Source organism: Corapipo altera, unplaced genomic scaffold (genome assembly GCF_003945725.1).
Source record: "Corapipo altera isolate COAL_440 unplaced genomic scaffold, ASM394572v1 201, whole genome shotgun sequence".
NCBI classification, from domain to species: Eukaryota; Metazoa; Chordata; class Aves; order Passeriformes; family Pipridae; genus Corapipo; species Corapipo altera.
In genome coordinates, this window is record NW_020884940.1 from 1,922,094 (window position 1) to 1,991,237 (window position 69,144).

The 69,144-nt window shown below is 49.1% G+C and overlaps 3 protein-coding genes across 3 annotated transcripts; all 3 read left to right on the forward strand.

The window, feature by feature from the left end:
* Window positions 1-10,696: 10,696 nt before the first annotated feature.
* On the forward strand, window positions 10,697-26,360 carry GRHL3 (grainyhead like transcription factor 3). Its single transcript, XM_027661242.1, has 15 exons — window positions 10,697-10,886; window positions 11,551-11,612; window positions 13,172-13,517; window positions 13,767-13,846; window positions 15,444-15,597; window positions 16,103-16,214; window positions 16,366-16,460; window positions 18,033-18,191; window positions 18,751-18,829; window positions 19,216-19,349; window positions 19,988-20,022; window positions 20,703-20,791; window positions 20,918-21,003; window positions 21,821-21,885; window positions 25,548-26,360. Exons 1-15 carry the CDS (start codon window positions 10,719-10,721, stop codon window positions 25,660-25,662), a joined length of 1,779 nt encoding a protein of 592 aa, XP_027517043.1. The 5' UTR covers window positions 10,697-10,718; the 3' UTR covers window positions 25,663-26,360.
* Window positions 26,361-41,324: 14,964 nt separating this feature from the next.
* Window positions 41,325-55,697, forward strand: NIPAL3 (NIPA like domain containing 3). Its single transcript, XM_027661195.1, has 12 exons — window positions 41,325-41,694; window positions 42,715-43,099; window positions 44,673-44,741; window positions 44,830-45,001; window positions 45,098-45,157; window positions 45,758-45,903; window positions 46,560-46,656; window positions 47,781-47,916; window positions 48,484-48,572; window positions 49,760-49,823; window positions 50,785-50,879; window positions 51,552-55,697. Exons 2-12 carry the CDS (start codon window positions 43,001-43,003, stop codon window positions 51,749-51,751), a joined length of 1,227 nt encoding a protein of 408 aa, XP_027516996.1. The 5' UTR covers window positions 41,325-41,694; window positions 42,715-43,000; the 3' UTR covers window positions 51,752-55,697.
* A 2,938-nt stretch (window positions 55,698-58,635) lies between these two features.
* Window positions 58,636-65,286, forward strand: RCAN3 (RCAN family member 3). Its single transcript, XM_027661318.1, is given in 5 exon segments — window positions 58,636-62,857; window positions 63,401-63,574; window positions 64,019-64,190; window positions 64,954-65,087; window positions 65,089-65,286. Coding segments are annotated over 5 exon segments (750 nt in total). The 5' UTR covers window positions 58,636-62,662; the 3' UTR covers window positions 65,164-65,286.
* The last annotated feature ends 3,858 nt before the right edge of the window (window positions 65,287-69,144 follow it).

Sequence of the window (69,144 nt, forward strand, 5' to 3'; positions counted from 1 at the left end):
CGCGGGCCGGCAGGCAGAGGGTTACGCTGCACCTGTCTGGGTGTACCTGTCCCAGGGCACCTGTCCCGGCAGCCAATCCCGGCTCCGACCCACCTGTCAGCCAAATACCTGCACGGGAAACCTCCGCATAAATCAAACACTTCGCAGGCAATGTCTGTCTTCAGCAGGAACTAGAAGAGAGCGGTCACCGGGATTAGCTGTCTGCGAGGATTTGGGAGACCCAGGGGAAATATGTCCAATGAACTTGAGTAAGTGGAGTTGGTTTTTTTTTTTCTCTCTCTCTCTCTCCTCTCCTGCCGGGGCTGCTCCGGCGCTGGAGGAGACTCCTGAGTTCTCTGCCTGCCCAGCTCTTGGCAAGTGCAGCTTAAACGTTTTCCACACTTTCTGTCCCTCGGTGACCTGTTGCTGCTCTGAGGAGGAATCATTTCGTAGTGGTTTTATTTAGGAGTTGTTTAAAGTCCTGGTTCCTTTTCATCCCCAGCCTAAAACTTGACACATGGGGTTTCTGTCTAGAGGCAAGTCTGCTCTGCCTCTATCCAACAAAACCTGACAGGAGCTACAGCATTTTATTTTATTTTATTAATTTTAGAAAATGCCTTCCACAGTATTTACCAGTTTCTAGTTTTTGGGGGGGGGGGGTGTTTTGTTTTTTTTTTTTTTTTTTTTTTTTTGGTCATGGTTGGAGGAATTTCTATTGGGGTTTGTTTGCTTGTTTGGGAGGATCTGTGTTTTGCTTTCGGTTGTTTTGTTTGTTTGTTGTTTTGGTTTTTTTTTTAAGTAAATGGATTCCCACTGTGACCCTACCAAAAAACTTTTTTTGAATTTTTATTTTTTTCCTTTTTTTCTTTTTATTTTTTTTTTTTTTTTTTTTTTTTTTTTTTTAACAAGAAAAAGCATTGCAACATATTGATCCTGCATAATTCTCCCTTCTAATTTTGGCAGTTCCAAAACATTTTGGACTTTGGAGGCTGATGGTATCAGCACAGCATGTTATGCCTCACACCTCTGAAATAAAAAGCAAACAAATGTCACATTGGTATGACAGGGTGTAGGAAAGGCTGAAGGAATACTGAATAATGCTGGGTAATGCTGCTGTCAGTCCAGTGGTATAGAGCTGTCTGGGTGTAGAACCTTGTGTGAAATACTTGTGAAATAATTTAGCAAGAAATCTATGTCCATATATATATATATATATACACACACAGGTATGATTACAGATATGGTGCTTTGGAAGGTGTTTTTTTGGATGAAAACCACATGCCTCTGTGTGTGTGTGTTTACAAGCCTGGCAGAGCTGCTGTGTCAGCTAATCCCTTCCTAATTAAGAACCCTGAAAAGGCGCAGCAGTAATTATTATTTTATGTAAATGCTGGGATCAATCTGCTTGGATTGATTAAGAGCCAGTGACTTCAAGTTTTCCCTTTCTGAAGTTTCTGGGTAACTGACAGGTGATGCTTTATAGATTCAGGAGTCGCGTTTCTCTCTCAGAGTGCCCGGAGTGTGTGCGAAGGGCTGCGGAGGGACATTGATGTATTTATCACTAATTAGGGCCCGGGCCATTACGTTGCCTGCTGAATTACACGGTTGTTTGAGTCCTGCACTGCTAACGGGCCGTTAACCCCGCGCCTTTGGCAGGAGAAGGGGGAGCCGAGGGAGCAGCACCGCCTTTGTCATTCGGATCTCGGCTCCAAAGGCCGATCTTTAGGACAGACCCCCGGGATGGGGCTGTGTCTGGTCACCCCTGAAGGTAAAGGGCCCTGTGCAAGGTTTTTCCATAAATTGATCCCGCCTGCAGATCTCCGTGAAAATTCCGCTTTAGTTCACTGGGAGGGGGAAAATACCCTCGGGAGGTGGGTGCAGCAACCCCATCCCGCTGGTGCCTGGGCAGGGGGGCAGGATTTCCCCGGGGGGACCTTTTGGGATCACAATGGGCCTGGAGCACCTCATGGAAAACTCCCCGGGGGCTGACGGGGAGCACTGATAGGAGATAAGAGAGCTGGGACCAAAGGAATGGCTGAAACCTTCAGCTTTGGGTTTATTGTGGGGGGGGAAAAGGTGTCAGGGGGAGGAGGAACCTTAAGAAGAAGCTGCTAAAGCCCCTCATCTGAGCAATGGGGCTCTGAAGGAGCTGTGAACTCCTGGGTGTAGCTTTCCAGACACCAGGAGCAGCGTTTGGAGGATCTGGAGTGGTTCTTTATCCACTCCCTACCTCGGAGGATGGATCTGAGCCCTGAACATGTGCCCAGATGTGGCTGATGTTAAGGGAGCTGTGATATCCCCATGGACTGGTCCTGTCACCCAAAATGACAGGGGGAATAATCTCATCTCTCCCTCTGGGACTTTAATTTCACAGGAAGGACTGGGGAGAGACTGGTGTGCCATGGGAGAATGGGATGTTTTGCCTATTGTAAAATATTCTAACTGATAATTTCCATAGTCTTCTAAGCTGAACTTCTGTCTAACTCTGGCAGTGTGTGGGCTTGAAAGAGTTAACCAGGAGTTACTCCCAGTTGTGGTTTTGTGGTCGAAACCATGATCGCCAGAAGCAAATTTTTGTCATGCATAAGGTGTGTTATTAAAACTTGAGTTATGCTCCTGGTGAATGAAAAGTTAAAGCCCTTTTATAAAATCCTGGCAGCAAAGCACACAAGGGATAACCAAGCTGGAGCAAGTGAGCTTTCAAGGGAGGCTGAGTTGGAGTTGGTTTTTTTTTTTCAAGTTATGTAAAGAGAAGGAGAGATTTGTAAATTAAAGAAGCAACAATCAAATAACTGCTATGCAATTCCCAACAAAGAAGTAAAAGCCCTCTGAATAAACTCCAGACTCAAAGCAGGGGTAAATCAACATTTACATAGTATCTCTGCTTTGATGCTCTGGGTCACATTTTCAACTGATTGGTACATAGGAATGATTCCAGGGAAATCTGTGGAATAGAGACAGTCACACTGATGAGGATCTTCTCCTGCTTTGTTCTGGCTGGTGTTTCAATTGTTGATCATTGTCAAGTATTCATCCAGAAATGCACTTGGATTGCACCTGTGAGCACTTTGGTTCAGCTGACTGGCAGGGAGAGGGATCCTGGAGTAGTGTGTGCTCAGGGATGAAAAACACATTAATCACTGGAACTGATTATTTAACATATGGTTATATTCCATCTGAGGCTCCATTGCTAACAGCCAAGTCTGAAAGATGAGAAATGTGAAAGACAGTACTGGAAAAGGATGGATATAGATTGGATATTGAGAAGGAATTCTTCCCTGTGAGGGTGGGGAGGCCCTGGCACAGGTTGCCCAGAGCAGCTGCGGCTGCCCCATCCCTGGAAGTGTCCAAATCCAGGTTGGAGCAACCTGGGCTAGTGGAAGGTGTCCCTGCCCATGGCAGGGGGTGCAACTGGATGATCCTTAAGGTCTCTTTCAACCCAAACCATTCCATGGTTCTGTCGTGATTTGTTTCTTGTTGTTCTTTAGGTGTTGATGTTGTTCTGGCTGGTAGCTGGTTATGGGGGGGGGTGAGGGGTAGCTCTGATCCAGAAATAGTCCTTATCCCCAGCATGTTCCTAACCACGAGTGTTCAGAGGACAAGAGCAGCTGTCATTTACCCAGCTTCCAGCCTCCTGCTCTGTCAACTTTTTGCTTCTTTTCATCCTCCTGCTTTTTGCAGTCCAAGTGGTGATGCTTACACTTGCTCTCCAGAAATGCCCTGTTTTATAGGGTTATACCTGCAATGGGATGAATCACTTTTGTTTGGCAAAAACACTGTTTGAAGCACATTATGCTGGTTTGTTGTTTTGTTGGGTTTTTTTCTATTAACCAGCAAAGCAAAAGCCTTGTTGACCTTGGGGTGTGTGTTCACAGGACACTCTGAATCACAACAGCTTAGAGGGTATGTGCAGAGTGCATCAGCCAGGCACGTTCCCCGGAATGAAAAATCCCTCCAGGATGGGAAGACAGAGATAAAAACCAAAGGGCAGAGCCCACCCTGGCTGTGTCCCAGCTCTGCAGACAGTCCATGGTGCAGCTGAGGGAGGAGCAAGGATGGAACAGGACAGGGCAGGGGAGCAGCTGCTCCGTGTGGAGTGTCCTGCCCTGACACGGCTTCCTGGAGCCTCTTGGGCAACAGGGCTCACCTTCAGCCAGCCCAAAATCCAGGTGCCAAGTTTGATCCCTGACTGAACTTGCAGGCAGTAGGGAGAGGTCAGCACATCCCAGCCTAAAACAGGAGGACCAACTGTCCTGTTGGCTCTTGGGGCACGTTGGGAGCCCGAGGCTCAAACCAGGGTTCTGGAGTTAAAACCTCCCGGGGGGTCAATGTCCATCTCTGCTCTCACTGATTCCTTAATTCTTAATTCCTTAATTCTTCTTTTTCACACAGAAACATCATTTAGTGTGTCACTGCAGGATCCTCTGATAGGTTGTGATGAGGGAAACATGGAAACTTGGGTAAAACTGGGCTCTGTTCTCAGTACTGGATTAAAACCAGATTACCTGAAGAACAGCAAAAAAGAAACAAATTTTCTTACAGAAGATTTCACGTCCCTTTATTGCTGCCATTTTTGTTTTGTTTTCTTTTTAATCCAAGTCATGTAAAACTGATTTTTTTTTTATTTTATTTTATTTAAAAGCCAAAGCTCGTGGAGTTAGGGACTAACAAAAATGAAAAAATAAAATGGCAAGTAGGAGGTAGGATTTTGCATGTGAAAGCCAGGAGAGAAATTCATAGGCACTGAAAACAAACAAAAAAAACCTGAAAGCACCTAAACTCTTGGAGTTATGAAACTCTTCTCATTGTGTATATTCTTCTTTATGTTGTGTGAAGGACTGGAGCTTCAATGCAGAGTGTGTTGTGTGTTGGTGAGATGAAGGTTTGTGTCCATGAATACATGTATATAAGGCATCTTAACTGTCCATAATGAAAATAAGAAAGAGGGTGAAGTTTACACTGATATTCCCCAAGTGCCAGGTGGCAGCAGATGCTCAGGGCCTGTTTTTGTGCCCTCCCTTTGGAGGCAGATGGTCCTGAAACTCAGGGCACCCCAGAAAGGAACCGTCTGACATCACAAACTGCTTCTGGGGGAAAAAAAAAAAATCAGCCGTAATTCCTGAACTGCAAACTAATTCTGTGCTGTAATTTGTTTTGTTAGGCAGGGGAGGCACTAAAGCAGGAATCATTTGTGAAATGGGATTGTGTGGGTGGATCCCTCAAGGGTGATGTTATCAGGTAAAACACAAAACCAGCTGGTGTCCCCCAAACATCACTCAGCAGTGGATTGTCTCCCGGAGCCCTGCAGGCTGAGGAGGCAGGAACCAGTGCAATGGGAAGGTTTATAGCAGAGGTTCAGGGCTGGTTCTGTTCTCTCATCTTGGCTGGGCAGCCTGGGATAAGGCATTTTAAACATCCCTGTGCCTCGGGTTCTCCTCCTGGGAGAGTGGAGAGCTACAAAAGCAGGGAGTTAGGCTACTGTGGAAAAAAGGAAGAATATTGAGTTTAAGGGTTTTAAGGGTCCTAAAGAGCTTTAAGTAACCTAAAAAGGCCAGGAGACAGCTGAGTTCCTTGGATATTCCCCAGGTAGCCCCTGGATGGTTTGTCTGGTTCCACCACAGATTCAACCCTGCAAACTGTTCCAGCTGGTTCCAGCTCCACAGAGAGCTGGAGTTGGGGGATTCAGTCCAAGAGCTTGGCAGGGCTCTGGCTCCAGCACAGCACATCCCCAGTCCCCCCCTGCTCCATCCCATCACATCCCATGGAGGACAAACCACACCCTCCCCATGGCATGGCCAGAACCAACCCACCTTCCTGGGGTGCTGAGCTCCACTGGCCACCCACTGAGCCCTTTTGGGAACCAGGAGCCACTTCCCAAAGATGCTCATGATGGCCCCTTCTCTTCCCATCCCATCCATGGCACTTTCCTGCTCTGCTCTCCCTGCAGCCCCTGCCCTGTGCTGTGCCCCTGTGCCAGGCCCAGGCTGGCTGGGATGGGTTTCCTGGCTCGTGCCTGTGCCACACGGGGCTTCCAGGGAAAAGAGAAGCTCCTGCTCTGTCTGGGGGTGAGCCTTTGCTGAGGGATGGCTGGGAGCACCAGGCTGTGCTGAGTTAACAACCCGCACTGCCCCAGGGGCACAACCTGAAATGCCCCTGCAGAACCAGTGACAGAGCCCACATTGTTTCCAGCTGCCAGAGAAAATATTCCAATCCCTTCAGCAGAGCAGGTCAGGGGCTGTGAGATTATGGTATCCTGGGCCTTTGCCTATGGATTGACACTCTGTTGTACTTGGCATGTAGGCAGAGCTCTGTGTCATTAGTCTGTGTTTGTTGTGTTTCTTTCTCTGTTTTTTTTTCCTGGTTCTGTCTCCGTTTGAATTTTTGCCCGACTGGGAATGGGCCTGTGACAACACACTCACTGCTGGCTGTGCTGTCACATTGTCTCCAGGTGTGCTTGTTTATTGAACTTGGGCAGAAAGGGTAAAATCAGAATTTAGCTGAGAAGTTTGGCTTTGGTGACGAGGCCACTTTGTGGGATGCTCTTCTTCCTTGGCAAGGGTTTACAGGCTAAAATCTCCTCCAGAAAGCATTTCACTGGCCTTGCTCTCTCCAGTGCAGTGTTGACCCTCCCTGTATTTCTGATAAGAGGCTGTTGGGGAACCATCAGGGTTATTCAAGAGGGAGGTGAGTGCAGTGCACAAATCCAGAGCTAAAGAAAGACCCCTCCTGAGCTGCCTGGGGTACCCCTAAAGTCCTCCAGGCCAGGGTCTCTATTCTGTGGCTTTGAATTCCTGCTGCTGGTTGCCATGGATTCCCTGCTCCACTTACAGTGTGGTGTTGCTCTGTAGCCATCAGCATCTGGCACGGTTGATATTTAGGTTGGAGGCTTAATCAGTTGTAGGGGAGAGAACAAAGACAAGCAACACAAAGCTTAAAGGCCGGCAAAACCTCCCACAGAAACCCAACAAAAGGCAAAAGGAATACAAGGGTTTCTTTCCTGCTTGGCTGATCTCCCCACCGAGACCCTTTGGGCACATTCTCCTGTTTCAGCATAGCCCTGAGTGTTTATTCATCACCAGGAGGCCACTGTTATGGCAGATAAACAGTGGAAACAGAGATGGGGTGGGATGGAGCGGGAAAGGGGGCCGGGATCACCTTGTGTCAAACTCAGAACTGTTTGGAAACAAACAGGCTGCTCCCTTCCCAAAACCCTGCTCTGCTTTGCACATGACCCCGAGGCTCCAGCAGGCAGGGAGGGAGGGAGGGAGGGAGGGAGGGAAGGAGGCTGCAGGTCCCACGTGTTTGTGTTTCCCTGGGTTTGAGCCACAGCACCGGGAAAGGAGCCTTTGCTTTGCCAAACACAGCAGGGAGTTTGCAATGGGCAAACACAGCCCAGCCACAGGGAAGGGGCACCTCAGGGAGCGAGGAAAGTAAAGTTCAGGTGTGTTTGGATCTGGATTTGGGTGCCTCTTTCCTGCATCTGCCCTGCACAGAAGGTTCCTGATGCGATCTGTGCAATCTCAGGTGCTGTGGGAGCAAACTGACAGGACGGGATCCTGTCATGTCATGGACTGAAATGCATCTGGTGTCAAAAAGGTGCCTTAAACACATCACCACATCTGCTTATCTCCTCACATCACCCTCTCTTCTCAGGTACTGGTTAGCCCTGTTGACCTTCTGGAGCAGGGTCAGAGCAGAGCTGGAAAAGTAAATGGGGTGGGGTCTGCCCTGCACCTCATCTGCAGAGTGTGCTGAGGTGATTTCCGTGGCTCCAATCACGTAGTTCAGTGACTTCAGGGATCATACGGATTCTGGAACAGAAACAAGGTGGAATAAATGTGCAGTCCCCGTCATTCCACCTCTGTCCAAGTCCTCAGTGGGTTCTAAGCACCACAGGGTGCCTGAAGCTCCCAGTGGTCCTACTGGAGTATCCTAAAATGCTGCTGTCCTAATCCTCCCATCCCTGGAGTTTCTGCTTTGTGACAGAAGTGCCACGAGGCAAAGTGTGCCCACATTTCAGCTCTCTCAAGTTCACTTTAGGACAGTGCCTTTGCTGTGTGCCAGGCTGAGGGTGAGGCAGGTTTCCCACTCTGCTCCAAGGATGGTTTGTCCCAGCAGAGTTGTGGGGCAGGCAGGGATGAGGGGGAGATGTCTGTGAGCTGCCCCATGAAGCCACATCTGAAAATGAGATGCTGGGTCCAAGGGCACTTTTCAGACTTGTGTTCTTCATTAACTGAGACCTCAAGCTATCCCCCCCAAACTTCCTCTGCCCCCAGAGTGCAGAGCAGGTGAGAAATGCTGACAAGGTGACAAGGCAGAGAGGCAGGAGGGAGTCACACAAGGAATGCTTCGGGTGAGGGAGAGTAAAGCTCCAAAGCATTTTTTTTCCCCTTGTCATATCTTTGCTTTTTCAAGCTCCTGAATGCTCTGTTGCTACATCTGGCCCCGGTGTGTTTATCTGTGTTGATTACAAGTGATAGGAGCCGAGTCTCACCCTGAGCAAGCCCTGGTGCTGCCTGTTCTTCCTTGAGAAGATGGGATTGAGAGCGGGTGAGGATTCCTGTCCAGGCAGGACCCAACAGCCCATCGCCGAGTCGGCAGCAGCGAAACCTGAGTCACGGCGACTGCTCTGCTCGGAGACAGCGGCGGCACTGGAGGGGAGGAGGGAGAGAAGGAGGGAGGGAGGGAAGGAGGGAGGGAGGGCTGCGTGAGAAACGCTAAAGACAACGAAACTCCCCAACCACCCGCTGAGGTTTCATGGTGCTGGTGCATCACCCCGGCGTGAGGGAGAGGAGGAGCAAACTCAGCATCCCCGTTATCCTGCTGGGCGAGGGGAGCAGGTGGAAGAGCTGCTCCCTGGACCAGCCTGAGCTCAACCACGTGAGCACAGAAACCAGCGGGATTTGGGTGCCTCGGGCCACCAGCAGAGCTGTTTCCAGCTTCTCTCCCGTGCAGCTCAGGTGTGGAGGGAAGAGCAACTTATTCCTTAATACAAGGTGACAAGGAGAGCAGGGACAGCCCTTGATGGCCCCATCCCTGCTGCTCAGCCAAGGAGAGCTCAGCAGCATCACCAAAGCTATCCCTGTGTGGTTTATAAGTGTGTTCCCTGCTGGAGACGTGGCAGTGGGAGAGACTGGGGGGTGTGCAGGAGTGAAGCCAGGCTGCCAGGGAGGATGGACCAGCATCCTTCACCCCATCCAAGGTCCACCTCCATGCCTTTCTAAGGTTCCACCCCAGGAGCATCTCCTGAGCCCTCAGCTTTGCCCCTGCCAGCGTGGGCAGCTCCCACAATGCAGGCTGGCAGTACCTCTCAGGGTTTCCAGTCATGGAGAGTTTCAGAGATGCCAGGTTCCTTTCAAGAGGAATTATTGTTCTCCCAATGATTCACTTAAAAGTCTAGACCAGGACTTATTATAAACACAAGGAGAGTAGCTTAATGAAAACAACATATTCCTTATAAAAATGCCATTAAAATGCAGCATTCACTGCCTTAACTCCTGTAGATTTTCTTCACCTTCCCATAAAATACATCAGCAACTCATGTCATGATTTAACCCCAGCTGGCTCTTGGCGACTTTGGAGATTTAAAGAAATCTTCTTATGATTCTTTTTAAACCTATTCTGCTAAAAAACCCCTGTCTGACCCTCCTCTGCATTTCCACTTGGAGTAAGAAGTAATTTTTGTCCATGGACTTGTTATTTTATGCTGAATAGTGTGAGCTGTGGTGGTGACACCGTGTACACGTGGCTGAAGGGTGTGACAGGAGCACAGCCACTGGCTCATCCTCTGTGGTTTGGTGGATATTCAGTCAAAGGTTGGACTCCATGATCTTGGAGGTCTTTTCAAACCTTAATGATCCTGTGATTCCATGATTCTGCCCTCTGAGCAGGGGGAACCTCCAGCACGGAGCACCCAGGGAATGCACGGAGGTACTTCTGTGCTGGCTGCTGGTAGGATTTGCTGGAGGAAAAGGAAAGATGACCAATGTTTGGGTAATTAAGTGTCTGACAGTTTATTAACATAAGATGGAGAGGCCTGGAGAAAGTGCCAGAAGAGAGGACAGGCAGGGCATTATTTTGGTGTGTTGCTTCCCGGCTCACGTAGTCCCATGAGCCTCACCTCTGCCAGGAATTTTTTAGTGGAAGGGAGGGGGTTGTGATCTGCCTGTCTGCTTCCCTCAGAGAAAAATCACACACAAATGATGGAAAAAAAACCCTAATTTAGATTAGGACTAAATTTAAAACCCGTGAACTTCAGCAAAGAAAGTGGATAAGGTTTGGTTTCGTCTGGGCAGGGCAGGTTCTCTGAACACGGAGTGACAGTGCCTAATTGTGGGTTGCACTGGCCTGTAGCTCCAAATTCAAGGAAAAATTGTGAGTTTCCTGATCCCTTTTTACTGACCAACATCCCCCTGTGATGTGTGTGATGTGAGTGGCTGGTGGTGAGGAAGGAGCAGGTGCAGATGATGCCGTGGTTTTGCATCCGCAGGGCAGGAGGAGGGAGCAGAGGCACAGCTGCCCCTGCATGGCCTGATTTTGGACAGAGTTACAGGCAGGAGAGTTGGTATTCCCAAAGACTCTGGGAGTTAAGGACAAGGAAATCATCCCTCCTCCATTCCAGAGTGCCTTTGGGAAGCCCTTTGTGTGCCCAGTTGGGTGACACGGACATGGCAGTGGAAAATTCTCATCCTTCACTCCCGGTTCCCTCTGTGTGGCTCAGTTTTAGGTCTGTGCGCCTGATGAAGAATGACACCATGAACTTCCAGAAATTCCCCTACACCAATGAAGATGAAGCCTGGAAAACCTACCTGGAGAACCCCTTGACTGCAGCCACCAAGGCCATGATGAGGGTGAACGGGGACGACGACAGCGTGGCCGCCCTGAGCCTCCTCTACGACTACTACATGGTACATCCCCCTGGGAATGGGGCTTGGGGGTCTTTGGTCCCAGAGGAGAAGTGTGAAGGGAAAATATGTGTAAAATATGTGTAAAATGTGTGTAAAATCTGTAGCACCTCAGGAGGGGACCCATCTCCTGAGCTCCTCCTGTTGTTTGTGTAACAAGACCCCCAGTGCCACAATGATCCCCAGGGCACACAGGGGGCAAACTGAGGCACAAACCACCACTTTGAGGGAATCCAGAACATGTTGAAAAACTGAACCCAGGTGCCTTGAGTCTCAAGCTGGTGGGTTTTTCACCCCACAGGTTTTGAGAGACACGGGGCTGGAATAGCAGACCCCAGCAGCTTTATTTTTCCAGTGCTGCTGTAGGATGGAGCTTCAAGAAATGTGGATATGATTTATCCCTAATTGAAACCAATAGGACTGATGTTCCCACTCACTTGGGTGCTTTTGAAGGTCCTTCCCAGAACAAGATGATGTGGCTTGCCTAAGGTTACTTGGGAATCCATGGCAGCAACCCAGCAGGAGAGCCCAGCTCTGCTGTGTTTGTTATTCACACAGTGTTTTATCTCTGAGACTTCACTTGCTCACAGACAAGGCTAATTTTTGCCTCTGTCTTCCATTAATAAAATCTAACAATAAACAAACCCTTTGTTCTGCCTCACTCCAGGTCCCGAAGGAGAAGAGGATTCTTCCAGCTGGAATGATGGGACGCAACGAACTAGGAAAGAGGTTGGCTGCAGTTTGTGCTCTCTGTAGCTGTCTCCCTCTCCTCCAGCTGCTGGCAGGATGGGGCTCTTAGCTTGCATAAAATAGACATCAAAGCACAGTGTTATTACCAACAACAGTGCAGGTTATTAACCCTGAGACATACATTAAAATTCTTTAGGCCAGATCCCAAGCGGGTATAAATGGAGCTACACCCATTTACACACCTGAGGATCTGTCTGGCTGTGCTCAGAGGGGTTGTGCTGATTTGCAGCAGCTGAAGAATTTGTCTTTATTTCCTGCTTTATGACAGCTGGAAAGGGCAAAAGGATTAAGCACTGGCAGCAAGAAGGGGATGGCCAAGTCCTCTCCCATTCCCTGGGCTGAGAAAGGTTTCTGTTTCACTTCCTTACAGTCTCCTGGGGTTCTCTTCCAGTGACTCCATTTGTCCTTTGAGGTTTTCAGATAATTAACTATTAAATTAATGGCTCATTTGCCACTGTGAGTTCAGCTCCCCTGGATGTTGTGTACTTTGGCAACCTTTTCTGGTCGTCAGTTTTTAACTACTTGACAGAATAAGCCTCTCGAGTGATACTTCATTCCTTCTTCATAAGTAAACTGAGTTGAGCTGATTTCTCCTCTCTGAGAGGCCTCTGCATTCTGGGCAGTGCTATGATTTTTATTAAGTGTGGATATTTCAACAAATACCTGAAGGTGAAGCTTGAAGTGGGTGGGAGCTCCTGGCTCACCCTTGGGGTGGCTCCTGCTGCCAAGGGCTTGCTATTGTGGGGGTTGGTGTGTTTTCTGAGCCTGGTAACAGGGGCAGTAAATCCCCTTTTCCCAGCTCAGCCAGAGCTGCAGAGTCAGCAGGTCATGGAGTCACTGCTGCAGGAGGGACCAGTTTGGGATGCTGCACAAAGGGATGGTTTCCCTGTGCAAGGAGGGTGGTTTTGTAGGGTTTTATCACTTGGTAGCTCCTGCACTTTAAGTATTTTCTGCTCTGAAGAGGCCACTTCCAACACTGCAGCCTTGTTAGATTTTCACTCATCTTGTTCTCTGGGAATTTTGCTTCCTAAGCTCCTGGAGTTTGTGAATTTGTACGAGAATTGTTTTTCCTTAAAAAAAAACAAAAAACAACCAAAAACCCAAAAAACCAGAATATATTAAAAAAAATCAACTTTAAGCATCAACGAGCCCTAAAAAGGCTGAGATGCAAAGACCACATAGCCAGTTATCTTTATTACTGTCCCTGCTGCTCTGAGCATTTAATAGCCTAAATAAAGGAATAATGGATGTAGGCCCTGGATGTGCAGCCTCAAACCACATCTAAATCATATTCTCTGATCCCATGTGATCATCCCTTATCTGCTGAGCACCTCTGGCTCTTGCTGATTGCACTGGGAGGTGTGGGTGGAGATCACCCAGGGGCCTGTCAGGTCTCCCATGCCAAGCAGGAGCTGACTCAAGGTCACCTGTGCAGTTTGCTCCCCAGCAGCACATCAAGGCACTTGGTTCCTGCTGTGACAGCTTGCTGGGGTTGTCCACCTCTGGCTCAGATTGAGAAAGGCCCCTTTCTCCACCAGGCACTGCCACGGGATGGACTACGACCCGGAGATCGCCTCCTTCGACGGCTCAGCCCATCTCATGAAGCTCCTGTCTGAGAACGTTTCCATGACCCAGGACTACTGTGAGCCACAGAAGAAGAATGGCTTGAGTCTCGAAGGCGTCCCTCCTCCTCCTCCCCCTCACAAGCCAGCCCTGCTCCCTCCAGGCACCAGCAAGCTGGAGGCCACCCCAGACAACTACCTGGTCCCTGCTGGGGATGTGTACGACAACAGCTCGTTGAACTCCCTCTTCGAGAGCCTCCCCATGGCCCCGGCGCAGCAGCGGTGGCAGCCAGACAGCACCTTCAAAGAGGACCCCCAGGAGGTCAGAGCCCTTTCACTGCAGGAGTTTGGGGGTCTACTTTGGGCTCTGCTCATGCTGGAGTCAGTGGGAGCTTTGCTCTTGCATTAGGATGCTGCTCCCATGGGATCATTGGGTTTGGAAATGGGATAAGGCTTTGAAATGGGGGTCTGTGTTTTATCTGTGGCCTCTCTTGTGGCGTCTGGGAGAAGGTGGATGGAAAAAGCAATGGAAGGTTCTGCTTCTGACTGTTTTGTTTGCACTTGTCTGCAGTCGCTGCTCTTCAGTGACATCCTCAAGCCACAGCCGGAGCCGCCCTGCCCCGAGAGTTACAGCACGGACGGTGTGAAGAGGTAACTGCCAGTCCCTGGGCTTGGGCTTTCCAGTGAACACTGGGCTCTGTGTCCCTTCCCTGGGGAATGACTTCATCCCTTCCCTCTCCCCACTCCAGTCTGGGCAATGACCAGTGCAAATTATAGAGCTCGTGCTTTTCCAGAGACAATTTGTGTCTCCCCGGTGCCTTGGGAGCAAATTGTTGTCCCATGAGCTTTTAGACCCAAAGCAGTTCATGTTCTCTGTACAAACTGGTGTAAATTTGGTCACATCTCATGAGCTCCTTGGCCTGCCCAAGGGGAGCTGTGGCCTTGAGGTCTCCATGTGAGGGTTTTTTGTGTTCCAGCCCCTTCCCAGGGAGCACTACCTGGCTCCTGTGATACAGACAGATCCAGGTGGCTGCACCATCTTCCCACAGGCTACTTGGAATGGGGCAAATGACAGAGAAAACAAGGATTGCAGTTGATGAGGGTGATAATTACCCTCCTCCTAATCTAAGGTTTAGGTTCTCACTTAGCACTGTTAGTCAACCTTGATTTTAGAGGGTGCCAGTGCCTCTCATTCCTAAAACACGAGAGGGATGTCTTCCTCCTTTCCACCCCTCTCTCAGGCAGAGCCTCACTGCTCTAGATACTGCATCAAACCTCCCAGCAGGTAACATTATTTCACCTCCCACTTTTTATTTGCCTCCTGAGTCAGCTGACTGGGTGACTCAGCTGTCAGACGTGGGGATGTTCACACAGACACCAGCTCGTCTCTGTTCCCTGTCTATTTGTGCACTGGAGTTCTCTGGCTCTCCTGGCTCTAGATAAGAGGAGCTGCCAAGCCCATCTTCAGAGGTGGAGCAGGAAAAAGATGGGTTGGTGACTGAACAGGGCGCTTGGAGGGTCTGTGTGAAGGCTCCTGCTCAGATTCCTCACAGCAGAAAGCAGCTTGAGCTGTGGCCTCCTGGTTTGAATGCTCAGAGGTGCTGGTGGATGCCCAAGAGCTTTTGAAAATGAGGATCTTCTCTCAGATTTCCTTGTCCACAGTGACACCTTTGTGTGACACACAAATCTTTTCTAGTTTAAGACTAAAGTTGCTGCCCAGCAGGTTGAGGGTTCCACAAGCTGGGCTTCTTAGTCCAGCTCTACCTGGATAATCAAGCAATGTCCTGCAGGTCCTTCTGCTTTGACAGGACCATCAAGGGACAGTATTCCTGGCTCAGCCATTTATGGGTGTGAATTTGGAGACAGGAATCTGAGTTTTGCACGTTGTAAAAGTCTCATTGTTGGTACCTACTCTCTGTGCTTTGGTTTATGGTGTTGGTTGAGCAATGGTTCTGTTGCCATCCACAGAAAAATACTGCTTACAATCATGTCCAGGATTTTTTAAGCCAAAACCAAAGGGTAGAACGAGCCTCTTGGAGAACTGCTGCTCCCTGGGGTGTTGGGGAGGATCAGAATGTGCTGTGCTGGGAGGTGCTCGGGGCTGTCAGGGTGTGTGAGATGGGGAGCAGAGCAGAAACTCCTGTGTGTGCAGTGTCTGCAGCCTGTAACCTCCACGGCTCTTGTTTTGCTTTTTGGAGTGAAACAGCAGCGTGTGCTTATTCATCATTCTCTCTTTGTTCCGTACAAGTGACTTTGAATACACGCTGGGGTCACCCAAAGCCATTCACATCAAGTCTGGGGACTCTCCCATGGCCTACCTCAACAAAGGACAGTTCTACCCCATCACTCTGCGGACAGCAGGAGACAGCAAATGTTTACACTTGTCCTCAAATAAAGTGAAGGTAAGAGCCAAGCTGACAATTTTGCTGACACGCGGAGTCAGACATGCAGCAATTCCATGGGCCTAGGAACAGAGCTGAGCATGAGTGATGGCTTTGTGGCTCGTGTTGGCTTGAAGGGATGAATGGCATGGATTCACTCAGAGCAAGGGAATCCTCTGATGCACAGGTCGTGTCCCTGGGCAGCTGGAACCTCTCACAGTGAGGCCAGGGGTGCACAAAGGGCTCCCGAGCCCAGGGCTGGCTGGGGACCCTGCTGGGGAGGTCTCTGAGCTGGGGAGAGGTTCCCCATCTTGTTCCTGGGATGTGTGGCCAGGCCTCAGAGCCACCCCTGAGACTCAAATCCCTTCCCTTGCCTGCCTCAGTTTGCCCAGATATAAAACCTCCTGTTTTCTGTGGCACTGTGGCACTGTGACACTTGGCCAGGGCGTGGATGGTAAGGGCAATGCAGGCACCAAGCCCCAGCCTGCTGTGTGTGCTGACCTGGGCTGTCCTGGCTGTGTTACAGAGCGTGGTGATGATTGTTTTTGACAACGAGAAGATCCCCACGGAGCAGCTCAAGTTCTGGAAGCACTGGCACTCCCGCCAGCCCACGGCCAAGCAGAGGGTCATCGACGTGGGTACGAGCTGGGCGGGGCTGGGGACTCCTGGCACCACTTTATTAAATCACAAGGCTTCTTTTGGCCTTGGAGGGGCAGGATTTTGGGGAGCTGGGGAGCCTGGGGGATGTCTTGCAGCCTGAGTATAAACTGCCTCTCCACTGCCTTCCAGCTGACTGCAAGGAGAACTTCAACACGGTGCAGAACATCGAGGAGTTGGCCTACAACGCCCTGTCCTTCGTGTGGAACGTCCACGAGGAGGCAAAGGTACAGACTGTGTGTGGGAGAGGGATGTGGGAAGCCTTGGTCTGCAGCAGCAGCTCCTCCCTGACGGCCCAGATGCTCCCCCCACTCCTCAGCTGAAAGACAGGGAGAGTTCCAAATCCAAACAGTGCCATTCCAGCGGCCCCAGGGAGTGTTTGCCTGCCAGGACAGCGGGGAGGACACGGGGCTTCTCTGTGTGTTTAAGCATTGCCATTAGCTAATAAACACACTGGGTACACCCCAGACAGGCTCAGGGATGTTTTCTTAGTGCTGATGGATAACTCTGAAGAAAAGGTTTTTGCAGAAGCTCAGGGCTCTGCTCACATGTACCTGAAGCCTGTTTAAATAACCCCCAGCTCAGGGAACAAAGACCCTCCTTTCAAGGCAGCAGTTGGATGCAGACACGACTGACCACCCTCCCGTGCCTTGTGTGATGTGGAAAGGAGCCAGGCAGGTCACAAGATCCCTTTTCACCTTAAAATCTCTATAAAGCTTAGAGCAACAACTTTCCAGCTCTGCTGTCTCCTCAGAGCCTCTCATTAGCACTTTGTGTCGAGTGTGGATTGAGAGGAGCATGTAAAAACAGATGAAGGAAAGAAAAAAAGGAAAGCATAAATACCCCATGCCTCTGAAGCTTGGGAAAACTCTGCTTTGGGATCTCAATAAGCCCTTCTTTAGCCCAAAGGCAACGTGGGTCTTTTACAACCTAAGAGGTTAACAAATGTCTTCAAGGCAAAGTTGTCAGAAATGGAAATATGTCAGGTATGTGGCAAGCCCTGGGGGCACCTCAGCAAAACTGGGTTTAACTCTTAGCAGAAACTCTGTCCCTGCACTGGCCTGGGGCAGGTAAAGGTGAGACTTCAGAGAGCTGAGAGGGCTGGGAGTGAGACAGGAGGGGTCAGGAATTTGGGTCGTCTGTGGCACCTGTTACTTCTCTCCTTCCAACTAAACTTCACACCACAGTTGAATGATTTTCTTTCCCATACTCAGGTACTGACTAGAGCTGACATTGGGTTTCAGGGCTGTAATCCTCAGCTGGAGCCTTGCTGAGGGAGCTGTGGGAGCTTCTCCAGCTGCAAATCTGTCCCCAGAGTCCAGAGGAATTTCAAGATCATACCAATGAGTTGGCAATTTGGAGATAAAATGTGGATTTTAGCTGTGCTCAGCTTTTCTTCAAAAGCTTCCACTGGAGCTCACTCCATCCTCCTGATAAAAGAGACCAGTGTGTGATGAATATTCATTTAAGCAGCAGCACTGCTGTGCAATTCCTGAGGCTGCAGTTTATCCCTCCTCCCTTCCTCTGGGGCTCTGCTCTCTGGGGGTCCCTTGTTCAAATGAAAGCTCAGAAATATCAGCAAGGACACCCCCAGGCAGAATTTTGGGAGTGCTGAAGAGCTGGAATAGGTGTGAGGGAACAAGACTGTGCTCAGAGTGGGAAACCAACAGCTCCTGTGCTGGGCTGGCACCGGGAGGGGTGGGAGGAGGCTCAGCAGCTGCTTTGGTCCCATCCTGTCTTCCCTTTCCTTGGGTGAGAACGTTGGTGCTGAAAACATCATCCTCTGTCCCTGCTTGCAGGTGTTTATTGGGGTGAACTGCCTGAGCACAGACTTCTCCTCCCAGAAGGGGGTGAAGGGTGTCCCCCTGAACCTGCAGATCGACACGTACGACTGCGGCGGCGGCGGCAGCCAGCTCGTGCACCGCGCCGTCTGCCAGATCAAGATCTTCTGTGACAAGGTACAGCCCTGCTGCTCCAGCTGCTGCTCCAAGGGGGGTTCAGCCTGGTGGCCAGAGGCTCCAGGAGAAAAGGCAGAAAGGTTGTGAGAGCCCAGAACAGCCCAGAGGTCAGGGCTGAGGACCCCTCACCTGAGCGGGACAGGACAGCGGGGTTGGGTCTGCACTGAGGCCTTTGCAGAACAATCACTGAAGAGTTCTCCCCAAATCAGACCTACCTGGAGTTGTGCCTTGCAATAAACTCTATTTTTCCAAAGTTTTTAAATATCAGAAGTGATGAGAATTTCCTTTGAGGTTCCTCCCCCAACCTCGGATATTTTTTCCCTGTGGAAAAATTTCTCACTGCTATTTTCATCCATATTTTTCATTTTTAAAAGCAAATTCTATTTTTGTGGGTTTTTTTTTTTTCTAATTGGTAAGTTATCAGAGAGTCCTGGCCTGTAGAGCCTCTGAGGTGATAATTTTTGAATAAAGGCTGCCTTTACCTTAGTGTGCTCCCCATCCCAGAGGCAGCCAGTGAACCCTCTCTTGGAATTCCCAATGTCCTGATTTTTGCCCACAGGGAGCAGAGAGGAAAATGCGGGATGATGAAAGGAAACAGTTCAGAAGGAAAGGAAAATGCCTGGACTCCAACAACAATGGTCAGTGCCTGTGTTTGTTACCTGATCCCAAGTGTGTTGAAATCCATGTCCGTTAACTCCCACGGGATCTGGCCCTGGGTATCCCAAGCCTGATGCAATCAGCACCACTCGGAAGCAGCCTGTCAGTCAGGTCCTTGCTGGGCTCCTACCAAGTCTCCCAAAGCTTTTTGTTGACACCAACCAACCCTTCTGAATCCCTTTGGGCTCATGGCAGGACCTTCCCCAGGGCAGCCAGCACTGGGCAGCCCTGGAGACCCGGTTCCACAGAGCCCTGTCTTGATCCCAATATTTCTGTTGGGACACCCTGGGAAGGCACCTTCCCCTCTCTCACAGCTGCCTCTCACGGGGCCATCTGAACTGAGATGAACTGGACTTTCCATCTGTAGGTCTGAAAGGCTGTTTGCTCTCTGGCTTCAGAGGGAACGAGATCACGTTCCTGCGGCCGGAGACCGACCTGGAAACGCAGCCAGTCCTGTTCATCCCCAACGTCCACTTCTCCAGCCTGCAGAGGTGTGGCACGGTGAGTCCCCGCAGAAAACAACCGACCTGTCACCCTCACCTGTCACCCCCATCATTTCCAGGCTGATCAGTCTCCCACACATGACCTGTGTCATGCAAAAATCCCAAACCAAGCCACAGTTCCTTGTGGAAATGTGGTGAACTCGGAGACGCAGCTGTCAGGAGTGGCCCAGTCATGCAGCAGTGATGGGCAAGATAACCTTGCCAGGTTCCTTCCAGCCTGATATTCCTGTGGTTTCCAGGTATCACCTGCAGCTTCCACAGAGGACTGGAGTGGTAGCAAAAATATCAGCAGAAAGGAAACTGTAGAAAAATATGGTTATCAGTCCCTGCATGTGTGGGACATCTCTGCCCCTCTCTACCCTCTTGAGCCAAAGGAAACCTAAACCCAGTATCCTTCAGAGCTCATCAGTATTCCTTGTCTCACAAACACCTGTCTAGTTTGTCAAAAAGAAGGAAGCTGGAGAAGTTTGATCTAAGAAACACAAACAGGTATTTGGGTTTAATTGTGTGGGAAAACTGATGGGCTGGGAGGAGGGAAATCATGTTTAAACTGTGCCCGTGTTGCCCCAGCCCAGCTTGTCTGGCACTCAGTGGTGCTGTGCACACTCACAGATCCACATTCCCTTTCCATTTCAGGGGCTCCCTCCTGCTGCTCCCAACGCTGCAAACAGGTAAGGACTGTGTGCATCTCCCACCCATCAACTGCTCTCTGCCTTTGGGAATGTCCTGGCTGGCTGATATCCATAGGCAGTGTGTCCATGGGTGCAAAATAACATGGCACAGTGTCTCCCTGATGCCCTTGAGAGTCAGAATGTGTTGAACTTGGGCCCAGAATGGACTCAGGGGCTGCAGAAACACAGACCCATTTCTGTCCCTGTCACTGAGCCCCTCCAATGTGAGCTGGTCCCTGACTGTCCTGCTGTTCTCATTGAGACAACCTTAGAAAGGGAAGATAAAAGATCACAACTACCACTGGAGGGTTCAAGCAACCAGAGGCTGTAAAATAACCTGGAAGGAAGTAGAAATCACACTTGTGCTGTGTCTGAAGTGGGGGGAACCAGTATCTCCCCTGTGATCCGTGATATCAATAGAGAGACAATGGCACAAGGGTGCAAAAGACTTTTGTTTTTGGTGTGACACCAAACCCCCTGCAGATCCACCCTGAGCTCTCCTTAGGCAGGAAGTCACAGCTCTGGTGGGCACTTGCTGCTGCAATTACAGATCCATATTTAATTGCTGGTTGGTTGCTGGGGTTATTGGCTGTTCAATCAGAAGTTCAGTTGCTGGAGTTATTTTGCTGGCTGTTGTTGTTCTTTCTGTGCTCCTGAGAGAGTTGTTTCCTTCATCCCAGGCTGCCCCTAAAACGCAGCGGCGCCTCCTTCACGGACGAGTTCGACCCGATTCCTCCGAAGCAAACCAAGGAAGAGGATCCCCAGAGAGGTAATCCCTGGGAGGGGAACTCATTCCATTCAGGCAAACCTTGGGCCTTGAATTCCACGAGGCCACGTGGCTGTGGGACCCTGCTGGGAGGACCCCTGAGTCAGTGCTGCCCTTTCTCTCTTGCAGTCCTGCTGTACGTGCGCAGGGAGTCGGAGGAAGTGTTTGATGCTCTCATGCTGAAGACACCAGATCTCCAGGGCCTCAGGACAGCTGTAAGTGCTCTCAAAACCCCCCTGGGGAATAAGCAAACTGCAGAGAAAAGGGAATGGTGCTGGGGTACAGAGGGGTGGAGGTAAGGCTGCTCCCATCTCCTGTCTGCTCTCCCTTGGGAATGGAAACGGAAAGTGTGAGCAGCAGGTGAGTTCTACCAACAGCTCCTGGCACAGGCTGTGTTGGAACACACCTCGTGGCAAGATGTTCTGCTCAGAGCACAACAGAACCTCCTCCTGTGGCAGCACATTCATATTTTCCACCATAAAACACCTTTTCCATTCTCAAGGCTGGAAATGTGCAAGCCAGAGTCAACTCTGGCCTCCTGCTGGAATTCCCTGGCTGTGTTTGAGGAGCACAGACATATTTCTGTGGCGATTACCAGCAGCATCTCTGATAACCCAGCTCTCTTTGGAGACTGCTGGGAAGGAAGCAAACAATAAACCTCCCAGATTTGGGGTGGCTTTACGGTTGCACTTTAAGCTCTGTTGGTTTCACAAACTTTTAAAAATAGAGAGTTTGAAAAATGTCAGCACAGAGGACCCTTTGCCATCTTGTCCCTCGCCATCCCTCACCACAAAGAGGAAAAAAACTCTATGGAAAATTCTTGGGAAAAAGCTATAAACCTCTTGTCATCCTAAGACCAAAACTGGACTTCCCCAGGAGAAAGTTCAGGTTGTGGCTTTGGCCCCTTTTTTCTTGAGTAAAAGGGAGGGGGATCTTTTGCTGCTGAACACCCCTGGCTTGGTGTTATCTGTGATTTTTATCATGGGAATTTCATTTTACAAGTACAAAGATTTGCCATGTTTTCTCTCACAGATTTCAGAAAAATATGGGCTTCCTGAAGAAAGCATTTATAAAGTCTACAAAAAATGCAAAAGAGGGTAAGCTAATCTCTCATCTGCTCTCATGCCGTGCCTCCAAACCCCCCATCCTCTCTGGGACGCTGCCATAGGCTCCAACAGTATTTTAACAAGATAATAAAAGGCAAAGCCATGTCAGGCTGTGCCATTTGGAGCATATAAAACTCAGATCTCCCTGGGCTTTAAAGATTTTGGATAATGCCTGTTTGTATTATATTTGTTTGGAGGGTGAAGTCTCCCAAGGAAAGGAAGTTGGGTGAAGGAGGAATTATTTGGGTAGTTTAATGGGTGATCCTTTGTGTCTCAGTCTAAAAGCCTGAGGTTATGGAGAACTTATCAAAGAGGGATCAATGTTTGCTTCTCCAAACCAACTCTGAAATGTCCCTGGCTCGGGGGGGGGCTGTGCTGGCTCAGGTGATGCTTTCAGGGGGTGACAGGTGAGGTTTGTGGTAAATGTGAAATGGCTTCTCAAGTTATTCCGACGTGGTGCTTGTTAGGGACAGATCCCCGTGGATCTGCCCCATCCAGGCAGGGAATGGTGTGGGCCTGCAGGAGCTGAGGAGCTGCTGAGTGTTCCCTGGAGGGCAGAGCTCTCCATGAGGAGCCAGGTGCTACTTTCAGGGATGCTTTCTGGACTGAGAACCCCCCTGTGCCATCCCCAGCTCTGGCACCGAGTTCTCCCTTCAGCTGATGGAGTGGGAACGACTCATAAAGTGCCAGGCTTCTTTTCACAGAGCCCAGCTTAGAGCCCTTCCTGCAGAGTGAGTGAGATACCATCAGGCTTGGGCAGCAGCAGCAACTGCCTGGGAGATGAACTCATTGTTTTTGCTGGCCCTGGCCCAGCTCTGAGCACGGGGAGAGGCAGAGACACGAGGCTGAGACAGGTCCTGCATTGGGCAGCTCTGCTGCTCCCACCAGCACGGCCCAGAGAGGTTCTCTGTGTGACAGCAGGGCCCTTGGGATCTTGGGCTTAGCCCACAGCCCTGCTTCTGCATCTCCTTCCTGGTGGCAGTGGGGTGAGAAAGTCCTAAAGCTCCTGGGTGGGATTTTCCACCTCGTTTGGTGTCACCATAACTCGATCCCAGGGGACTGGGCTGGTTTCCTTTGTGGGGGCAGAGCTGAAGGGAGGCCTGGAGGCAGCTGCAAGGTGGGAGGGGAGAGGCAGTGGTTGCTCCTCCACACTGGGATGTATCACTGAACTGGGAAGCTGAACCACCTCAGCTCCAAATCCAGAACCAAGCGACCTTTCCCTTTTAAAAACAGTTTTTCAATATGGCCCTAATTTTAGGATGAGGGATGGGCCATAGTGAGGTCTCCAACTTTGTCAGGATGTTCTTCCACCTGTTCCTGAGCTCAGGGCCCTCAGTTCTGTCAGATGCTGCTCATCCATTAGCCCCAGAAAGTGGAATTTTCTCCCCAAAGAAGAGCAGCACTGGTGGAGGAGGGGGCTGTCCCTGCTCCTGCAGCCAGAGAGGGCCTCGAATCTGACCTGGGAGAAGAACAACTGTGAGGGACAGGGGAGGTCAGTTTATTGTTCCAGCTCCAGGGCTGAGCCCAACCTCGGGCGTGTCAGCGGTGCTGGTGGCTTGTGATGTGGCCACCACAGGTCACCAGAGTGTCATCAGGCAGCAGCTCCTCTGAGGTGACTCCAGCTTGGGCTGGAGTGTCCTGGCCCAGCTGAGTGTCAGCATGTGCAGGGCAGGAGAGGTCCCAGCCCTGATGAGTTTGCAGGTGGACCAGGAAACAGCAGCGCTTCAGGGGAGAGGCCTCCTTAACTCTGTTTGGCTTTGGTACTGTTCATTACTTGGTCTGATACTTAGTGAATGTTATTTAATAATGACTGGGAGGGAAAAAAGGCAGGTGTCCTTTCAGCTCTTCCCCAGGACGGAGGAGCAAAGAGGTGTCTGATGAATAGAAAAGGCCACGCCTGGAAATTAGTTCAAATAAATAATTTTGACACCTGGTTTGATGAAAGCTGGACGTGACCAGTGCCAGAAGTTACTGCTGAAGCGTGAGGGAGATAAAAGACACCTCCAGTGTGGTACAATGGCAGGGTCAGGTCCCGTTTCCTGCTCCCCCAGATTTAATTTTCAATAATTTCATCCTACTGCTCCACCCTAAACAATCGTCTCGTGGTAATTACAGCTTGGGGGGCAGATCTTCATCTGGTGGAAAGTAGTGAAGCTCAGTGGTCCTGCCTGGCCTGATGGCAGGTGAGGTCCTACCCCAGCCACGGGCCTGCCCAGGGCGATGAGCTCACGCAGATGAACTCGGGCCCAGGGTGACTCAGGAGCAATAATAAGTAATTCTGTATCTTGGTGAGGTTTGGTCTAGAAAAACAATACAGGGCTCTCAGATTCCTGATCAACACTGCCTGGAATCGTTTGTGGTTGGGAAATCAGATGGAAGCACGGGAGCAGCAGGCACAGGTGACTCCTCTGGCTTCCTGCACTGAGACAGGCAGAGATAAAGGGAGCAGCTCTGCTGCTGCAAAGCTTTTTGTGACATCCCACCCTTGGGAACCCTCAGAGACTCTCTGGGGCACCTGTGGGAGGCCAGACCTGGGATCCAGGGCTTGGGAACCTGCCCCTGAGTGCTGGGGCTGGGATACAGCCACAGAGGTTGTGATCCCCTAGGAACACCCTGGATGGATCAGCCCCTGTGTCCCAGCCTACCCCTGTGCTGGGTGGGCTGTACCCCCCAACTGTGCCCTGACAGAACTCCCAGCCTTGAGAAATGTTCTGGGCACCCCTGAAAGGCAGCACCGAGCCCTGGGCACGGCTCAGAGCAGAGCAGCCCAGACACGAGGGCAGAGCTGCCACTCCAGGGCTGCAGGGTGGGCTGTGAGGAGCCTACCCTGCCCCCCGAGGGGTTCCCTGGGGGGCACCAGGGCCCCGTGTCTGTGCTTGTTGAACTGCTGGATCTGTCAGAGGCTCAGCCTTCCTCCTTTTCAGTCTTGGCTTGAGGAGCGTTGCACAATTAACGCTCTTGCCCCATTAATGACCCCAGTGGGAACCTGGAGGGGTTGCTGCTTCCTGCAAAGAAAGAGCATTTGTTCTTTGTTTCCTCCAAATTTCACACTGATTTATGGGAACACTGTGGGGTGATGCCAGGCTCCCCCTTCCCGTCACAGGAACAAGGGGCACACTTGCCTGGCAGTGAACCACAGCCTGGGGTTTAAATCTGCCCTGGAAATGTTTCCTTTTCCTCGTGTCTCCATGGGATTGATTCCTGCTCAGGGAAGCTGAGGCATCTGCAGCAGGGCTGGGATCCCTGGAGCACAGGGGGATATTTGCCATGGGCTGGGGGAGTTCCTGCAGAAGGGGCTCCCAGGCAGCACTCGGAGGCAGTTCTGGAAAGGAGAAAGGCCTGTCCCAAACCACTTCCATGTGCTCCCAAAGCAGCCTCAGCTCCTTCAGAACAGCCTTGGAAGCACCTGGGTGGGAAGGGAGGAGTGAGCAGTTCTGCTCTGAATTCACACCCTGATAATCCAGGGGGATTTGCCCCTGGAGCCAACGCTGGGCCAAGGCATGTCTGGGAGAATTGTGAAAAGCTCAGCAGGACCTTCCCTTGTGTCATGCTGTGGCTTTAATCCATCAGTTAATTAATTGATTAGCAGTGGCTAAGCCCCTCGGGCTGGGCAATGTGCTGCTGCTGACCCAGCCCCTCTCCCTCTCCCGCAGGATCCTGGTGAACATGGACAACAACATCATCCAGCACTACAGCAACCACATGGCCTTTCTCCTGGACGTGGTGGAAGCAGAGAACAAGTTCCAGGTCATCCTCAAGGAGCTCTAAAGAGCCTCAGGCAGCACTTAACTGGGACTTCTCTCCAAGCCCACGGAGCTCAGCCTCGTGCCCCCTCTTGTTGCCTTGACTTGAACCCCCCGTGGCTGGGGTGGCCTTGGGGCCAGGCCACGGAACTGCCTCGAGATCAGTGATGGATGTGAACGTGGAACTTCGCTCTGCTGGGTTTATTATTATTAATATTTTTTATTTTATTTTATTTTATTCTCTTCTGGCGCTGAGGGCCTGACCTGCTGTTTCAGAGCTGGGGACACCAAGTGACATTGACAGGCAGAGAGACCAGAGTTGGTGGCCTTGGCTGTGACTGATCCTGCCCCAGGTCTTGGGTTTCTCCCAGACCACAGAACCTTCAGACTGTTTCCAGCTCTGAGCTTCTCCCTGTCACAGAGACTCTCACAGATGCATTTTCAGCTCCCTGTTGAACGGACACTGCCTGCTCCCACCCCCCACCCTGCCACATCTCTGACTGTAAATACCACCAAGGCCTCCACAGCCCTTGTTTATACATTTCTGATGTATTGTTCCTTTTGTATTTTATATATGTATAAATATGCATTGTTTTATATTGGACTCAGTACGGTGACACAGAGCATTTCAAACACAGGCTGCTTCACATTTCTCTGTGAACTCCTTTTGTAACTGTGTTGTTGGTTTTGTTGTTTTGGATATTCCGTAGCAATAAAGGTTCAAAGACGGAAAATGAGCTGTTTCACCCAGCTCTGGAGTCGGAGTTGGGATGGGCTGGGCAGGAGCCAGGGCAGGGATGTGACCTCAGAGGCACCCAAAGGACTCGAGGATGGTTTTGCACCACACGTTCCATGGGCAGCCGTGATCCTCCTCCCTGCCCTGCACGGACTGTTTGAACTCCTCACTCTGCCAGCTCTCAGTCCTTCACCCCTGTGCTACAACCGTTTACAGCTGATTCCCATTCAGGTAATCCAATGCCAAGGGGAGCCCTGTATTTGCTAATTAATCCTCTGACCAATGGAAACTGGGGCCTTTCCTCCTCCTTCATCTTCATCCTCTGCTTTTCCTCGCCATGTTAAAGATACACCTGAGTCCCGTGACTGGGGAAGAGAGAACAGCTCTGCTTTCACTGGGAAAGAAATGCATCAGGTGGGTGAATTTTGTGTTACTTAAGTGTTGGTAGAGGACTCTAAGATGAAGCTCAGATAAGTTAAAGGCTTATCAACCTTTGAGATCTCTCCAGCACTCTGCACTCTCTCATTTCATATCACAAACTCCTTCTTCAGCAGGATTTCTCTGATTCACTGTTGGTTCTGTGGGGCTGTGCCTGCAGTCCTCCTGCAGCAGAGCTTCAGCTCCAGTTCAAACCAGTCACACCAGGAATCCCCCCTTGCCCATCTGACCCTCTTTGACTTCAGTGACTCGAGCAGCACCTCTCCTAATTTACAACACCAAAAACCACCTCACGTTGTAACCTCGGGTTTCCAGCAGAACAAAGCTGGATTTTGCCGGATTTCAAGACATTCCATCCCACGGGAAACCACCCTGAGCTCTGCAGGGCTCCCTGAGTCTGCACCTCCCAAACGACTCCCCGGCTTTCTGCCGGTGGGATGGGGGCAGAGAACCAGGGGCTTTTCCCGGGTGATCCTGGCTCGGGGAGGGTTTCGGTCCCTGCTGAGGGCAGGGAAGCGCCGGTTGATCCAGGGCAGCGCAGGAGCGGAGCCTCCGCCCGCTGCCACCCAGGGGTGGGTGTTTTGCTGACTGGCTCAGTATCGCTCATCCCTCCCAGCCAAGGGCGAGGAGTTGCCGCGGAGGTTGCGCAAAGCAGAGCTCCCAAATATGTGAGAGCATTCCTGGCTCCTCGCCCGGAGCCCACCAGTTCCTTTTGGAGATCAAGATAGGAGAGAAGGACGGAGGCGATTCACACACACACCCCCCCCCCTCACAGCGAGCAGAGGTCGTGTGAAAGTGGGAGAAGTTGTGTTGTGCAAAAGGCTCCTGCTGACACAGGAGGGGCTGCCCCGGACAGCTGGGAGCTGGTTTGTGCTGACTCCAGTCAGGAACACAAAGTAAACTGGTTTGGGAGATGGACACTGCAGGGGCTGGATGTGTGCTCTGCACAGGGCAGGGTGTGACAGACCCCAGAGCCCATCCCTGAGCTCCAGGATCTGCCCCCCTGCCCTTCTCCCTTATTCCTACCCTGCTCAGGATGGACCTCCCCTTCCAGGGTAACATTCCCTATGGAATGGCACAATCAGCCTGCAGCACTGGTGTTCTCAGCTGAAAACACAGAGGAGGGGGTTTTTTTTGCATTAATTATTATTTTGTGTTAATTATTCAAAATTACAAAACTGGAAGCTTTCAAACCAACTTTAGCTAATGGCCATTTTCCAATTCACAGAGCCAAGTTCTACCAATTAGCTGCTGAGCCATCAGTGATCCAGCCCTTTTAGGCTGAGAACCGGACTGCTCACTGTGTGCTGTGCAGGGTTTGGAGGAAATCCTGGTGGAGGAATCCCACTCTGGCATCCCAATCCTGCTGCTCACAGGCTGGGAGCCACTTCCCCCCCCTGCAGCTGTGGAGGAAGGAACACTTCCAAAGTGCTCCTGGTGAATAAGTGCCCACAAAGACAGGGGTGCATCCAAAAGAGAAGCAGCAGCAGCATGTGAGCTGAGTTGTGCAAGAGCTCTGGTATCCCCGGCGCTGGGCGGAGGGCTCTGCTCTTCACTTCTGCAAACAACACCCAGTTTCTGTGTCTTTATTCGTGCTTATTCATTCCTTGCATCATCAGCCAGGCAGCCGAGGAGCTCGGTGTGTGGTGTGGTTCCCCAGTGCTATAAAGGGAAAAGCAGCATCCCGTGTTTTGTTGGGACACCCACACTCCGTGCTCGGAGAAGCCCTGGCACTGTGCTGGGTATCAGAGGAGAGGATTAAAGACAGGAAAATGAAGCCCTGTCTGCATCTGCTTTGCAGAGTGGAAACATTTCATAAAGCTGCTGAGGGTTCCCCCAGCTCTGCTGTCTCACCTGTTTCCCCTTGGGTTTGGATAATTAAATTTCTGATGGGTGAGACGGGCACCGGAACCCCCAGCCTGGGTGAATGTCCTGGCACTGTCAGCTGGTCAGAGTCCAGTGCTCACACTCAGTGTGCACAGACCTCAGCAAGGTGAGGGTTGTCCTGGTTGTGTGTTTGACTGTGACTCCTATGCAAGGTCCTGGGAGTCCTGGGAACACTGAGACTCTGCCTCCAAAGCAGCCCAAGCATCAGCTGCTGAATAACCAGCTTTTAAAAGAGCTGCTGCTTTGTATCAGCCACTGATTGATTTAATTGTGAAGTCTCTTGCCTCAGGTAGCCCTGCTCTTTGGGTACAGCACAGAATAGTTCTCTGTGTGTTGTTGGTTCTATAGTTGTGCAGATGTCGTTAGAACTGTCCATTCTGTAGCTCTGTGGGTTCTCATGGGCAAAGAGGTCAGGTCCCCTCTGAGCTCAGGACTGGGAGTTTTGATCAGGTGGAATTTTCTTTCCCTCTTTAAAGGTTAGAGTGGAAAAGGGATGTGTTTATTTTTTCTGGAAACAGAGGGAAGGCCACATGCATGGCTGTGACTGTGATGGTGTCCCCTTGTCCCTCCATGCACTGATGTGCTATTGCAGGTTTTCTGATCAAGTTGGCATGAAAGACTGATGAAAATGAAAGGGGGTATTTCTGTACCAGCTGCTGAAGGTATTTCTACCCCATCCCCTCCCTGTTTAATTAATTTGTAACCATCCTTAACCATTGTGGGTCTGATCTGCAGCATGAACACCCTGCCTGGCTCTGTTCCTTGGATTCCTTGTCTGGGGATCCTGTCCCAGCTGAGTCAGCAGAGCTGCTCTGGGGAGCTGGGAGCTGGCATGTCCATGCACTGCACTGCAAGTCTGGGATATGATCTGGATGAAGCTCCAGAAAACCCCATTTCCCCGTTTGTGCTGCCACAAGGGCTCAGGAGAGACAAATGCCACCAGTGTGTCCCCTCACTGCCTGTGGCTGGGACAAAATCCCCACCTGGGTGGGTTCAAACGCTGGAAATCACAGCAGTGCTGCTGCTGTCTGCTTTGCTGCCCTTCAGTGACCTCCCAGCACTTAGGAATCTCAGAAGAAATAAACAGAATCAGAGAACAGAATCATAGAATCGACCAGGTTGGAAAAGACCTCTGAGATCATCGAGTCCAACCTTTGATCCAACCCTGCGGCACTGATGCCACATCCACTCTCATCTTAAATACCAGGGATGGAGAATCCACCCCCTCCCTGGGCAGCCCATTCCAGTGCCTGATCACACTCTCTGTAAAAAATTTCTTCCTAATATTCAACCTAAACCTCCCCGGGCAGAGCTTGAGACCGAGCCCTCTTGTCCTGCTGCTGCTTCCTGGGAGAAGAGACCGAGGCCCACCTGGCTTCACCCTCCTGTCAGGGAGCTGTAGAGAGGGATGAGGGATGAAGTCTCCCCTGAGATAGGGGAAGAAATGGGTCTGACTGACTGAAAAAAATCATGGCAATCATCAGCCAACGGGCACCGAGGGCCACGATCCTCCCGCTGAGCTGGGCTCTGCCTCCACCCTGTGACGAGCTCAGCATCCAGGCAGGGAAGAGCTGCTCAGCTCCAGGGCTGTGGCAGCATCTGCAGTGCCAATGTCAGCGTTCAGCTCTGTCCCCTGTGCACCCTGTCCCCATGGACTGGGCTGGCCTGTCCCTGCCCTGTCAGGGTGGTGTGTTTAACCCATTCCTTGCTGACAGCAGGTCCCTCCTCCTGCTTCCCCAGGCACTCCCTGATCACAAGCCACAGGATGTGTTTCTTCTCCCATTTTGCTCAGCTTTGTGTCAGGAAGAAGCCTGGGGAGGGCAGGACAGGCCAGAAAGGGGGGTGCAAACCCAAGGGGCTCCATGATGCTGCTCTGAGCTGGGGCACGAGGCTCTGTGCTGTGAGAAGTCACTCTGTCCCCCTGCAGGTGCTCCCCTTGTCCCCCCAAACAGAGAAATATTGCAGGTGAAACATCTGTTGTACCAACAGCCAGAGTGATGTGAGGGTTTGACACACACAGAGAACTCACAGAACCTGTTTGACAGATGCCCTGACAGCCAGGGGTGCTTTAACGGCCTTTGCACTGCAAACATGCTCTTTTTCAGTCTTTCAAATCTTAAAAAAAAATATTGTAAAATATGAACCAGCCCGGCTCGGCAAGGAGCTGATGGTGAGAACTCCAGTGCTGCTGTTGCTGCTGTGTGGCCCTTGGGGTGACACTGGACATCTAAGGGTGTCAGGAGACACCCTGCTCTGACCTTGGAAGGATTTAGACACTTGGTGTCATCACAAACCTTCTGTCCCCTGTTTGCAAAAGCTCCCACATCCCACGTGCTGCTGAATTAAACACCTTGGCTTGTCCTCAGGTGTCCACACAGCCTTTGCTCATCTCTGCTCCATCCTTTCCTGCTTGGGGGGCAGAAGGGCTGTTCAGCCCCATTTGTGGTTTGCTGTCTCTAGTAGTGAGAAATACTCCAGAACAATTCTCGCTTTTACCAGGGAGCCCTTCCTGTGTTCCACGTTCTGTCTCTGCTTTGGAGACCCTTTGTGTCCACAGGGTCACACAGCCCAGGCAAAGGAGGATCTTTGAGAGGTGGGATGGCTGGAGCAGAGAGAGCCCAGGTGGGAGAAAAAAGAGATTTAAGGAACTTGTCCCACATGGGTGAGGGTTTATGCCTGGATATAAAAGCTGTGGTTTCTCTTGAGTGCCCTGGGGAAGTGGATTCTTAATCCTCCTAAGCCCAAACTTTTGGAAAACGATCTGCAGAAAAAGGGGCCCAGTTGAAGTGCTATATTTATTTTACAATTTATTTTACAATGTTTATTGTAATATTATTAAAATATGTGGATTTGCAGTGGTCCAGCCCTGCAGACACATGCCAAGTGACTCCAGCTGGGGGTGCCTCCTGCTCTCTCCCACTGCCCGGATCAGGAGAGGGCACAGGCTCCAACCCCAGAAGCTGGGTGTGGAGTGTTTGTGTGTTTTCTGATAACACAGACTGCTGATCTTCTCCCCTCATATTTAATTTGCCCTTTCCTCCAGCCCTCTGTCCTTATCAAATGCCTCTTGGCATTGCTTCCCTCCCAGCCTGCAGCTTCCCCCTCTTTTACCAACCCCCTGTTACGAGATACAAGTGCTGAGAGATGTAGTAAAGATGTAGTAAAGATACCTCTGTTGGGTAAGGAGAGCCCTGGGCTTTCTCATGGGCTCATTTTTTTTGTTTTCCATGGTCAGGAATTTATTGTTGATCTTAATCTTAGGCCGGGCAGCGTCACCACACGGGGACAACAAACGCTCTTGAACAATCTGCTGATGGATTTATTTGTCTTCTCATGAGGATTCTGAGGGGCAGGAGGGCTTGGGAGAGGGGAGTTTCCGTTGGTGCCTTTCCATCTCTGAAACAGTGGTGGGATGGAACACATGGGAATGGCAGTTCTGGCTCAAAGGAAGCACTTGAGACTTTCACAAGCCTCTCTCCAGCTCTTAATTCCCAGCCCCAGGTTTTGCCCTGGTTCCTTGCCATGCTGGGCAGCCACAAGTATCCCTTGCCATTCCTGCCCAGTGGTTCCCAGCTATCAAGTCTTTATGCCCAGTGTGTGCCTCTGGGGGTGAGTTCAGGCACAAAACAAACACAGCCTAAATGTCTCAAGCCCCTGCTTGGGATATGAGGGACCTTTTTCCAGGTCGTGTGTGCTGTGGCTTCTTCCTTCGTGCAGTGGGGATAAGAAATTGCTCCCACATCCCAGGGTGGTGCAGGATTTAATTACTATTTGTACATGTCTGGGGCCCCTGATCCACTGCTCCAGGCTGTTGTCAACCCACACTCCCCTTCCAGGCACCTCAGAGCCAGTGCCTGTGGAGCTGTGGCAGTGACCTCCCCCTTGGAGCAGGATGGACAGTGGGACACTCTGGGATGGCTCTGCTGTCTGATGTGTTTTCATCCATCCCATCAAAGTGGTGTCTCCCAGGCTGGACTCGCCTGGAAGAAGCTTTCTTTGCTTCCCTGGGAGGTTTGTGTGGCTGAGAGGTTGCAGGCTCTGGAATAACTCTTAGTCCCTGGTTGGGTGGGAAGTCTCTGACTTGCAGCAGGGTGTTATTCCCTTGGAAGACAATCAGTGTTGGAGTGACCTACAGGACAAAGAGGGAAGGGATGCAAACACCAAACCAGGCACTGAGAGAGGAGAGTGCATCCATCAGGGAAGGTGAGAGAGGAAAAGGAACCGGTGTGACAGGACTGTGTGGGGAAGCTGCTGCTGGATTTAAAAGTGCTGTCCCGGGCAGAGCTGATTTCCAGGGACACTGATAAGGCAACACTAAACTCTGTCCTGAGCACAGGAACAAATGGATCATTAGCAGTGTCAAAGAATCAAACAGGAGGAGAACTCCCACGTGGTGGAAGTTGTGAGATAAACTCTGTGCCCTCATGCTGCAGGTCCCAAACCTCAGCAGGCAGTGGGCCAGCAGCACATGTTGGGTGCATTATGCACTAGTGTGGCTTCTCCTGAAGCCTCTGGCTTTCACAGCGAGCTGTGGGGTGTTCTAGTGATTCCTTAAGGCTGCTCCAAACTTCCAGGGTGGTTTCCAGGTGGTTTTCTCAGCAGAGCCTCAAAGGGACCTTCCCAGAGCTCACAGAAGGGAGACCCACCAGTGTCTGTGGCACTGAAGTCAGACGTGCCCTGAGAAGCTCTGAGGGAGCTGGATTTGTGTGTTAAGGTGCTCTGCACCACGGAGGATCAGAACCAAAATCACCAGCAACACCTCCCCTCCCAGCTCAAGGCTCACGGGTCTGGAGAAGGCCATTTTCCAAACGTTTCCAAATTAAATCCTCTTGTGGTTTGGGATATAAACACTACCTGGCCAGAACTGGTGTTGCTTTGCTTGCAGAAATGCACAAAGGTTTGTTTCAGAAAGAAAAAAGGCTTTGTGGACACCTTTGAATTGCCTTTTCCTGTGGGTAATGACCAACAAAGGAAAACCTACATTTAAAATCCAGTTGTCTCTGCTGTGAGTGGTTCTGATGGCAGGGCTGTTGGCAGCACCAGGCCCAAAATCTGGGAGAGCTTCCCAAGTGTGGGTGGGTCTCTCTGTGCCTACCCAAGATGCAAAGGTTGCATTCACACAGGCACTGAGGGTTTGAGTCTCTGGCAGAAAATGTGTCTCTGTGTGTAGCTGTCACACCCAGAATTCTCCCTCAGCTCCAAGTGTCCAGTTTCGTTCAGGGCACCAACTGAGCACGGATTTTGAGGCCCTGAACTAATTAACTTAGAGATTCAAACAAAAAACCATGATGCTTTTTCCCTGGTTTTTTTTTTCCCTTATGTTTCCTATGCTAAGCTGGTGAAATGCCTCCAATCTGTCATATTTAACTGCCTCTGTTTTAACAAAGGATTTGGTCCCAGAGCTGAAGATGACTTTGAGGACAGCTTGGGACACTATTTTCTTTTTTCTCCCTCCTTTTTTTCCCCTCCCAAATTCGTCACTTTTCAGCTGTCACTGCCTCAAAAGCAGAACCTCCAGCTTCCAGACAAAAGTTCCTTTTTGCTGAGGGAGAGCAGTGACCAAGAAAATTGCAGGATCTGTCCACTCCTTCTTCTCAGATGTCTCTTTGTCTATAGCCATAAATTATCAGCCACTGCCATCTTTTAAATAGATAGTTTCCTGTTCTGCCTCTTGTAGGTTAGATATTATCTCCCCCAGTAAATCATGAGTCAGTGATTAATTCAAGAAGGCCGTTCCCAGGAGCAAATTCTTACAATGTTAAAATTAATACGATGCAAAGCCATTATACTGTGATATAGAAAATAATTATGGCCTGCAAACCAGTTTAATCAACTCAGAACATGCTGGGGCAGGTGCTCAGCCAGAGTGAGTCATTGTAAGAAAGTTCACAGTCTCAGTGTAAGGGCTGTGTGAGCAAACAGGATTATCCCCTGTCAGCTGAGCCTGGTACCTCGACGTGTGTTCTCTGCACACCCAAACTGTGAGGTAAGACACCTCTGCTGATGTTTCAGCTGTATCAAATGACTGTAAAAGCATGAATTGCTTCAAGAGCATGCATGCAGCCAGTTAAGATGTCTCAGCTGATGAGTGGCAGCTTATTAAGCTTATTAAGCTGTGTCTTCACTCTGCCTTAAACAGCTCTGCAGAGTCATCAGATACCAGAGAGTGAACAGGCTCTGCCTCAGCACAGGGATGTGCCTCCACTGAGTTTGAAAGGGGACAAATCACTGGGAAGCAGCTGCTGTGCACAAAGGGAGAAAAACTCCTTGTAAAATAACAAAACATCCTAAAAGCAGTGACAGATCCAGCAAGACACCGTGGAAGGGACAGGTAAGTCCACGAGCAGCGTGTGTGTCACTATAAACCATCTGATGGTGGGTAATTAATAACACTGTGCCTCATTAACAGCTCCTGTGTCTGAGAACACTGAATTGCTGTGGGTTAGAGCTGACAGCACCCCTGTGGAGCCTGGCAGGGGTGGGGAGCAGCAGGCACAGGACAGTTCAGTGCCTTGCACAAGGGTGAATCAGCAGGACTTGAGGAACTGAACCCCAAGGCAGGTCCTCACTGACAGGAGCTGGCACAGCTCCATGGGCAGGGCCAGCACGTGGGCACAGAGCTGATCCCCAGCTCTGGGGGTGAACCTCAAAGGCAGGACCTGATAAAGATGAGACTCTGACCTGCCTTGAGCTCCCCCTCTAACCCACCCAGGCAGGGGGGATGTTGTCAGGGCAGGGGAAAGATCCCATCTGGACCATCAATGGTAATGGGATGGCTGCAGTATGTCCCTGCTTTTCATCCTTCATAGGCTGAGACAAACCAATTTTTATAGGAATTACTCTGAGAACAGCAATGCTGGAGCACAACAATGGTTCACCTAGTTCATACGTGTTCATATGTATATAAACAATTTTTAAACTGCTTACTGTGAGTTCCACAAGCAAAATACTATTAATTACTGTTTTATTTCTCTACCTGTTGCTCCCAACAGCTTTCATGGTAAATGATCATCCCAGTTTACACATGGAGAACGAACGTTGTTTGTACAATTACTTCCTTCTTTCAAGTTTAAATGTACTGGGGTTTAAGTTTATCCTGATATTCCTCTGGTTTATATGGTGTGAGAGAAGCTCATTATTCCACTTTTCTCAATTATCTCACATACACCTTATTTGCCTTCTCTCTAAATTAAACATCTTCAGTGTTTTCAGTCTTTACAGGGACTCCAATATCTCTTATTTATAAATTAAGTCTATATGTACCATTGCCTTTTAGGGTTAGTGTGGCCAGAACTAAACACAACATTCCAGCTAAAGATGTACCAGCACCACCACTGATGGTATTATTGTATTTCCTCTATTGTTCTCCAAGTCACATGAATTTTAGGCTTTGGTTTTAACTGTGTCTTCATAATTTCAAAATTATAATCCTTTAATGCAAGTCTTCATGTTGCATGGAAATCTGGATATTTCTGGGCACGAGGAGGATCAAATTTCTCTGTTTACATGGCAGTTTGTACAGACTGGGAGCCAAGGCAGATCTAAAATCTCACTGTAACATCTGAGTTGGGCCTAATTAATTCAGCATGTGGGCAGAAGGCATTATTTGCAGTACCACACCTTTCCTGCCTCTCTTCTCTTCCTGGGCTTTTCAAAAAGAGGACTGGGCAGGATTCTATTTATAGAGCCAAATAAATCCCAGCCTGTCTCTGCTGTGTGGGATACCTCCAGCTTTTCAGACCTGGTCCCATGAAGTGCTGAATGCCCTTGGTAGCCTGTCCTACTTCTGCCAATCCCAGGAAAAAAAAAGCTGGGTTGCAAGGTCTGGGATCATGCAAGGTGAAAGCAGCAGCTTTGCACTAATGTAAATGTGAAATTATTCCAGTGAGGATGATGGGGAGAACTGGAGTTCTGATCTTTAAGAGCATCCTGTGGACTTCATTAATTGTCTTGTCTGCCAGTTGCCAAGGGAAAATATTCTGGTAGGGACTTAGCTCCTGTTCTGAAGGCTTGAGAGCTGGATTCTGGCAAGGATCTGATGCCCCCTCCCCAAAACAGCACGTGTGTGACAGTGAGGGAGGGAGAACAGGATGCCTGGGACTGGAGAACAAGGAAAAGTGCAGTTGAGAGGAGAAAATAAAGTAGTTTGGGCATTACTGTACTCATGGATGAGGGGATTTAACTGTGTGGAAGGTTCTGCAGGATCAACCAGGATGGTGCAGGGTTCAAAGGCGGAAAATGGAAGCCTGCATAGGATGAGCAAGGGGTTGATTAAAAACACCATCCAGGCAGGACCTGTGCTGGTATCCACAGCAGCAGCAGCTCTGGAATTACTTGATCCCCTTAGGAAACAACCAGGAATGGCAAGGAGAGGAATGGAGGCTCCTGCTCTGCTTGGTCTTGCAAAATTCTGAAGGGAAGAGGAGCTGGGGGTGGGCAGGCAGTGCTCCTGCTGGAGAAGGTGCTGATTTATGGTGACATCACAGGCAAATCACTTCCCAGGCTGTTTTCCTGAGCTGTTCCTGCTGCATGCACGGACAAGTGGAACAGTGCTAAAAATAATAAACCCCAAATATGTGCCACCTCCATGAAAGCTGGAAGAGCTTTGCAAGGAATCAGATCCCGAGGAACCAACCTCCAGTTCTCATGTGCATGCAGAATTCCTGTGGATTCAGCCCTTCTGGTAAAAATGCCACTTACCAAGCAGGTGGACACGAACAATCCTTTCCACTTTAATTTTTCTTTGTAGGAAAAATTCCTCAGGACAGACCAAAGTTTGAGGTGTGTGATAGAACTGGGAAATTTCTGCAGGGCTGTGCTTCCCTTTAAGCACACGGGACACTCCCGGGGAGCCAAAGTGACAGGGGGAGGTTTCTGGCTGTGGTGTGAGGAGCAGGGATCCTGAGCCAGCTATTCTTTATTAACCCCCAGAAGAAGAACAGCCCCTGCCCCTGGTTGTGGCTCCCATCCCTGCCGTGTGGGAGCCCTGCCACGTGCCTGAGGTTCTCCACCCTGGACAGGAGGCTTGTGCTGAGGGAAGCAAGAGCAGCCCAGTGTGCTGGAACTGGCTATTAAGATCGCAGCAGGTTTCCACAGCAGCTGATAAAAAACTGCATCTGCAAGCTCTGTTCCCTGGTGTTGCCAGGCTTGGCTGCTCCTGCTGACCAGCCTGCTGAGGCTGGGATGCAGCTCCATGCCCAGCCCTGCCCTGCAAGGGGAGTTACTGCTCTGGCAGCACGTTCTTGATTAGCACCTTCCAGGACAGCACGTGTCAGGGAAGCAGCCACAGAGCCCTTCTCCCATCCAGTACATCCAGCTCTGGGTTTGGCATGTCCATCATCGCCTCAGTGCTGCTGGAAGTAATTGGAGATTAGGCATCTACACACCCTTGGAGGTTTTTTACCTCTTGCTAAAGTGGCTGCACCTCAAAGTGCCTCAGAACGCCTGGAACTGTGTTTTGGTAACACAAGGGCCACTGTGCTGAGAGGTAAATCCCCCAAAAACAGCTTCCCCCCGTGTCCCCTGGGACCTGTAGGGATGGGAGAAAACAAGGCTAAACTGGCAGAGCTACAAAAGTGGGTCAACTCACCTGTTGGGTGTTCTAGGTCAGGGAGGGAGAAGCAAATAAGCTCCTTACGTTGCCTAAATTACCAGTGGGTGAACTCCATGTCCTGGCACCTATCCCTGACTAAAGGAATGTGCTCTGGAATGGCTCGTGCTGGAGAGGACACAGCTTTTGGTGGAGGGAACTAAGTCAGCAGCCCCCAAAAGGTCTGGTGTTAATGGATCCAACTCTTCCCTTCCCCAAGCTGCTGCAGGAACCTTTCTCCAGGGACAAAGCCCACGAAGGAACCAGCCAAGCCCTTGTGTAGCTCGTGGTTTGGCTCCCTGCCTGCTCTGCCCTTCGAGCAGGAAATTCTCAAAGGGAAGGGAGTGCTTTGAGAAGCTGCCTCCAGACTCTGCCTCTTCTCTTTTAGTCACAGCTCAGCACCAGGTCACCTGGAACTGCTGGAAGCTGACCAGGCAGACTGACGGCGCCTGCAGAAGGGACTGAAGCAACTTCTCCACCTTGATCATTTTCCCTCATCTTTTGTCCTTTCCATCCTTGATTGCTGCTGTTCCATCCAGAGATAAAACACTCCTGATATCACTGAGATGGGAGAGACAAGCAAGGGGGAAGAGATCAAAGGAAGGAGAAGAAAGAGAAGATGCCAAAGGCAGAAGAAGAAAGAAGGAAGATGTCAAACACACTTCCTTGATTCACCTGCTTTACATACCCGGTGTAAAGTTTCAGAAATTCTTAATGTACGTGATTTTTGGAGTTCTGGGGTTACCACGTAGTCACCAGACAGCAGGAGGCCGTGGAAGGGCATCCTCCTTCCACCAGCTGAGGAAGTAGCTTGAAAGGTGGATCCAGAAAGCCCAGGAGGCCCTTGGCACCTGTGAGTCTTGGCTGGACTTGAAAAGGAACCCGGGCGAGGGCAGGCTGGGGAATCGCGGGGGTTTGAAAGTGTCTTTCTGCTTCCCTCTGCTGGTCAGACAGAGCTGTGCCCAGGGAATTCCTGAAAATCGGGGATCAGCGTGAAGGAGAGCAAAAGATAGGAGGGGTTACCTTGTGCTGTCAGTTCACAAACATTAACTCCACCGATTTCTTTGAATGTGCTCCTGAAAAAACGCAACGTGTGCGTGTGATTGTGTGACTGTGTGTGTGGGTGTGGGTGGGAGATGGGGAGATGGCACAAATGAACAAAAATTATTGAATTACCATTTTTCTCATCCTGTTATCAGCCGTGATCACAAAGTTAACTTAACGACCTTAACTTAGTTGCTGTTCTTGTTACAAACCAGGATCACTGTCATTGCCAAGAAACCTCCAAACAAAGGCTTAAACTTCAAACATTTTTGTTACTCACTTGGTTATACTGAAATCTCTTTGACTGAGACTAAAATCCCTTTTTTTCCCCTAGTTTGAGATCACTTTCCTGTGGTGTTTATCAAGACTGGAGGAAATCTTGAAACCCCAAAGGAACAGCCAATGATGACGAGATTCTGAATATGGAGATACAGGAAAATGCAAATCCAAGCCCAGCTTTCATTTTAAATGGGAGGTGCAAGAGAAAGGCAAATCTAACATTAGCACAGTATTCCAGCCAGGAAATCAGCAGTCACTTCTGCATTTCATTTCCCTGTTTTATTTAAGAAGCAAATTGGGAGGGGAGTGGGAGGATAAAGAGCCCTTGGAAGCTCTGCTGCTGCTGAATGGGCTGTGACTCAGTGCTCTAAATCACTTTTGCAGATTGTCCTCATTTAGTGAGTCAGGGACTTGAACAACCACGGGGATGACCCTCCCCAAACTGGAAAGCTGAGGGGAGATGCTGAACACCCCAGATTCTGCCCAGAGAAGTTGCCCCATCCCTGGAACTGTCCAAAGGCCAGGTTGGAACAACCTGGGATGGTGGAAGGTGGATGATCTTTAAGACCCCTTCCAATCCATGGAAATGTAGATGGGATTGTGTCCAAGGACAGCACAGGCCTTCAGCTGAGCCCTGCAACTGCAGGGCAGAGGTTTGAGTCACTGCTGGGACAGGGGAGGTGGTGGGATGAGGAGCTGGGCAGTGCCACAGGGCACATTGTGGTTTGATGGCATTTCTTAGTCCCTTGTGCTGATTTGACCCCAAGGAGAGAAATTTAGGACCTCAAACAGCTCTAACCTGCTATGGATATACATAGTATCAGGTATTATTTCATTTTTTCCATTAATGGACCCTCTGCTGTGCTTTGAGTGAAAAACCTTCATGTGGTTGGGGCTTTTACTCCTCAGCTGTGCTGTAAGTGCTGTTTATTTTGGGGACATGTCACCAAGAGTTGTGTTTGTGCTTCACGTGCCTCGGTCCTCCGGGACATCCCTGAGCACCCGTGGGAAGGCAGGAATCCAGTTCAGATCCCATTCCAGTGTCCCTGCTCAGTGTGGCACCGGGATTTTTGGTTCTAAAACCAGCCCCAGGCGCTCAGGGTCTGCAGGGCAGGGGCTGAAGGGCCGGTTTGACAGAGATGGGACAGGGCAGCCTGAGAGCTGCCAGCACACGGGGCGATGGCTCAGGGGCCAGAGGGGCCAGGTGAAGCCTCAGGTGAAGCCTCAGGAGAAGCCCCAAGCGGAAACCCAGGTGCAGCCTGGATGGCGATACCGGAAGTCCGGTCGGGGCCGCGCCCCGCCCAGGTGAGGCGCCGCAGTGAATGCCGGGAAAGGCACCGCTGGGAGCGGCGGTACCTGAGCGACTGAGGCAGCGCGGGGAGCACCGCGCACACCCCGTTGCCCCGCCCCGGTGAGGTGTAGGGTCGCTACCTGCCGGTACCTCCCGATACCTGCTGGTGCATCCCCGGCCATCCCCGTCCCCCGGCGGGGCCGGCGCGGAGGGAACGCGGACACCCCGTTGCCGTGACAACCTCCGCACCCCTCTCCTCCAATCACCGCGCCCGTTACTTTGGCAACGGAAGTAGGCGCCCAATCATAGGCGAGCTCTCAGAGACGCCGCGACTGATTTAAGGTGGCTCCCGGAGGAGCTTTGCGCATGCGCCTTAAGGCGGCTGTGGCTGCGCCACCGGACCCACCGCGGTCACTGTGCCCAAGGCGCGCGGGAGGGACGGGCCCCACCGGGGCAGGGTGGGGGCCCCCGCCTGTCCGTGCGGCCCTGGACCGGAGAGCTCCCCTGGAGCCCCGGGAGGGGCCCGCGGGGCCTCCCCGCCCCAACCGAACGGCGGAACACGGCTCCTTCCGCCTGGCCTCTCAGAGCTCTGCGCCCATTGGCTGGGCCGGGTCCCGCCCCCGCACTGCAGCCAATCCCCGCGCACAGCTGCGGCCCGGCCGTTGATTGACAGCGCTGGCGGCCAATCGGAGGAGCCGGGGGGGAACGCCCGAGGCGCTGACCGGGACCCGGACTTGTGGCCGTGGCCGGCGGGGGAAGGACGGGCCGCACCTGAGCGACAGGTGAGGGACAGGTGAGTGGTGGGTCCGTCCCGGAGTGCCCGGAACTAGGGAGGGTTCGGTGGGGAACAACCCGGGGCTGGGCTGGGCAGGGCGGCCCGGCCCGGGGGTGTGTGGGGACACCCCCTGCCCGGCCCGGGCTCTGCGCTGGGGGTTCGCTCACACCGGGAGGGGGATTTGCCCCCCACCTCCCCTCACAGCGGGGGTCTTTGCTGTTTCCTGGCCAGGCTGAGGTGCTGCCCCTGTTCCCCCCGCGCTGGAGGCTCGGGGTGGGTTAAAGGCACCAGGGTGGGCTCAGGGGGGTTGCGGTGCCCAGCACGAGGCGATCCTGCTGCCTCACTTTCCAGGGTCGCGGGCTGGGATGCTCAGTCTGCACCATTCCCGGGGGTCTGATGGCCTGAGGACGTGTCACGGGTGGGGATCACCCCCTCTCTGTCTGTAAACCTGCATCTCCTTCCATACCAGGCAGGGGTGATGCCGGTACTCCCTGAGGGAGAAGGAGCCATCACGGTGTGCAGGGAGCTCAGACAGTCTCTGTGGCGCTTGCCAGACATTTACAATGAGTTTGACTCCGGGGAATTCCGGCTCCGAGGAATTCCGGCTCCCCACTGCTCACAGGGAATGCACTGGGATGACCTCTGGGAGCAGCTCTGTCATCCCCAGCACGTGGGGATGGGGTGACTCATGTACTGCTGGTCCTCAACAAACCCCAGGGGTACAGGCAGGAAGAGAATGAAAAGCAGCTCTTGCAGGACTTCAGAGACTTTGTGGTGCTGTTAAATGCCAGCTGAGTGTGTCACCCCTGGGGCCCAGCCAGCTCAGAGCTCTTGCAAAGCCAAGTCTGTAGGAGTTTCTGTCCAGGTTTGTAAGGAGACATTTAAAATCTGCTTTCTCTGCTGTGAGTTTGTTTCCAGGGGTGGTTTTTTTTTATTGTGGCCTAACCTTCAGCAGGATTTCACTGCAGGATTTTGGACCACTGATTTAATTTGATCTAATTCTTTTTTTAATTATTATTCTTTTTTTTTTTCCCTTAGTGTCACCTTGGAGGAATATAACCCTGCTGCCCCACTGACTGGTGGAAATAGTGGCTCATCTGCCCTTCTGCCTGTTCTATCCCAGTGTGGGCTGGGGGGGAAGGAAAGCACTGACAGGCTGCAGAGAGTTTGTGCTTCACTGAACTAATTGTTGCTTGGCCAAGGAAACAAGGATGGATGGGAAGGAGAGGTACCAAAAGCTGGTTCCAGCAAGGTCCACGTCTCGTCTTTAAAGAGAAGTTCCAGCATCAGAGAGGCTGAAAAGCAAACACTCCAAAGAACCAAAATGGAAGGAGGCAACAGCCCAAATCTGCAACTCCAGCAGCTCCCCTTGGCCACAGCAGCAGTTTCTGTGCAGCCACACACAGACTCCTTCTCCTACAAGGTCAGATTCCCACCCCAGTCCATCCCTAGAAGGCCCTGACTGTTGGATTGAGCTGATAATGCTGCTCTGTTTGGGTTATTTTTTGCAGAAAGTGCTCTGTCTTTGTATCCAGCCACTTCTGGGTGTTACATGCTGTGTATAGTGAGAGAAAGAAAGAGAAAGTCTGTGTCTGTAGAGCAGCCAAAGCGAAGGAAGGGCTGGCAGTTAAAAGATGTGGGTGTCTGAAGGTGTTTAAGTGCAGTAAATTCTGCCAGGTTGTTCTGGTTTGCCGTGTATTCAGGGCCTTGAATTTTAGGTGGGTCAGCCCACAGCCATGCAGAGCCTGCACTTGGGATGGGATGTGTTCTCCAGCTGGGAACAGGGCTGTTCCCAGCTTAGTTTCCTCTGAATCTCTGCTTCTGAAGGTGCTCAGAAAACCTCAGTAAGAAGGGTTGGGGGTTTTTTTGCTGGACAAAGTACTCAGAGCCCACAGTCCTGGGTCCTTGTTGACCCAACTGCTGTTGACCTGTGGCTCTCACAGCCCAGAAAACTCTGATCACACAGTGACATCCTTGTGCCACCTTCACTGTGTGTGTGGGGAGATCTCCCAGGTGGTTTTGGGTGAGTCTTATTTTTTGTACATCCCGATGAGGAGATTTTTGTTCCACTTGAGATCTGAAAGTTCTTGTTTTACAGTGTGTGAGAAAATCAAGGTTCATACATTCACTGTGCAGGGAGGGATGTGAATGTGAGCTGGGTTATCCCAAATCAATCCAAGGGAGGGACTGGATTGTATTTTGGAGACCAGCACTGAGTGAACAGTGCTAAAGACATCTGATGAGATTTAGACAGTTGTTGGGAGCACACAAATGCTAAAAGGCCTGGCTTAGCCTCAGGCTCCTCACTCCTACTCCACGTTTCCTTTGTGACTCAACCTGCTTTACATCTTGTTTTATTTCAAATTCCACCTTTATAGATCGTGGGAATTATTGCTGAGCTGGGAATGCCAGTGCAGAAGGAGCTGGGAGTCTGCTGGGAGCTGTTACCTGTGACTTTTGGAATAACTGGTTCATATAAACAGCATCAAATCTGTGACAATTGAGCTGCCTCATCAGATGGGCTGAATTACTGAGTGAACCAGCAACTGTTACAAGTGGAGAAGAGCAAAACAGTTTGAAAGCAGAGGTTCCTGATCCAGGGATCAGGAATTCCACTGTGGAATTCCAGGGCAATAAACATCCTCATGAAAGGAGTTTTCTCAAAGGGAATGAGTGATAGGGTGATTGTGTTTGGCTTTATCTTCCTCCCCTTTGAGAAACTGCAAACTAATTGAAGTCTCTTGGAGAAAGTGGCTGTTAGGGGTTTTCACCTGAGTTCACAGCTTTGGGACTCAGGTCTGGATTGCCCCAGATCAGCAGAAAGGGAGGAAGATAAACAGATTTTATTGGACTAGATGACCTTCAGAGGTCCTTTCCAACCCAAACTATGCTATGATTCAGGAGCACTTTTAAAAGTCTTTCTTCCAGAGTGTGCAAAAAAACCTCCCAATCCCTTGGCTGAACTGAATGCCTGTGTGTTCCCTTTGTTTTTACAGGAGAACTTGATTGGGGCATTACTGGCTATTTTTGGGCACCTTGTCAGCAGCATTGCACTCAACCTGCAGGTGAGTGTCCTGAAGCAAATATTCATCCTGCACCAAAAACATCCACCACGACCAACCTGCTTGGCTTCTGTTCCATTCTCTTTTCCAGAAGTACAGCCACATCAGGCTGGCAGGCTCCAAAGACCCCAGGGCCTACTTCAAAACCAAGACCTGGTGGTGTGGGTTCCTCCTGCTGGTGCTGGGAGAACTGGGAGTGTTTTCCTCCTATGCCTTTGCTCCTCTCTCCCTGATTGTGCCACTCAGTGCAGTGTCTGTCATAGGTAAGGAGGAATCTGAGTGTGTTCCACTGTCACATTCCTAGTTGATCCCACAACTCACTGTTTCTCTTTCCTTTTTTTTTTTTTTTTTTTTTATAGCTAGTGCAATCATAGGGATTATATTTATTAAAGAAAAATGGAAGCCCAAGGAATTTTTGAGTAAGTTCTACAATTCCTTTTCGGTTTTCCTCTCTGTTTACAAGCCATTCAACACTCATAGCATGGCCTCTCAAGAGTTATACAGTCATTATTTTATATTATTATTATTAGAGGGATGGCAAGGTCTCCATGGTGTCTGTTGGAATAAAGGTGTCATCTCATCCACTGTTGGTTAAAGATGGATATTTTTTCTCAGACTTGTGCCAAATCACCTGAATCTCACAGATCTTAGAAATCCAAGGAATTGCAGGATTTGAGGATCCTGGCTGTCCAGGATGAAGCTGCAGCCCTAAATCTGAGGCACAGGGAAATCAGTGTTTGCAGAACTGGGGCATTCATCCCTGCATTTCCTAGGAAAAGGGCTGTGCAGGGCAGGATAAGCCCCACATACAGATTTGTAGCTCTGTTTGTTTAGCAGATCCTCTCTGGGATCAGCTGCTTGTCCCAGCTCCCACACCCCCACTGCCCAGGGCTTGGTGGCTCTGATATTTTGGAAGTGGGGCACTGAGTCACCCCCAGGAATGTTCAGGGTGGTGTTAATTCCATGCATCCACACCAAACTCCTTAACTCTGCCCTCTCTCTCCTGTCCTGGCTGCAAGGACGTTACGTCCTGTCCTTTGTAGGCTGTGGTTTGGCAGTTGTGGGCACTTACCTGCTGGTGACATTTGGACCCAACAGCCACGAGAAGATGACAGCAGAAAACATCACCAGGCATTTAGTGAGCTGGCCATTCCTGCTCTACATGGTAAGGTGGCCCAGGAAATGGGGGGTGGTTTTCTCAACATGCCTGATTTGGGAGTTTCCTTTCAAGGATTAGTTTTCCTTATGGTTGCTGCCAATGTTCCTTGTACTTACTGATGAAACTCAGGCACAAGTACCACTTAGAACTCTCCCACTCCTTCTCTGAATTATTCTGTTAGGACTTAAAAGATATTTAATTTGGAAGTTACTGTGCTTGCAGCTGGGCTTTTTCTACACTGACTTTCCCACTGGAGCCATTACTTTCTCACTGAAAATCTTATGAAATCTGTCATTTTATATTTGAGAGGAGCCTGGCCATTAACTGAGACTTGTGCTTCAGGGATCACTTACAGAACCTCATCACAGACAGCAGACTGAGATCTCTGATGGGAATATTCAGTCAGGATTATTTGATCTGCTGCTTTACCATAAATATAATGTCTAAAGTGTCCCATGTTTCCTGTTCTGCAAGAAGCCACTGAATATCTCATTTAACTGATTCTAAGATCATGCTAAATTTAATCTATAATTGTGGGGGATCCCCATTTTCCTTTGATTTGCCCTATTGTGTAATTCCAATGTTTGTCTGGCTCAGAATCCCATTTACTGCCAACCCCATCTAATCTGCATTTTTAATATTCTCATTTCTGTCTTTTGTAGCTTGTGGAGATCATTGTTTTCTGCCTGCTGCTGTATTTTTACAAGGAGAAAAATGCAAACTACATTGTAGTTATTCTTCTGCTGGTGGCTTTACTGGGTAAGTTGATGTGGAGTTGTAAGATCTTTAAACAGTAAACTGCAGCAAATTGAGGCATCTCTGGCATTTAGGGGATTATATTGACCTAATTAATGCTATAAAATGCACCAATCTGCTCCAGAACTGTTACTACAAATGCTGGACATCTTTGCAAATGACCTTTGAACAATTAAGGCTTATTTCCCATAAGGAGGAATAATCTGCCAAGCACAGAAAGTGCAAGTTATTTATTTAATTTTCATTTTAATCTGTGCGCACAAAGCACAGTATTCAGTGGATAAGTGAGGCTGGTCCAGTGGAGGAAAGAGAGGATTTGACCTACAAAAGTCTTCTTGGCTCTGGGAAGATTTGCTGTGAGGGTAAGGAAATGAGAAATACTCTCCCCTGCCAATGTGTCCCTGTTGAAACTGGGAGAGTCTCTGGGCTTGAAGTCAAATATATCCCCAAAGTCTGCACTGGGATCCTGCAGTGACTTTGGAAAAGGCAGCATTTCACTGGTACCTTTCTCCACATTAATCTGGGTTTGTTTTTAAAGAAACTGTACTCAATTAAACTTTAAAAAGGGTGAATAAAGGCAGGCAGTGACTCAGTCTGACACACTTAAATCTGTGTCTCAGTCCTCAATGTTTGCTATTTATGCAGCTTCAGTGTCTTTTCTTTTACTCTTTTTTCTTTGTTGGTTTTCTTTTTTTTTTTTTTTTTGAACTGTTTGGGGCTGGATTTCAGTCACTGATACCTCAAAGGCTCTGGGAGTTACAGACAAAGCAGCTACACTAATTCTGAATGGCTTCTAAAAGAGGGAGAGGAAGGTTCTTTCTGAATCTTGCTTTGAAAACTTCCTCAGCTTTTATGAACCAAGCCAGATGAAGATTTGTATCCTTCCATCATGTGACAGCACTTGGAGAAGAAACAGTAAATGCTCTGTAGACATGGGAATGGTGATACAGAAAGGTTCAGGGACTTGTTGAAGTTGTTGGGAATAAAACTGGCAGAGCTGGTGCTAAAAGGGGCAGTTTGCAGCCCTTGTTTGGCCTGGAAAAGGGGGGGTCAGGTTTTTGTAGGTTGTTTGGAGCTTCCTGCCAGTGCTCCAGCTGAGTGTGGTGAACTTCCATGACCTTCCCCAGGTTCCATGACGGTGGTGACTGTGAAGGCTGTGGCAGGGATGATTGTTGTCTCCATCCAAGGGACCCTGCAGCTGGACTCCCCCATATTCTACATCATGTTGGTGTGTATGATTGCCACAGCCATCTACCAGGCCACGTAAGCCCTTCACTCTTTGTGTGTCTGTCCTTGTTCTGGTGGTTTGGGCTGCTTGTTACCCTTCCAAAAAGCTCTGATTAAAACTATCCATTCTTCCCTTCTGTGACCTGTCCTCAAATCCACCTCACAGGAGCCTGGGATAATGGTGGGCTTTGCTTTTTCTGTGCAGTGACACTGCCAAGTAGTTTTAATCCCAAATGTGGATATACATCATTCAAGCATTTGCAAAACAATTTTAGGAGTGAAATGCTGGTAAATCAGATCCAGTTATCTGTGCACTGGCTAAAATCAAACTGTAGAATCAGTGTTGTTGACAACGTGTCTGGTTTTAGCTTTTTTTTTTCTTCCCCTTTGCACTTGCAATAATTTGAAAACCCAGTGGCAGCAGGGATAAAAAGCTTCTCAAAATGTGAGTGGCCCTGAGGTCACTCATTCCAGGGGATGCTGCTGCTGCTGCTTTAGTGAGAAAAATGATTAATTTTCTAAATCTATGCATCACTTCTGCAAGGTGTTTCCAAAAAGAATATCCCTGCAAATGAAGCTGTGTTGTCTGTGACTGTGTTGCAGGTTTTTAGCTCAAGCCTCACAGCTCTATGACTCAGCTCAGATTGCCAGTGTTGGCTACATCCTGTCCACAGCAGCAGCAATCTCAGCAGGTAAGGGCACAAACCTTCCCAAAAGAAGGGCCAAAGATTTTGGAAAATAATCCTCACTCCCAGCTGAGGAAGGTGAACACTCAGCAAGATGACGATTTGTATTTTCTTGTCATCTTTGTTTGGTTTTTCCTTCAAAAACCATGGGTTATCCCTTTAGACTGTGTTAAAATTTTCTGTTAAGTGCTGTCACTTTATTAAGACTGCAGGGGATCTTTAGATTTGAGACTATTACTACTCATTGCACGCAGGGTGATGTGTGATCTTAGATGTGCAGTTCAGTACACAGCTCAATTTTCTCCTGGTTGAATTTTATCTAGATTTTGTTCAAATGTGCCACACAGTGTACAAACCTGTTTGCTTCCTCTGCTCAAAGGTGTTGGGATCTCTCCTCAGTAGTCTTGTTATTGTATCCAGAGTGCAGCTGCTCAAAAGAGGCTTTTTTCCTTTGTGCATTTCTCCAGTTTCAGCCCTTGCCCAGGGTAGCAAAGCTTTGTCTGCAGGAACAAAGATGAGCATTTCCAACCCCTGGGGCTCAGACCTGAGGAACAGCCTTTGTAAGGTTTTGTTCTCCTCACTTAAACATATGAGCAAAGCTGGGGGAAACAAACACACAAAAAACCAAACTCCAGCACTCAAGAGAGTGCATTTATCTGGCAGTACTGGATACTCTGTGCACAGAGTAATTTATTCCTCTGCTTGGAATAGAAGGCAATAACTTCCCCCATAAATTGCACAGTGCTTTTTAATGCTTCTTTTCAGTGTCATGAGAGACTCTGTCCTATTTATTTCCTGTCATGTCCCAGGTTCTCAGATCCATCAGCTCATTTACTTCAGTTAAAAATGCAAAGAGTAGGACCCAGAACATGTGTCCTGCTGACACCCAGGACACCAAGGATATTTATCTTGAGAGGTTTGAGCTGTATCTTATTGTTTAGGGTCGAGAGTTTGTATCCTGTTGCAGTTAGATCCAGTTACAGCAGTAGAGCTGTTTTGGGAGCAAAACTCTTTAAAAGATTTGTCAATAATTTTGTGTTAAGACAGAAATCAGGCCACCTTTTTCTATTTCGAGATCATTAACAAAACAAAGGTGCTGACTATAAAAATAGGGAGCTTGCCTGATGTGGAGGGATTAGTGCTGGAGGTGTAATTGGGGGGGGAAAGATGTAATTAATTATTTCCTTTTGAAGGGGCGACTTTTTACTTGGACTTCACGGGTGAAGATGTTCTCCACATATGTATGTTTGCACTGGGGTAAGTGCTTCGAGTTTCCTTGAGAGAAAACTGGACAGTATATTGCTTCATGTGACTCAAACTTTAAAAATACATCTCTATTTTAAAAATATGTCCCTGCTGGAGGTACAGACTGCCTTGGAGGAGGACAGACTGCAAACACTTTCTCTGGCAGAGCTCAGTGTCGTGTCTGGGTGATGCTGGAAGCTCTAGAAAGGTTGTATAAAACTCAGTAATGCACAATTACAACATTAATCACTAAATCTTTTCCTGGCTGTCCTGGAGATCAGCTCAGATGTTGGGTCATATGGGCTGCTTTTCGAGCTAGCTGCTCATGAATCTGGAGGAATTGTAGAATAACTAAAAGAAACCATTTCTGGGGAATCTGTTTGAGGTTTTGCACCTTCACTGAACTGTGACTGACTTCTGGAGTCTGCTTCTTGGGGCACGTAGATCAGTAGAACATTTCCTGTGTCTTGATGTAATTAGCTCTCCATAATCAGGGGACATTCTGAAATGGCTTTTAGATAAGGAAAGAAAAAAAAAAACACAATTGGGAGATTATTGTTTTGAACTGCACCTTCCTCTGTGGACCCGCTGGAAAAATCCAGATCAGTGGTTGTTACTGTGTTTACCTTTCAAAGGTCAGGCTGCTAAATCCTGGAATTTCATCAAAGGAAACCAAATGTTGATATGCTGCCTTTCCCCTTCAGTTAGTCAAGGTTAATTCATTAATTAACATGAAAAATTTCCCTGTGTTTTGATAAAGGAAAGGGGACATTGTGCTGAGTGCTGGGTGGGTTTCAGTGCTGGTGAAGGGGGCTCAGCTGGGACAGTGCCCTGGAATTCTGACTTTGCAGTTCTTGAACTTCAGCTCTGAATCCTCTCTGGAGCTACAGAGTAGGCACTCTGGAAAAGCAACTTGCAATATTGTGTGCCCTCCCTTTTCAGTGATCTCAGTAATGTTGTCCTTCTCCCTCAGGTGCCTCATAGCATTCCTGGGTGTCTTCCTGATCACAAGAAACAGGAAGAAGCCTGTGCCCTTTGAACCATACATATCCATGGATGCCATGCCAGGTAACAGCAAAAATCCAGGGGTTCCTCACTCTTTGGAGTGTTGGGTGCCCAGTGAGAGCTCAGGCTCTGGGCTCTGTTCAGTGTCAGAGGGATCAGAGACTTGTGCTGTTTTCTGTGGTTTTCCTTCTGGCTTTTTTTTGTGCCTTGTGAAGGGTTTGTGCATGTTTTGCACAGAGCAGACAGGAGATGATGATGTGCCACTGGGATGCCACTGGGTCCCTGGCACCAGGGGATGTCCTGTCCTGTCCTCTCAGGACAGCCTTGTCCAGTGGGCTGCTCTCCAGGGAGATTTAACTATTTCTGAGTATATGCTTGGGATTGGGATTGGTCCAGCAAGAAGAGCTCCAAGGGAATGAATTATTGGGGAAGGCTGAGATATTGCAAGAGGCAGAGGGAGCAGGAATTTCCTTTGGGAAGCACAGCTAAACTCTCTGGTGAGCTGTATGAGAGAGATGCAGCACTTGATGGATAACTGACTGCCATCCCTCATTCCCTTGGAGCTCATTTCCCCATTAGCTGCTCCAGTGCTGAGCACAAAACCATCCTGTCTTTCATTTAACACTCGAGGAACTGACGAGCTGGAAAACAGGGAGACCTGATAATTCACTGATTTAACAGAGCACAGGAAAGATGCATTTTTGTCCCTAAGCATTTAATTTCTGCTCTCTCCAGGCATGCAGAACATGCATGACAAAGGGATTGCAGTGCAGCCTGACCTCAAAGCTTCCTTTTCCTATGGAGCCCTGGAGAACAACGACACCATGCCTGAGATTTACACTCCAGCCACGCTGCCCATCGTGCAGGAGCAACATGGTTCCAAAGGAGTCTCTGCCCCACCCTACCGGGTGCTGGAGCACAGCAAAAAGGAGTGAGTGACCTTTAAAAGGACTGATTTGAATCCTCAGAAGTCTGACCTTTTATTTATTTACCCACTAAAATACAAGCAAGTTGTAAAGCCAACCCTGACAGAGCTGAAAGCTCGTCTCCAGCTGAACTTTCCAGGCTGATTATTAAAATAAGCAACTCTTTATAGCTGTGAAGTTGAAAGCACTCATCTTAGCAAGGAGTAAATCCCAGTTCTGCATGGAATTGTGCTGGCTGGAAGTGTGAAATGGGGAGTGCAGCACCATGGAACTGATGAGAGAGCAGATGCTTTGGGAAGAGAAGTGACTGTGCAATTTTTAGTCCTGCTGGGAGTGGGTTTATCTCCAGCCAGAAGTTTTCAGGAGTGGCTCACAGAGAGAGAGAAAGAGAGAGAGAGAAGAGCAGGATTTAATCTTTCATTTATAGAGACTGTGATGGATTTGCAGGAAGGCTGTAAATCCTCTCATGTTTGGTGTGACCACTGACTTAACACGGCAATAAATGGAATTGTTTTTGAGCACCAACACTGGAACTTACTGTGGTTTTAGAGCAGCACAACTGCTCAGAGTGAACAAGCTGCTTGATTCCTTCAAACCACGAATTTTTGGGCACTTCCTGTACAACTGTTCTCTGGCTGGTGTTGAACACAAGCACTGAGGATGTGAGTTGTTTTTAGAGCACCACTGGATTATATCTCGGCTTAGAACAAAGATTATTTGCCAGTTTTCTGTTCCACAGCAGGAGCTTCAAGTTGGATTAACTGGTGCAGAGGGAACACTGTGAGGTACAAGGGCAAGGAGAAATGAGGATAATTTGACTGGATCTGGTGGGGAATTTTATATAATTTTTCATGATGTCTTGATTATTTATCACGTTTATTTTTGTTCTGTTGAGGCAGCATGTCCAACTTCAGTGGTCCCAAATACTTACAGGTGGTGACATTCCTTAGTTCAAAAGCTCAGTCTAGGTCTTATAAACTGAGATCCTCCCCCCCCCCTTTTTTTTTTTCTTTTAAAAAAAGGAAGAAAATACTTGTCTACTCTTATGGATGACCTAAGGAGAAAAGAGAGGTGTGCACAGGACTGTAACAATAACTGAGCTTTGTGTACTTGTGATATTTATCTTTCCAGCTTCCAACAGATGGCCAGGAGCTGATAGGGAGGGAGAATAGACAGGAGGGGGGAGAAGGGGGACTTGTCAAGTGAAAAAGGACAAAGTACAGCGTTTACTGGTATAGGCAAGTTATCCTGGCACTTTGGTATCCTTGTCCTCTCTAAAAGTTGTTTGTTTGTTTCTGTGGAACTCAATTTTAGGTCTCTTTGGTGTGTCTTGGGCTGTAAGCACAGTGAGGTGTCTCCAGGACCTTGGAAGACTGTATTTGAAAGGAATTGTGCATTTTTAAGTGGTTATTCTAATACCAAAGGGTTTGGGAGGATCCTGGACTTGGGACAGTTTCTTTCTGCCTTTATTTATTTTTATGTCTTAAATTGACTCGTGGCCAGTTTCTGTTCCCACTACCAAAAAATCCCCTGCAACTCCACTGACTTGTACATAGTTATTCCAGGTTCTTGCTGTTGTGTGTGACAACAGAACCCTTCTTTTGCAGAGATTTGCCTTGTCAGCTCTGAAGACTAAATTAACCTGGACATACTTTTTGCTCTGGCATTTTTGTGCAGCTTAGAAGAATTAAAACCTTCCCCCCTGCACAGAGGAGGTGCCCAGGGGCTGCACCTGGGCGAAGTTTCTTCACCAGTCTGACAATACAGATCTTATCAGTGGCATCCCCTACACTGCAACTTTATGAAACCTTGAGAAATAACAGCTTTTCTTTTCCCCTCAATCCTTTTCTGTGTTTAAGCAAGATCAGGATGTTGCTGGGCTGATGCTGCCAGAGCATTCATTCATCTGCTGGAGCTGCAGTGACACTGATTTACTGCCTTTGGATCCCGGTAATCAATGGTGAATTTATGGGCAGCTTTTGTTCATTAACAATGCCAAATGAAGTCATGCAGGGAGGCTGAATGAATGGGAAGGGCACAGGAATGCTGCCTTTCCTTATCTCTTCCCTTTTAATCAACCAGGCAATGGCTGTTTTGACCTATTAGTTCTGCCACCACAGAACACAGCTTGAACACAGGCTGTGCTAAACCACTGACAGCTACAAACACCTTTAACGTGGCAATATTCTCTGTGTTTAATTATTACAGATGCTGCTGTGGTATAAAATAATTCAGCAGAAAGGCCTAAATGTTTTGCTGTTGACATCTGTCTCAGGATGGTCCTGTGTGTAACAGAATGTGGTTTCTCAGTATTTAAAAAGGGCAGGTGACCAAGCACAGACTTTGCAGCAATAAATGATTGCTTTGGGGTTTATTTTCTCCTCATCACAGGCCCTGACATCCTGAGAGGTGGGCACAGAGTGCTCTGCCAGGGGACACAGCTGCTCTGCCTGGCCTGTGCTTCTCCTGCAAGCTGCTCTCTGGCCTGAATCAGGGATTTCTTTTTCTGTAAACTCCCCAATTTCCCCAGCCCTGACTGACTCCTGACCTTCCCCTCTGCACAGAGCCCTCAGGTGTGTCAGCACTTCTGCTCTGAGTGAAATTTCCTCCAGCCATAACTTGAGCTTTTGTGTCATTGTGTGTGGTTTTGGCCCTTTTGCCTTTAGAATCTTTGAAAGAAGAGTCTTGCTCCAAAGCTTTACATAACCATGTTTTATTTACACAGTCTCTGTGTGTTCAAATAATTCTGCTCAATAATGACAGTTCCATTTACCTGCAGCCACAGGGAAAAACTCCCTTTATCAGCCTTTGGAAACTTCCTGACAAAGGACTCCAGGGGAGGTGGTGTCTGTTTCTACAGCACATAAATCACAATATTTTTGATTCTCTTGCCACATCAGTAGAGCCTGAGGTGCTCCTTGGGCCTCAACTGCAGGCACTGAGGGAGGGGTTGTATTGTGGGACTGATGGATTGCACCTCACTCCTGTTTGCTGCTAGTGTTCAACACTTGAATTTTAAAATGTTGTTTTGGGGTTTTTTTTGTATTATGTACTTCTCCCTTTCTTGCTTTTTCTCCCAGGCTTCCAAAAAATCTTATTTTCTGCTCTCTAGCCCAGTCTTACAGCTGAGAAGGCACGAGCAGGGCCCTGAGAGGCCAAGGATCTTATTTAAACCTGACTTGTAGGACTCCTGTGCTCTTTCTGACAGTGGCAGGGTAGAGCTCAGGATTGAATTAAAACTCCTCACCTCCCTTCTGGCTCAGAGAAGCTGAAACAGGGAAGGTATTTGTACCTTCAGCTCTGAACTTTTTACAGAGTATTGGTTAGTCTGAGGTGACAATGGTCATTGCAGCAAATATTTACAGCTGAGCAGCACAGGGAGGTTTAAAGGAGAGTGAAAAATAATAAAACTGAGGCACAGCACATTTTAACATGTGAATGTCAGCCCTGCAGGTGACCCCCAGGGAGGCAGGGCCCTGCTCACAGCACAGCACCCACAGATTCCCAAAGGTGAAGGAGTTTTCAGCACCAGGAGCTGTTTCCTTCACTGAACTGTGGAACAGCTCCTTGGCTCTGTCTCTGGCTTCTTCATCCAGTGTGAACTGTCATCTCTTTGCCTCCACACTGTGTGGCTTCTCAATGCACCAGAGCACTTAATACACTCTCAGTGTGTGTTTTCTGTGTAATTTAATGCTGTGCAGCACAGCTCCTGTGCTGGCTGAATGTATAAAATGACCTGCCTTCAGTGTTGTCTCGTTCACATAAAAATGTGTAAATAAATCAAGCTTTACAGCATTGCACTATCAGGATAACTGCTTCATTTTTCACAGGCAATGTTGCATGTCTGTTTAATTCTGTTTGTCTTTTAGGTGAGGCCTTTGGAAATGAAACTTTAAATAAAAAGGTTGTGGTAAAATGAAACTTTGAATAAAAGGTGGTTGTAAAACTGATAGAATTCTGGCTTGCTCCATGCTCTGGGAATAGCTTTAATTGGCCCTAAATGTCTTGAGAGAAGTTAAGGCAGAATTTATTTTACTAAAATGTGTATTGAAAGGCCTGTCTGTCTGTTTTTTAACAGGACACTCATAAATGAAATGCAGATTGATGTGTTTTGGGGCTGCAGCTTTACATGAGTGTCCAAGTATTTGGTGTCAGCTGTAGGAATTGGGCAATTTACTTAAAAAACTTGGTTTTACAGGGCTTAAAAAAATAAATAAATTAGCATTTATTATTTTGGAGAAGAGCTTGAAAATGTGATCCAAGGATAATCTAAAGGAGTTGGGGAGACACAACCCCAAAATCATTGGTGGCTTGACTCATGAGTTTTTTACTGAAATTGTTCTCTGAGACAGCCAAGCTCTCTGATACAAGCTGGGAATGCTCTGCTGGAGGAGTTGTCATCCTTCAGCTCCAGGGCACCATGTCTTTGATACAGAAGCAGCTTCACTGCCATTTAGAGACCTAGAGACAGTCGTAAATAAATTTAGAATAGTGGGGATGCAGTTTAATCGACTGCTTGCCAACTTAATTAACACTTAACAGATGGGTTTTAGTCCAGGGGGATAAGAGGATAACCCTCAGGATACTCTTAATTAAATGTATCTCTTGGGGTCCCAAACCACAAAGGGGAAAAAAAACCCAAAAACAATCCAAGAGCAGCCTCAGCTGCTTTGGTGTTAAAGAGCTGCACTTGATTGAATCCCTGGACAATGCTGGCAAAAACAGCTTCCCCAAGCCCCAGAATTTCTGATAAATGTGGTAATAATTTGTTGACATCAATCATTTAAGGGTTAGTGTCTTGTATAACAGACAAGTGTTTTAAGTGCTACTATCAAGTGATGGCAATTGAGCCAGATGTCAGGAGCATTACAGAAACACGTGCTACTAAGGAGGTGTCATTTCAAATAAGACAGAAGTATTTAAAATGCCTCTGAAATGGCCATAAACGTTGGGAGTTTGTGGTATTAAAGCAGAATACATTGCTGGCCAGGGAGGAAGAATGTGGTATTGGAACAATAAAGTATTTGACTGCAGCAAGGGAAGGGTGAGGTAACTGAGAGTAACCAACTACCACCTGAATTTGCACAGCATCCAAATTGCAGAATCCCTTTATCTGGGCAGGTGAGACTGATCTTACCTTTCTAAAGTGAGTTCTGCTCTGCTGTTTCCTTATGAGGGAAAGGCCTGCCCTGTGCACAAATAGATCACCAGCCTGGTGGAGAAGACCAGCTGAGAGCCGCTTTCTCCCTGAAATTTAGGATAAAAAGCATTTCAACCACAGAAATTTATAGCGTTCATGTCAAAAGCCCACAATGTCTTCTGGCTTTCCAAGCGAGGACAAAGCCGTTGAAACTAAATGTTTGTGTCGCCGAAATCCGATAGCCAAACGCGGCCGAACAAAGGAACGCTGCTTTGTGTTTTGAGAGGTAAAGGGACGCAGGCATCGATTCATCAGCCGGCTCAGATGACTGGGCTGCCTCAAACCGCCTCACGGCTGGGATTAAAGCCGAGATTTACTGTCACTGTTCCCACCTGGCAGCTGGCCAGGGCTGCCCATAAACCCCCCCTGGAGGAGCAGCATCTCTGCCGGCACATGGAGCATCCCCCCGAGCCCCCCGCCCTGCCCAGGGTCACCCACGGCCCTGCCGGGACAACCTCCGTCAACAGGTGATTGAACTGTGGAATCACAGAATCGTGGGATGGTTTGGGCTGGAAGGGACCTTAGAGATGATCCGGTTCCAGGGGCAGGGACAGCTCCCGCTATCCCAGAATCGTGGGATGCTTTGGGCTGGAAGGGACCTTAGAGACGATCCGGTTCCAGGGTCAGGGACAGCTCCCGCTATCCCGGGCTGCTCCGACCTCTCCTCGGGCTCTCCCAGGGCCGCAGCTCCTCTGGGCAGCTCTGAAGCGGCTCCTTCCTCCGTGCTCGGCCCTGACGGAGCCGCCGGCTCTTCTCCAGATGCAGCTCCGAGGGCGATGGGCGGAATTTTTAAATACATTTAAATAAATTCCCCACCGCCACCTCCCCGGCCTCAGCCATCGCCGAGCCCACGTGACCCGCCCGGCACGACCCCCTCAGCGGGGCCGGGGCACGCGCGGGGCCGGCCCTCCCTCCCTTCCCCTCCCTCTCCCTCCCTCCCCTCCCTTACTCCCTCTCCCTCCTCTTCTCCTTCTCCCTCCCTCTCTCCCTCCCTCCATCCGGGTCACCGACCCTCTCCCCGCCGCTCCCGGAGGCGCGGGGGGGGAAGGGGAAGGAGAGGGAGGTGGGAGGGGTGGCGCGCGCAGGCGCGTTCCCGCCTCTCGCGCCGCTCCCGCGCCCTGCCCGTGCGCGCTCCCGCCGCCCCGGCCCCACACGGACACCGCGCCTCGGGCGGTGCGCGCTCCCGCCGCCCCACAGCAGGGACACCGCGGTGCGCGCTCCCGCCGCCCCACGGCAGGGACACCGCGGTGCGCGCTCCCGCCGCCCCACGGCAGGGACACCGCGGTGCGCGCTCCCGCCGCCCCGCCCGCAGGTGAGGTGAGGCCCGGGCCGGGCCGAGCGCTCCGAGCCGCGGGTGGGGAAGTTGTTGTTTTGTTGGTGTGGGGTTGTTTTTTTTTTTTCCCCTCTCCCTTAGGGCGGATCCCGAGGGTTTGGGGGGGGGTTTTAATTAAAGAATATCCCCAGCGAGGGCTCCGGCCCGGGAGGGGGGTGACCCCCCCGGCCCCTGCGCTCGCCCGGGGCAGCTCCACGGGGTGTGGGATCGTGGGGTGGGAAGGGACCTCAAAGATCACCCAGTGCCACCCCCTGCCACGGGCAGGGACACCTTCCACCAGCCCAGGGACACCTTCCACCAGCCCAGGTTGCTCCAACCCGGCCTGGGATGGGGCAGCCACCAACTCCAGGGATGGGGCAGCCACAGCTTCTCTGGGCAACCTGTGCCAGGGCCTCCCCACCCTCACAGGGAAACATTTCTGCCCCTCAGCTCCTCGGGGAGGTTCTGTTGCTGTAGGAATCGCCGTGTGCAGCCCTCGCGTTGAGGGTTTTTGGGAGGGTGGGATGTGACTGTGAGGGAGCTGCTCCTGCTCAGCTGCTGCTCCTGCTCAGCCCAGGAAAACCCCCCCGGTGCTGCCGGGGAAGAACTGAAGCCCCCGGTGGCAGAAGCTGCTTCGCTCAAATTTCAGAAGATTTTTTTTTTTAGCTCTGCGTGAACTTGGGAGAGTTTGCTTTCGAGTGTTTGAGCGGCCCCTGTCACCCGGTGTTTAAGTGGTAAGCAGGTATTAATTCCCAGAAGAAAGGGCTTAGTGAAAGGTCTGATCCCAGTGGCTTTAGTTCTTGGGATCCTCTCAGTCGAGCTGGGTGAGGGTGTTAAATATGAAATGAGCAAATAGTTTGCTAATGAGTATTGCAGTGAAATCGCTTTTAATTTGTTTATTGCAGTTAATACTCTTGTAAGAATTAGCTGATCGTAACAGGAATTAGCTGGTTGTAATTTGCATTTGCATATCTCCATTCATAGATAAGTAGGAACCTCTCACCTTTCCAGGGAGGTAAGTGAAGAAATTCCCTTTTTTCCTGGGGAAGGTGAATCAGAGTGTTTTGGCTGTTGCACTGATAATCACATTCCTGTACCTGTCAAGCTTGGAGTGCCCTTCTTCTGGTTTAATAATTGCATAATCAAATAATTCTGCGTGATCTCTTTAAAATATCACTTCTCACAGGGCTGTTTGTCACTGGACTTGTTAATTAACGTTCACACACCAGTCTTACCTGTCTCATCTGATGCCAGGGAAGGTGTTGGATATTCTTGCATTGCTCAGTAACCAGGTGCTTTGATACTGATTTGGGTGAAGTCACGAAAAACGAGTAATCTGAGAAAAAAACCACCCAGAATTAACCCTGTAGGTTTATGATTAAAAAAAATAGAACTATGATGCATTCTTAATGAAGGAAGAACCACAGCATAATTGAAGTAGCTTTTATAGCTCAGTGTTCTCTACAGAAGCTTTTCAGATTTTGGTTTTACAGCAGGAAATGCTGTGCTGGAAATTACACAGAGCTGTTGATGTTGCTGCTGAAATGTTTCCCTAACTTAGGCTAAAATTGATTCCATTAAATCCCTTCCCCTGCAAGCTGCAGGAATTCAAAGGGAATAACTGCACTGTGTTCTGCAGCTTAACCATGTCCAGGTTTCCACTCTTGCTCTTTAAAGCAATGAGATGATTTCTGGGAATTAAATTTGTGTTACTGGCTGAGGAAGGAATTTAATCTGCTTCCTGGCACGGGGAGGGTTAAACTGCCCCAGCTCCCCGGTGTCATTTACACTCATCACTGGAGACCTGCTGCCTTTTCACAGGGCAGAAAATTTAACCCAGTCAGGTGTTTTCCTGCTGTGTTCAAATCTTAAAACCTGATGGTTTCGCATCTAACCAAGAGCTGGGGTGTTTTCCATCAGGATTCTTAAACTCTGCAGACCTGCAGAGCATCTCCTCAGTGCAACAGTTCCCCTGCAGGATTTGATGTGTGCCGTGATGCTGGTCAGCAAAAATTGGGATTTTCCAAGTATGAAAGGGGTTCACATGGGAAAATGCCACAGTGGGGAGCAGAGGGCAGGCCTGCAGTGCAGGGACAGCAGGGCTGTCACCTCAGCTCTGTGCCCAGAACCCAGATGTGCATTTGGTTTAATCCCCCTGTGTTTTGGAGGCAGGAGGGCAGAGGTTGGTTGCCTGTTTTTCACAGGGAGCTGGATGAAGCGAATCAGGGCACAGAATGAAGATGCAGGGGCTGCCAGCTGAATTTGTTCAGTGTTAAGATGATAACTGGGTGGGTTTGTGTGCATCTCTTGACAGTCACAGTGACTGTGCAACCATCACTTTCTGTCCACTTCACAGGGAACTTGAATTGTTCAGTGGTGCAGAAATTAATTGTAAAGAAGCTGGGTGCTCTGGCTCTTTTCTTGGCTTTTTTTTTCCCCTTTCCTTTTTCATCCCTCCTCTCTGACTGTGTGTGTGCTGTCTGGGATATCTGAGCTCCTGGCACTTGTCTGCAAACACTTCTGTTTGTTATTGATCCCTCTCCTGCTCCTGAGTCGATTTGGCAAAGACCTTTCCTTAATTGTGTTGCCTGCCCTACCATCAGTCTTGCCTTTTACTTTTCCATTTGTCACCTTTTTTCTTTACAAAACTGCCCTGTTCTCTTCCACCACAATGTGTGGCAATAACATGGATGTCTTCTTTTTTTTTTTTTCAAAATACAAAAGGAGTTTCAGAGTTTTGGAACCTCCTCGTGCTGGAGCTTTGAACTTAATTATAATTCTCTGAATTACTTCAACCAAATTCGGAAAAAGAAGGAAAAACTGAGATTTTTTTTCCCCCCACAATGCATTCTTTAGGTCTTTTAAGCTGGTGTTTTAGAACCAAAGGCAATCCAGGGCTGGAATGCTGCTCTCAGTTCCACCTTGGCTGGACTGGAGGAGTGTCTGTGTCCTGCTGCCCTGTTTGCTGAGCCCAGATTTCTCCCAGAGCCAGATGGTGCCTTTTGTTTTTTCCCTCGTTGGCACATTTTTGTTCCCTTTTCTGTCCCCTCCTTGTGTGAATCAGCGAGCACAAAAGAAGGAGGTTTCCACCAGCAAACTCATTTTCTTGCATTTCCATCCTTTCTGTGACACTGAGAATATTTTCCTGGGGAAATTCAGGAAATGTTCCCAGGTCTGTGCCCGAGTTTGTGGTGGTTTGGCTGAAGGGGTGACAGGGACTGGGGCAGTTACAGGAGCACAGGATCCTTCCAACAGCTCTTGTTCCCCTGATTTAACTCATTTAATGGAGCATCACACCTTGGGTGTGTCCCAGAGCAGTTTGGAAATACTTAAAACCATTTATCCTAAATATTTTTCCCTCATTTTTACGTGATTTTTCGCCTTAAGTCCAAAGTGTTTGTGTGTTGTTAATTAGAAATCTTGTCTTAAATGTTTTCCCATGAGTGAGACTGGGTTTATTCTGCATTTTTAATGTGGTTTTGTTTCAGTTCATGGCATTTCTCAGTGTCTGCTTCAAAAGAATAAGCTGATATTCCAAATGAGACCATTGCCAATGAAACACCATATATTTACCTATCTTTTTTTAGTGTTATGTCATAAATTAACACTCTTTCCAAAGGTAGATCCAGTGCAGTTCCATGTTTTCTCTCATTTGCAGTGTGATAACCTCAAGATTATTGCAGGTAGCAGAAGGTACTACACTCCTTTAAAATCTTTTTTTTTTGCTGTATAAAAACTAGTCTCCCTAAACTCTTTTATTTAGCCTTTTGCTTTTTTTTTTTTGCATGTTTTTTTTAAATCCCTTGATGTGTTTACTCACAGCTGTAGACACTCTTCCCCATGGGAAGGAAAGGTATTTTCCAGTGCTCAGGAGAAGGAAATTTCCCTCCATTAGGAGATTTTAGATTTTGTTCCACATGTGCCTGGGGAGGCTTTGGAGAGGTGGTTTGACTTTGCTGTGCACCTGAGGAAATAAAGTTATTTCCTCAACTATCAGAAGACCCCTCTGATGACTCGGGAAGGGGTTTTAATTGTTAAATAAGAAATGGCTGTTCAGTGCAAAGTGTGTCATGGAGGAAAGCTTCTAGAGCAGTGTTGTCATTTTGGATTTCTGTCAGGGCAAAGGGAGGAGGAATTTCAGCTCCTTGACAGAAAATGAACTTTAATTTCCTTTTGATTGAGCAGCAGAGTCCTCGCTCCCCTTGCAGGGTTGGGATGTGGTGCTGCCCATTTGGGGGTGACAACAAATGTCAGGGTGACTTCTCTTCTTTGTTTTTGTAAAATTCTTTGCCTCCCCAGCCAGGGCAGGGTGGTGTGCTGCCCTTCCCCTCAGTTTGGGTTGTGTTTTTTGGGATGGCAGAGCCCTGGTGGAAGCTGGCCCGTGCCCAGGAGCTGCAGTGGGTGAAGGATGCTGAGGGATCCCATGAAGTCCTGGAGTGACAGCCAGTCAGACCTGTACAGCAGCGACCAGGAGGAGGAGGAGCAGATGATTTTTGGGGAAAATGAAGATGATTTGGAAGAGATGATGGATTTAAGTGACTTGCCTACCTCCCTCTTTGCCTGCAGTGTCCACGAAGCTGTGTTTGAGGTGCAGGAGGAAAAGGTAAGGCAGGAGGAGGGTGTGGGGTTGGAAGTGCAGCTGCAGCTATTGAACATTTTTGTCTGGATTTTCAGTGTGTTAATGCTCATTATAACGGGGGGAACAACCCAACCCAAAGTGTTTTCCTGGGAAGCTCAGAGCAGCATGAATAGAGTTACCAAAGAGCAGATAATCCCACTCTTCCCTGGCCTTTGGAATTGTCAGTGGATACACAGTGCTGCTCCCACGGAAATCCTTGTGGAAGGTGATGTGAATTTTTGGAGATCTGCACTTCGAGTTTCTCTCACTAGGTGGCAGTTTGTGTATTCCGAGTTTTTGGTCTCTGTTCACATCCAGGTGCTCTTGGAATTCAGATTTAGCTCTGGGACAAAGCTGCTGCACTGAACACGGGTTTACAGGGGAACTGAGGGAGGTGTGGGGTGGGCAGGTTGAGGAGATGAAGGAATTGGATGGGATTTGGGAGGGGAAGGTGAAAGGGCAGTGTGTTTTCCCAGAGAGAGAAAATGTTCATTTTGTGTCTGGAGAATGTTTGTACTTCATCTCTAGGAGAGGTTTGAAGCCCTTTTCACAGTCTATGATGACCAAGTGACATTCCAGTTGTTTAAGAGCTTCAGAAGGGTGAGGATAAACTTCAGCAATCCCGAGGCAGCAGCGAGAGCACGGATAGAGCTGCACGAGACAGACTTCAGTGGGAAGAAGCTGAAGCTTTACTTTGCACAGGTGTGAGGGAACAAAGATGTTGTGCTTGTGTCCCTGTCCCTTTATTCCTCCTTTGTCCCAGAGTTCCATTTGTGATACCATCAGAAGTCACCTCCAACCTCATTGTCCTGCACTGAGCTGTGTCAGGGAGTCACTGACAGGGATAAAATTCACCCTTTAGGGGCAGTTTTGCTGTTCCTAACAGAAATGTGCTGAAAGGAAAGGAGTGGATGCAAAATGTTCCATATAACAGGTGCTTTGCAGGGATGTTGTTGCTGGATCAGCACTGGCAGCACTTGCACAGGCCAAGTTCTGAACTGCAGCATTTCCCTGGGGGAAATTATTTTTAAAGCTGGGCTGAATGGAGCATTGCTAAAGCAGAGGATGGAAAAGCATTAGTGGGGAAGGGACTAAATAAAGAGGGAATTAATATTTACCATCTGTGTCTCCTGGTTTTGCCTTCAGGTGCAGGTATCCAGTGAAATAGGTGACAAGTCCTACCTCCTCCCTCCACAACCTGTCAAACAGTTCCTGATTTCCCCCCCTGCCTCTCCACCAGTTGGGTGGAAACAGAGTGAAGATGCAACTCCCCTGATAAACTATGACTTGCTGTGTGCTGTCTCCAAGCTGGGACCAGGTGGGAACACTGACCTGCTTTTGCTGTGATGCTTAACTTCAAAAATGGTTATAGAGGGATTTTATCTCCTTATCTTTGTGTGAGAAGAAACTCGGTCTCTTTTATGTGATGTTTCTTCCTTGAATGAAATGATCCATCACTTTTTTTACTTAATTAGTTAATTGGTTGAAAGAGTAGCACAGACTGGCCTGTGTGGTACTGGCTCCATCACATCCATATATTGAATTCTGTCAGAGTCTCAGCATTAAGGAACAAACTATAAAAGAGGCATGAGAACTTCAGTCTCTTGCAGATGGGCAGCTCAAGTTACTAAGGATGTAGAGATGCTAATATGTACTTTTTGGGTTTAATCATCAACTTCTTTCTGAGCCTTCCTGGGAAACATGGTGTTTGCTTTCTGTGAAAAACAGGAAATATGGAGGCTTAACCTTTTCGAGTGCTTTTGTGGGTTTTCATTTACAAATGTCACACAAAATGTACAGCATAAGTGATGCCACTTAAAAACGTGTGTGCTGCTTGTGCTTTGATGTCTTCAGTGGCTCCTGAGGGTTTTTAGCATCCCTTCCTTGCTTTAAATACCAGCTGAAAGGCTGATTGTATTCCAAGGACCATGGAACTGTTTTAAAGAGGTTCAGTCAAGTGTGGGGGTTGAGCAAACCGAAGAGGAATATTTGGTTGTGCCGCTGGGGATACTGAGGAGCTTTTGAGGTTAAATGCTTTGCCCTGGGGGTGTTTTAGCCCGGTTTTTGTTTGCTGCTCCCAGGGGAGAAGTACGAGCTGCACGCGGGGACAGACTCCACCCCCAGCGTCGTCGTCCACGTGTGCGAGAGCGAGACGGAGGAGGAGGAGGAGATCAAAAACCCCAAACAGAAGATCCTGCAGACCCGGCGCCCAGACCCCCCCCCCGACGATCCTGGGCGACTCCAAGGCCTTCGAGTGTGCCCTGGAGGTGGGGGGGACCATGCACTGCTAGAGCTGAGCTGCTCCAGGGGGTACCAACACCAGACACTCCTGAGTCCATGTGTCGATGTCTGTGCTGCTGCTGTAGCGACAACAGATCTGACTTGTAGTTGTCTCTCATGCTCAAGAGTTTGGATGCCAATGCTCTGAAAAGCACTTTAATTTTAGGGACTAGTCCCATCCCACCCTCCCCCCCGAGTGTAGCAAATCCACCTGACTTGAAATAGTGACAATTAGGGAGTCTGGTTGTGTTTTGGGTTTGGTTTTTTTTAGGATGTTACTCTTTTTTGTTTCTGTTGTACAGTGTGATTGTACCAAGTGCTGAAATAATCTCTTGCTGTCGTGACTGGGTTCCAGAAAGCTCCTTGCACAGCAACTTCAAGCTGATCTGTGCTGGTCCAACAGCTTCCAGTTAATACAGTGTTAAACACAAGGGAAATGCACTCTTTGTGCTAAAACTCCTTCCCAGCTGAGGTGAGGATTAACCTTTGCTTTCCTCAGAAATGCCAAGTACAGTGTTTGTGATTTGCCATGAGGCACAAACACAGGGATGGAGCTGAACCCAGCTGGGTTTGGTGGCTGCACGGGGGAAGAGCCACACACTGAGTCTGTCACCAACACTCCTGCTCTGAGCTCTGGGTGGTGCACTGCTGGTTTGCACTGACACCTCATTAGGAGTTAATTACAGTAGGTAGATTAAAATATGGGTCCAGCTGCTGGATGGGTTGTCTCTGATCCTCTCTGAACGTGTCCAGTCCTGGAGGCGGCTCCTGGGCCGGATAATGCAGTGACTGTTAGGTCATGTCAGGAGATAAGATGCTGAGGGTTAATTTTTAACTTCTCCAGTCTGTTTTGTATTCTCAAAGACAATCAGTTGCCTGGCTTAGCCAGTTCTTATGCAGTTTCAGCCCTTGTTTGCTGTTTTCCTGTGTGGCATCCTGCGTGTCTGGCAGAGCATCTGCTGCCTCTGAGAGCAGGGTGCATCTTTTAGAATACAGATCTTTTGATTTTGTGATCTTTGTGTTAAGTGTTTTTTAGTAGGAGGAAAATATGCCTTGGTATAACAACACCTGCTCCTGTGCTTTTATGCTATTTTATAGCCAAACTTTTTTAGTCTAGACAGATTCTTCTTTTTTTTTTTTCTATTTCAGAGGATAAAATGATTTGTGAACAAACCAGGCTGCTGATGTTTGTGTGTAGAAATCATTTGAGTTGTTCAGAAATTCAGATTTTTCGGGTTCATTTTAGTGTGGTTCAGTCTTTCACGACGTGCTTATTGAACTTTCCAAAGTGTTCTCACTTGGCTGACAGCAGAGAGAACAGGAATGGTCAGGGATTCACATGGATGGAGCTGGAGTTTCCAGCTCTTGTGTTGTCCTGGATTGTGATCCCTCCCACCACCAGCTCCACGTTGCAAAGTGGGATCCTGCAGGCAGGTCCTTGTTCCAGAGGCAGGAATAGCAGAGATTAAAAAGGTAGGAAAGTGGGGTTTGTTCACCTTGCCTCCACAAGTGTGATATTTATGTATCTCTTCAGGTATTAAAATCACTCAAAGACCAACTTCTCTGTCTCACTGTTCTGTGGTACTGAAACAAAGGGGAAAAACCCAACAAAAACCTGTATCACCCATCAGGCTTGTGGATTTTTAAAACTCCAGAAGGCCTGTCTGGATTCTCTGTGTTGTTCATATTTTGTTAGCTGTTTGATTTCTACCCCACTGTAGAAGGTGCTGTGAGTAGGAATAAGTGGAAAACCCTCAGAAACAGTTTTCTAAGGCAAAGCAAGTGTGATGTTGTCGATGTGTAAACGTGTAAAATGTGGAACATTCCAGCACTTCTCATTGTGTAAAGACACTTAAAATAAAACAATGCAGTGCCATTCACACTTGGGATTTTAGCTGTTTTCCACGTTGGACCAAGTTTGATATATAAAATATGTAAGATTTTTAACGGTGGTGTCTGCCTGGAGTGAACACTCCCAATAACTGTTTGTGGTTTTCCATGTGGAAATTATCAGGGAAGTGAAGAAGTTGGGGGTTTCAGCAGAAATATCCTGGGAGCTGCTGGGCTGCAGGAGGGACTGAGGGTGGTTGTGGTGGGTTTGGGGGCCTCTCCCAGCCCAGGTCAGTCCTCAGGGGAGTTTGACACTTGGGTCAGTCCTGAGCTCTGCGAAGATTTTGTTGCAATTAAGAGAAATATTTCCTTGCTTTCAAAAAATCTCCCAAGACCCATTTCCACAGGAGAGAAAGGGCCAGACTTTACAGAAATAATGTGGGATGCACTGATCCACAAAACTAAACCATGGGCTTTTGTCCTGGATGACATCAGGAGCAGGTGAGTCCTGGCCATGGGTCAGTACCAGAAGTGGCTCTGGTCACTCCAGGGTGACACCCTGCCTTGGGAGTGAAGGAACTTCAACTCTGCTTTATTTGCTGCGTGCCATGACTCGGTAACAACCACCAGAACCTGTTTCTCTGAATCACTGACCTGCTGTTGGGTGCTATTTTTAGCAGCAGGGCTGGCACAGGGGCACCAACTCGAGCCCTTTCCGAGCCTGCACTTTGTATAAATAAATACCCCAGATAAATAAATACCCCAGATCCCTTTAAAGCTTCCTCGAGAAGCAGCTGAAATGTGTGGTGTTTCTCTGGGCCTGTGTCTTCTGGATTTACAGTTGCTGGAGGTGGTTTGGTTTTATTTCCCAATAGCTGAGAACAAGCCCTGTTTTTGCAAACATGTGATTACAGCTCCTCATTCTACCTCTTTGCTGAACTGCTTCCCCTGGAAAGGCCTCATGGATAAAATGCCTATTGCTTCATTTATTCCTTGAAAGGTTTCACTTCCATTTTTGTCTGCTTTTGGATTATTTAACCCAGAACAGAAGACTGTTATGTTCATCTTGCCAGGCTTTGTTTACTCGCTCTGCTCTGAGTGGAAAACTTTCTAGGAGAGATTTAAGGTCCAGTGTGTGTTTAATGTGGAAGGAGACCCCAGCCAAGCCTCATTCCCTTGGAGAAAATGCAGAGCAGGATAAAACACTCCTCCTCCTGTAGGTATTGCCCCTGCAGCCCCATGGGGTGTGACACAGGGCTGGCCCTCACCTCACACTCAGCTCCAGGAAGGTTTCACAGGCTCTGTTTAATTTATCTCAATTAAAAAAGACCAGGACTGGAGTTGTGTCCTACCATGTGCCCACCTGAGTGGAGGGATGGGTGGGACCTTGGGCTTTTTTAGGCATTTTAGCTTTAGGTTGTGTTTGTGCTGAGTCCCACTAAAAACACTCCGTGTTCCAATGTTAACTGATGTGTTAAAATCCTCCTCTGAACGAGGGCTCTCTCATTTTTAACACCTTGGCGTGTTCAGGCTTGTGGAAGGGAACGTTTGATTTCCCTGCTGCACTGAACATATCCCAGCTATCAGCAGTCCCAGGGTGAGGCAGTGGGAAGGACACTCCTGGTTTGCTGTTACATAAAATACCAAAATGCCAAACTGTGTGTCCTCTGTGACTGTGCAGGACCGTGTCCCTGTCGGGACGGCTCGGCCCAGCAGGCAGGGCCTGGGCTGTGCTCTCCTGCTGGGACAGGTCCCCTCAGCTCAGCTCCAGCCCTTGCAGGGCTGTCTGGGAATGGCTTTTGAGGCTGTGGGGATGTGTAGAGTGCTGAGGTCCCAGTTTCACAACACAATTCCAGACTGTAATGATGAATTTCTGGTCAGTCTGTTGCAATATCTCTGCTCTGCCTTTGTTCTCTCTTTGTTCTCACTAAGACAGTCCCAGGCCCTGCCCTGCTCAGTGCAGGAAACGTAACCAGTGGTGCTGTGACCTGCCCTGGAGGAGTCCAGACCTTCTCCATGGATAAATTCAGGGAATTTATCTTCCTTAGGGCTTCTGTAAGGCTGTAGCAGCCCTTGTAGTTAATTGAGAGTCCTGTTACGTCTTTCAGCGTTCACTGACTCTGTCAGGATTGTTCTGGAGCATCCCAGTGTCTCCTTTTGTC

Coding starts and splice junctions, on each gene's coding strand:
- GRHL3 (XM_027661242.1), top strand. CDS start 10,719: ATGAAGAATGACACCATGAACTTCCAGAAATTCCCCTACACCAATGAA. Junction 15,598..16,102: donor TGTCCTCAAATAAAGTGAAG/GTAAGAGCCAAG, acceptor GCTGTGTTACAG/AGCGTGGTGATGATTGTTTT. Junction 18,192..18,750: donor TCAAGATCTTCTGTGACAAG/GTACAGCCCTGC, acceptor TTTTGCCCACAG/GGAGCAGAGAGGAAAATGCG.
- NIPAL3 (XM_027661195.1), top strand. CDS start 43,001: ATGGAAGGAGGCAACAGCCCAAATCTGCAACTCCAGCAGCTCCCCTTG. Junction 45,002..45,097: donor CAGTGCAGTGTCTGTCATAG/GTAAGGAGGAAT, acceptor TTTTTTTTATAG/CTAGTGCAATCATAGGGATT. Junction 48,573..49,759: donor AGCAGCAGCAATCTCAGCAG/GTAAGGGCACAA, acceptor TTCCTTTTGAAG/GGGCGACTTTTTACTTGGAC.